At 41.8% G+C, this 72,089-nt stretch overlaps 2 protein-coding genes and 1 pseudogene across 6 annotated transcripts; 1 reads left to right on the top strand and 2 right to left on the bottom strand.

Annotated features, from left to right (window-relative positions):
• Positions 1–20,069: 20,069 nt before the first annotated feature.
• LOC124488476 lies at positions 20,070–66,655 on the top strand (annotated as a pseudogene).
• Positions 33,045–39,154, bottom strand: LOC124488477 (zinc finger protein 862-like). The gene is made up of 3 exons (XM_047051092.1): positions 36,447–39,154; positions 35,802–36,264; positions 33,045–35,711 (listed from the first exon to the last, which is right to left on the bottom strand). The coding sequence occupies exons 1-3, from the start codon at positions 36,896–36,898 to the stop codon at positions 35,445–35,447; spliced, it is 1,182 nt and encodes a 393-aa protein (XP_046907048.1). The 5' UTR covers positions 36,899–39,154; the 3' UTR covers positions 33,045–35,444.
• On the bottom strand, positions 54,144–58,350 carry LOC124488475 (zinc finger protein 862-like). 5 transcript variants are annotated; one of them, XM_047051090.1, is made up of 11 exons: positions 58,083–58,350; positions 57,333–57,443; positions 57,000–57,170; positions 56,725–56,900; positions 56,448–56,623; positions 55,879–56,368; positions 55,547–55,804; positions 55,234–55,443; positions 54,765–54,998; positions 54,533–54,685; positions 54,144–54,447 (listed from the first exon to the last, which is right to left on the bottom strand). In XM_047051090.1, the coding sequence occupies exons 2-11, from the start codon at positions 57,370–57,372 to the stop codon at positions 54,268–54,270; spliced, it is 2,088 nt and encodes a 695-aa protein (XP_046907046.1). In that variant the 5' UTR covers positions 57,373–57,443; positions 58,083–58,350; the 3' UTR covers positions 54,144–54,267. The 5 variants fall into 5 exon arrangements, with proteins under 5 accessions (XP_046907046.1, XP_046907047.1, XP_046907043.1 ...); XM_047051091.1 differs by having other exon boundaries at positions 57,333–57,440; XM_047051087.1 differs by lacking the exon at positions 58,083–58,350 and having other exon boundaries at positions 55,879–56,117; positions 56,199–56,368; positions 57,333–58,076.
• Positions 66,656–72,089: the final 5,434 nt, after the last annotated feature.

The following is a 72,089-nucleotide window of genomic DNA, read 5'->3' as shown; positions in this document are numbered from 1 at the left end:
AGGACACAGTCCTTCTAGCCAAAGTTCAGAGCAACTGTCTCATTGACCCCTTACAGTAACCAGAGGACAGAAGGCCATATAAAATGCTTCACCCATCCCCCAGGGCAAGCTGCCCACAGAGCCATCAGCACCTCACATTCCTTTGAACTCAACTTAATTATCTTCCCTTCCTGTCTCTTACCAATGAACATAGAAGATTATAGATTTCATACACATACATCTATGCATATGACCAAAATTTCCATTACATTTCCATTCTTTTTTTTCTTTTTTTTTTAAACAACACCATAACTCAAACAGTGCATTGAGAAAAATAAAAATCAAACATCCACATAAGTATGCAATACAACTCAGTAAAAAAGCATCCATACCGAATACAAACATACATAAAGCAAATGTATTCCCATCAATCTAAACATACCCTTATATTCAGAACATCAGAAGCAAACACATTAATATCTTCTTCTGTAAATCTGATTTCATACTATCATTCACATTGACCTCTTCTTCCATCTTCAGTTGGCTATAGGCAATCTTCTTTCAGGCAGTGTAGTCTAGTCGAACCAATTGCAAACGACGATCAAATTGCTCACAGCAACTTTCAAAGAACTGCACTATGCGCACAGACTCTGAGTTTTCCTTGGTACTACGCAGAACGCGCATCCTCTCCTTCTGTCTCCAGGCAAGGCGCACGCTCACAATGGTTAGCGTGTATCCACGTTGCTCTCCCCTCGATCCTAACCGCCGAATTAGTCGTCAGGAGAATCTGGTATGGCACCAGGACTTGCGTTTCAGGTCCTTCACCACGATCCAGTTCCCTGGTATCAAATTATGCAGCGGTTCAGTCACCCGAAGAAGAATAACCTCCACCTGCCTGTGAATCTCACACAAAGTACACTACAAAGGGTTGCACAGTGATAAACAAGCACATTCTCACAAAGGTCAGTTAAAAAGTTAACTGACTTCTTGTCGTCCGACTTCATCTTCAAGATCCCATTTTCTCATTCAACTGAAGTAATTGACACAATGTTGACTCCTATCAACTCCAAAATAACTTCCTTAACCAAGTGTGACCCATTATCATTATATATCCTCAAAGAAAAATCTAATTGAAGAATAATCTAAATTACCAAAGCTGGCCACTGAGCCAAAATCTGCTAGAGAAGTCTAAACTTACCATCCAACAACCATTACAATATCACATCTCCAAAATATAACTCTAAAAAATCCATCTATCAATACTCAAATAGTTTCTCAAACCTTAACTTTGAAGCTTAACGTGTTAAATTCCTTTTCCCATATTACTTGTTCCACATATGAGTCTGACAAAATGAATATGCATTCATTACAAATCCCCTTGTATGTTAAAATTAATATATCACACAAACTGTAGAGGCATGATCTTTCCATGTGTTAACTGAGCAAAATCTCAAGATAAGTGTTATGCAGACCATATAACCTCCATTTCATTCTCATATCCTTCCTTTTTCCAAAACGCATTTTCTTGTGGATTAGTCCAAATCTCCATTCCACCATTCCTTTCTCCATTTGTCTGCTGCATTCTGTAATTCTTGTAAAATATACTCAAACAAAACACAATTCTCACTCTGGGTTAAATACAGTCAAACATTTTCAACTTAGCAGTATTTCATCAAACCCCCACAATCTTACCACAGAGCCAAACTACTGACACTAAAGTCATAAAACCATAAAACCCCCATAGTCACTTTCTGTTTGGACCAGTCAGTCATCAGTCAGTCATAAATTACTAAACGTCATCTCTTCCTCTCTAAGAAGCCTGCGCTTAAAGAATCTGTGACAAATATTGCAACAAAGTCACACAACAATTTTCCTCGAAAGACTCCTGTAAACCCAAATTTGTTAAGTTAAGCTTATCAGGACATGGCAACACCATCTCAGCACTTCCTGTAAACATATGTCAACATCAAAAACATATTCTAGTTAGTTCATCATTGCTTGCAGGTAGTCTAGAAACTGCTCCAGCTAGTTTCAGCACTAGCATTTCTCTGTGAAATAATCATCATTGTTAGAGTGAATCCCACATTTGCATACAGTAAGTTGTTCTACAGGTGAAAATAAGAAACTCCCTGTTTCCATACCTTTCCCAAATTCATATGGAACACCATTGATGTATTTAACCATCAGCTAATGTGTTTAACTCTTTTCCCTTTTATGAATTGACAAGCTTAGACTGAAGCAACCAACTTTTGAACCAATCTTTAGAGAGTCAAACTATTTTAGAAAACAACCAAATTAAGAATAACCTCAATTTTTAATCTCTTATTATCTTTTCTTAAAAACACTTTAGGAACCGTTCAAATTACTACCTTTATATTTGAGATTCTCCTATTTTTCTGTATTTAAATTCACCAAATCAAATCTCTCTTTGTCCAAGACATTAGGAAAACCATCCACTACCCCAAATCAGAATTTAATCAGCATGATTCCAAAATGAAACATAAACCATCAAATGTTCTTAATGTAGCCATTTAACCAAATTTATACCCCCTCTATATTTCTATATAGGTTAGATAGGTAGAACTTCATAACTCGCTTTGGCTGCAATCCAAAACAGGCTAATTAGCACAAACTATCATAACCACAATTTATCAGACATAATGAGTCTTCCCAAATCATTTCAAACCCAAAGGTTATAATAACCCTCTTCATGCACCACTACCGCAATAAAACATCCTCATCACAGCCTAACTAATCTGAATTAATCCCAAACATTGTGACAGGCTCTGATAAAACCCCCAAATAAAACTTAAAACCATATTACAATCAAACTCAAATAAAAGTACATTGTAATAATTGTCTCTTTCTCATTTCAAAACCAAATTACATCCAAAACTCTATCAAACTCTTAAAAACCTTAGATTTTACTTTTTTTTACTTAAAATGTTTGCCCATATACTTCTTCAAAGCATATGCATAGTTCCTTTTTCTTTTTAAACCTTTAAATTCACAATTTAACAAAAGTAACATAACCCCATAAAACAAAACCTTGTTCTTTAACTTTTCAAATGTCTTATCAAAGCATGTAATACAGAATACTCCTTTGAATATTCTTATATGTACCAGCCAAAACACCCTTAGCATACGTAACGCACGGATCTCAAATCTCAAATTGGCGGACCAAAAACCCCAAAATGAAAACATTTAACTTGACTATTTTGTAGTTTGTATATGGTTTAATGTAACACTTCTCACTTTTACTCTTAGTTTTACTCAATGAATCAACTCAAATAAACATAGCTTATCTATCAGCACGCATTTTAAACTCGAATCAAACAAGCGCTCTGGGACAGAGCAAAACTCTGAAACTTTTTCTTTTTTTTCTTTTGACAACACAGATGGTTGGCGCTTACCTTCTCTTAACTTATCACCTCTGTAAGATCTCAACGTAACGGGACTGTATTTTAGCCCCACCTTTCTCCATTTCTCCTCGGAATTTCTAACACATAAAATGTACTCAAACAAACAAAAACCTTGTTAACAAATGTATCAAAATACTCATCACGTAACATTTCAAAAGTAACCAAATCAGTTTGTAAAACTCGCTCCAAAATCATCTATTACTCTAAATTTGCGTTTTTGTCAATTTCTCAAATTTACATCTGCGCATGCGTCACACGCTTTCCATCCTGGATCTCAAATGTCAAGCTGTAATTCCTTTACTAGCCTGTACCCGCCGCCATCGCTGTTGAGTCTGTCTGTAAATTTGTTAGCTACAAATGTCGCTACCACAGTTGCAAATTCAACTTCCTGGACTCTCCTCGGTCTCAGGACAGCAAAATGCACTTTCTCCATGTTTTCGTTGTTATCCATTAGCTAGCTAACAAAGTCACAGCTTTGATCTTTTCCTTTCAGATCCCAAAGCTATCCTAACAATTTGTAACAGACTTCGTTCAACAGACTGGGCTAAAACGGAACTAAAATCATATCAACCTTTCTAATCACGTCTTCATAACCCTTTACATACTTCTTTAAACAACCATCACATCTGTGATCTTCCCACACAAATGAAAATAAAAACCATCGATTGCTTCCATGTCAATGGATATCTAGTACGCACATGTTAAATCAAACGTAGATATTAAAGTAACCTCATTCACATAACACAAAACCGAAGCAACATTTCCAGATAAATTCAATACGTAGACCCAAACAAAAAATATTTCTTTAACAACATAAACTGAAATTTCCGTTTGAACACATAAAAACTCTATAAACGTTTCAATAACCTTGGATTGTAATTATTCAAATGAATATCGCTTTCGTTGCCAAAACTGGCCTTTACCAATTATCTGACCCAAGAACCGAAATTTAGCAGCGCAATAGCCTACTAATCCAATATCGAATCAAGCTCATAAGATAGAAACTCGGTCTGTACATGATTTCCAAATCAAAAGTATGCCAACTCACAATATTTTCTTAACTTTGACAAAGAAACAGAAACACACGTGTTTCAAACCAATGCATTTCTATTTTCAACGTCAAATTCTCTTTCAGATGAGTGTTTTTTGTTTTGTTTGTTTTTTTCTCTCTTTTTCTTTTATCACTCATGATGCTGTGGGCCACTGCACGCAGAATGAGCCGTTAGACTCAAGCGCCTCTTTTCAAATGGAGAATTCAGCTAACTTTTTTCTTTTTCACCAAATTCAGGGACTCAAACCCTTTGAAAACACTCAGCTGATTACCTCACTAGTTTACTTTTACTCTCTGGACTTAGAATCACGTTTAGGCCACGTTAATAAATGAGAACTGATGTTATGACCACCAAAGCCAATACAACTTCTCAAACTATCAAGAACCCAAATATTCTAGTCCTTAGGGTCTCCAAGAAACACATAACACGATATCACATGTGAGTTTTTCTCCCTCTATGTGTTGTTTCGTCAAACACACAACCTCTATGTATGTCCGTCGACACACTCTGCAGATTTGTTTTTTACGACTCTCACGTAAAAGATAGGTTCAACAACCTTACCTTATTAATTCGTACGACTTCACACGTACAGGACACTGTTTCTCTGAAAACTGCCCAATTACTAACTTTTAACCGAATTATTGACAATAGCCTATTACCATATTTAGACAATTCAATATCACACAGTGACCAAAAAGAATATCTCACCTGTTCCTTTAAGATCCCGCGTCAGCAACAGCACAACCAGTAAAACTCCCCTAGAATCGGCCCCGCTGTCTCCGTCAAATTTGGAGGTTAAGGCAGCTGTTCCAGCCGGACTGATCAAATCGCCATCAGAGGGAGAAGTCTGTTAAACGCTGAGCAGACGAGGATCCCGGGTTTCGGCACCAAATGCTAAGGAAGAATTCGAGTGGCACTGTGTAGATCTGAATAGTCAAGGGATATGGATTTAATACAATTTATTAGACTATACAATTACATAAACAAAGCTTTGCTAATCAGTCTCAACGAAGGAGGTGCCATCCACACAGGTCGTTCGCAGGAGTGATGGCGAACCATCACACATGCACTGCCTTATATAAACTTAAGATGAAATGGCATTCCATAAGGTCAATCAATCAATGAAGCAAACTCTGTGATTGGCTAACTCAACTTAGTGACAGCTTGAAACAATACCAAGTGTCCAGTGTGTCCCAAAGTTCTTTGATGTCACAGCTCTCTCCAGAGCAGTAGATAATAAAGCCACAGGGGTTGACCAGTCAAATGGTCAACTGTCCTTTGTGTGACCATCTTCAAACAATACTTTTAATTAACACAAACAATGAAACAGGACACAGTCCTTCTAGCCAAAGTTCAGAGCAACTGTCTCATTGACCCCTTACAGTAACCAGAGGACAGAAGGCCATATAAAATGCTTCACCCATCCCCCAGGGCAAGCTGCCCACAGAGCCATCAGCACCTCACATTCCTTTGAACTCAACTTAATTATCTTCCCTTCCTGTCTCTTACCAATGAACATAGAAGATTATAGATTTCATACACATACATCTATGCATATGACCAACATTTCCATTACAATTCGTATCCACTTCCCCGCGTGGACTAGTGCCTCGACATGGTGAGGGGGTCCTCGTGGTTCTCCTCCCTTGATCTACGCAGCGGCAATTGGCACGTGCTGCTCGCCCCAGAAGCATGAGCTAAGACTGCGTTCTCTACTCATCGTTGCCACTGGCAGTTCAATGTGTTGTTTTGGACTCTGCAATGCACCGGCCACGTTTGAACGTCTCATGGACCGTTTACTTTCAGACGTCCCCAGCAAACAGTGTCTGGTCTATCTAGATGACATCCTGGCTCATGGGACCTCTTTTGAAGAGGCACTGGGAACACTGAGGAGGGTGCTGGAGAGAGTGACGGGAGCGGGGCTGAAGCTACACCCAGATAAATGTTACTTCATGCAGCGAGAGGTAACCTTCCTGGGGCACCGCATAGGGGGGAGGGGCATCAGCACCATGTCCGAGAAGGTGGAAGCTGTTAGAGACTGGCCGGTCCCAACAGCAAAGCAGCAGGTCAAGAGCTTCCTCGGGCTGGCCTCCTATTACCGCAGGTTTGTGAGGGGGGTTCTCCAGCATTGCTTCCCCCCTCACAAGCCTACTGGGCAAAGACAGGGAGTTTATTTGGACTGAGGAGTGCCAGCATGCTTTACTGCGTGGGCTGATCAGCAGGTTTGGGGTGCCTGAGTTAATTCACAGTGACCAGGGAAGGAACTTTGAATCAAAAGGTAGGTAAAGCAGCAAAACCAGAGCCATTAAGCATCATTATTAAGATTGTTCAGATTGCAAGACTATTGGTATTAGTTAAGGCGTAGACAGTGGCCCACAACTGTCTGTGTAATAAAAACCCAGCACTTCACCAGTTGACTTCCGACTCCTCCATTAGCATCCCGGCTAGGGGTGTTACAATATTAAGAAAGTGTACTATCTGTGAATAAATAAAAAGTATACTACTATAATGCTTTTACCAATTTTAACGTTAAAGGAGACATGACATGAAAACTTCATTTTATGAGGTTATTTAACATTAATACGAGTTCCCCTAGCCTGCCTTTGGTCCCCCAGTGGCTACAATTTTCGATAAGTGTAAACCAAGCCCTGCGTGTTCTTCTCCGCCTTTGACAAAATGAAGGCTCAATTGCTCTGTTTGAAAATCTCCTCCTAGTGACGTAGATAGGAGGAAGGTTACCTCCCCTCTCTCTGCTTTGCCTGCCCAGATCATCTGGCCCGCCCATGATAAACTGAGCTACCACCGTGCAAGGGAGAGTGCGATATCGGTTTTTCCTGGAGAGACATCATGGCGAGCAAACAAACGAAGCATAACAGTTGCTTAGTGCTTGGATGTACAAATCAAAACAAAAGTATTTTTTTAGTTCCTTCATCCAAGCTTCTGCACAACCAGTATCTTAATTTGATTTTCGCTGGAATTGCGCTGACATAACTTCACAAAGTTTTGTATGTCTGCGCCAAACATTTCAGCCTCTACCGTTTCCTCAACTTGAGCCAATACAAAACTGGCCTTGCTGAAATAAAATTCTGGATCATTACTAACTCTCCTTGGTCAAGCTACAAACCTTGGACAAGTAAGTTAACTAACGCTATATCATTTTGTTGCTTTACTGTATAATGTTACCAAGCTTGCTAACCTTAGAATGTGGCTGTAACATTAGCTCTGCAGCTAACAGCTGAGTTACTTTTGCTACTGTAAAGATAGATGGCATCAAGTATGTGTGTGAATACAAACGCTGTAACGCCAGTGTTGTACACTTCTTTGTTATTTGGATAATCGTTATGCTGTTGGTGTTATGGCACGGGCGATATCCGCCTTTCTCTTCATTGAAATTATTTATGAGTGTGCACCTCTGCAAACCAGGGTGATCAGATGAGAATGGCTAAATTCGAGGCATCTTACAGCAACGGGGGCTACGAGCCATTGCGATACATCCGTTGTAAACATTAGCGCATGTTGCCGCCCCTCTCCTCCTCATTAGCATTTAAAGCTACAGACACCAAAACAGCACGTTCTGAGGAAAGCTCATTGTGGGACTACTCGTAGTGGCTATGATTCTGCACCATGGCTGAATTTCAGGAAAGAGACTTCAGATACAGTATTAGGGGACCACTAAGGCCTATATAAAAGCATCCAAAAACAGCATTTCATGTCTCCTTTAATACTTGAACACGCTTTAAAAACATGGTACTACATTACACTTTTAGTACATATATTATAAAAATATATAATTTAAGTAAAACTTATATGTAATTTCTGAAGTGTACAACTGGAACTTTGTTCTTAAACATGTTATTGTATATTTTAAAATGCATGCAAAAAATAATCTTTGTAACAATGCACTTAAAGCTTACTTAAAAAAAATAACAATCAAATATGCTGAAATGTTAGAATATTTTAAGTTACTTTTGAAGTCCCTTCATCAATGTAGCCTTCAGTGTTCTGGTATACATTTGCTGTACTGTAGTGTGCAAGTAAAGACATGGACATAGCCGTATACTTAAAGTGTACTAAGTATACTTGAGGTTGTTCCACTTTAGCACGTAAAAGTACACTTAAAATTGTGCTTTAGTACAATTTAATTACAACCAAAATATACTTAGTACAAAAATAAGTTGTTCCAAAATAGCACACTTCAAATTAACTAATCATTCAATAACGTGAAGTATACGTATGATTAATCAGTCTTCAAGTATGCTAAGAGTTAGTATACTTAGCATTTTCTTTTTACCTGGGTCAGGAGGTTAGTTTTTTATGAATTTAGTATCCCTTTTCTTTGTTTAATCTTTGACTCACTGTGTTGTTTTTCAGAATGATATAGAATGGAGGTGGTCAGCTTCCCAAACAGCCCTGAAGAAGCCGGGGAGACTTTCACCAGCAGCTCTGCAGCAACAAGATCTTAATAAGCATCATTTTTAACATTTATGTCAAATTATTTAATCAGAGATAGAATAAAACATGCAACCTTATGAGCCAAACCTTGATCCAACAACTTATTAGAATGATGAGATAAAAACCCTACTTAACACGTGTAACCTGACCAAGCTATTCCTAATAGCCTAGTTGGGGTTCCAAATATTGTCGGTTCTATTACAGTTCTTTTCAATTGCTAAAGGCCGATTTATACTTCTGCGTCTCCGTTAACGGACAGACGCATGCACGGAGTCGGACGGAGTCGGACGGATTGGTTGAATTTATACTACTCTGACGGAATTCACAGCCAGAACAGTAGATGGCGCTGCACTGCGATGCTAGCTAGGTTATCGAAAAGTCGGAGCAAATTTACAAATGAACTGTTTCATCAAAAAAATAAGCACATTTTCAGCAACTACACTGCACATTTCTCGTCACATTTTAATTCTGATGCTGATTTACATGTACTGTTTAGCTGAAATAAGAGTTGTAAAAATCTACAACAATGGCGGTCAAAGGATTCTGTTCTCTTGTTGGTCATGGCAACCCCGCCCCCACCCCTGACGCAAGCGGTTCTAATACGGACCAATCATAGCCAAGGGGTATCCGTAAAAAGACGCACGGACAGACGGATAATCAGGAAAATCAGGAGGCGCACGCAGAGCTCTGCGAGGGCTATGCGAGGACACGCAGAGGGCGTTTCTTGACGGAGAGGGCGTTCCCCGTGTGCGTAAAAACGCAGAAGTATAAATCGGCCTTAAAACACTAATCCCCATTCTCTGAATCAAATGTTCAGTGAACTAAACCGATTTGTCAAATCAGACACTCTTTTGGCAAAACTCAAAACACACTCTCATTCACTAAACACATTTTGGACTGTGATGCACTTGTGCTGCAAAATTGTAAACACAGGCGGCAAACAGTAAACACAGGCGGCAAACAGTAAACCCAACTACAACACAGTTGTCAAGTAAAACCCAATGACTCAAAATTGTTCACACTTGTTTCTAATGATGTGATTACCTAAACCAATTGCCCAGAATATAAACCAGTTCAGAGGGGCACATGTGTCTTGGGTGGATGTAAGAATGGTTGGAAACAATCCGAGAGGCAGAGGAAGAGTAAGAGGAGGAGGACGAGGAAGACCAAGAGTAGTCCTTTCAGATGATATTCGAGCAACAGTCATAGACCATGTTCTTGTTCATGGTATGACAATGAGGGAAGCAGGCAGGAACATCATTGGCCAACGTGCCATCGTGGGAGTCCCTGGCCAGCGTGGTGGCAATGTCACCCTTTGTGCAGCCATAAGTAACCATGGGGTTCTCCACCATCATGCAACCCTGGGGCCATACAACACTGAACATCTTTTAACATTTCTGGGTGGTCTTTGGGATGTTCTGCTTACAGTCTTTTTCAAATGCTGACACACATTTTTTTTACTTGTGCTCTTCTTTTCAAAACTTAACTCACAAATCCAACAATTGCACACACAAAATGCAAAATGCCTTGCTTCTCTTGCAAAATGAAGCACTGCAATCAAAATATCACAAACACGTCTCAAAAGCAAACATTTGTCACATGTAGCAAACACTTTTGCCATTATATTACATTTTTGGATATATCATATACACAGTTATTCAAAACCTAAAGCTCTTCTTTCATGAGCTCCTTTGTACATTTATGTACAAGATTGAAAGCAGAGATGATGAAAAATTTAGGGTAAACACAAAAACAAGATTAAAACCAAACATATTTTTATACTATAAGCATGTGTGGTTGTGAATACAGTATTACACAGTACAAAACAAAGAGTGTAGTAGGACAGAAACCAAACCTACCGTAATTTTGAAAAAGGTGATTACGAAATGGTGTCTGTGTGTGTCATGAACTGTAGCATACAATAATATATTGTAACGCCAGAGCCTTCTGCAGTTAATTGGCTGCCACGCTCGGCATCCCCAGAGTATTAGGACAATCGGCTACACCTGTGTCTTGTTTAGTTTTAGTATTTAAGTGTCTGATTTTGGTTTGTCCAGTGCGAAGTCTTGATCTTGTTTTACAGTTCAGTCCGAGCCTTGATGAGTAATCTTCTACTGTTGCTGACCTTAGTTTTCTACCCCGTTTTTGAATCTCCTGTGTTGCCCTGTCTGCCGTGTACCGAACCTTGCCTGTCTGACCATTCTATTAAATCTGCGCTCTGCGCTTGGATCCAACCCTGTCTGGTATATCATTAGTATATCAGTATATATACTATTTTCTACAATATTGTTATAAAGACTTCTTACAGTCACTGTACTGTTGCACGGTATGTTATGTTACAGTTATCCACCAGACTGTGACCAATCATGCAGTGCACTGCAGTCAATGGATGCATGGGTGCTACGTAAAATACGTTTGTTTGTAGTATACCGTGTGTTGTGCTGAAACAGCTGTTATGTGTACATTAGAACATGTGTATATTACAATATATTGTTACATACCTGTTATCCTTTCTACAGTAAAGGTTCAAATTATACCCACCACTGTAAATCAACTCAAATTAAGTTATTTATAGGCCTATTCTAAAGCCATGATTGGTTGGTGTTGAGTAAAGCAATGAGTGTTTGCACATGTGACGAGTAAGTGATGATGAAATAGTGAAACATTTTGTGAAAAGTAAGGAATTTGTGTGTAAGCATTTGAAAAAAACTGTAAGCGTGAGCTCCAGGATCATCAGCAGGCAGTGCATCCTGTGTATGTGGTGGTTTGGGACAGTGTCAGCTTTCAACGCAGTGTCCGTGTACGTGAATGGTTCAATATCAACCAGCAATTCTTAAATGTTTTCCTTTCACCTTACAGCCCTTTTCTAAACCCAATCGAGGATTTTTTCTCTGCTTGGCAGTGGAAGGTCTATGACCAAAACCCATATACCAAGTCTTCTCAAGGCTATGGAATTAACCTGTGGTGACATCGGAGTGGAATATTGTCAAGGCTGGATCCGGCACACCAGAGGCTTTTTCATCCATTGCATGGCAAGGGACAACATTGCCTGTGAGGTGGATGAAATCCCCTGGCCAGACCCAGCAAGAAAACGCGACGCTTAGGCTGAATGAATTGTGTAAAACAGACTTTACACAAACATTTGAATTGAATTTGAATTTATTATGCTTTTCATTCAGAATTTTCTTTGTCAGTATTTAGTGATGGTTACTGTAATATTTTCTTTATTGCGAATGGAATTTACGTAATATGTATACAGTAATAACAACATTTTCTTTAACTACATGCCCTGGATGCTGTGTTCTCAATTTTTTGTGTTGTGTCTAATGATTGCTCCATAGTGTTTACACATTGATGGGTTGTGTTTATGATCTGAAATCATAGTTTGATTTTGAGCACAGGTTAAATGGTTTAGGGGCGAGTGTTTGATTTTACCAGAAGAGTCAGAGGTTTTGGAAATTGAGTTTGAATATTTGGTTTTGTGTTTACAGTTCTGAGAAAATGGTTGACTGTTTCAAGAAACGTGTTATAGCAATCGAGGAAAAACTAAGATCTTTTTGAACTACGTGCCGACCACTGTAACAAAACACATCAACACAACACAGGTATAAGTATTATACATTGTAATTGACTTTTTCCAGTCGAAATGAATAGACAGCACACCCCTCTCCTGGTATAATGTGTCATTACAGTAGCCTATACCACTATGACAGGAGCAAAAGTTATTGTGAAACAAGTCTAGCTAGTGAGTACTGTTGAAGCTCCCTGTCTCACGATTGTAACTTCTACAGTACGAACTGGGGAGGTGAGCAGAGCTCTATTGAAGTAACATGGCATCCAAGATGCGAAGGGCGACTCCAATCATTCTCTCCCATGCTCCTCCCATATGTGACACATGGGAGTCGAAGAACAGGTTTAGCAAGGCAGTGAGAGAGGCTAAACAACTGTACTCGAAGAGACTAGAACATAAATTCTCCTCTAATGACTCTGCTTCTGTCTGGAGAGGGTAAATTATGCTCAGCATAATTTACATCTATGCTGAGCTTAAATAAGTGAAACTTCCTAAATATACAGATAGCAATAAATAATCGACTATAATAACCCTAATACTAAACTTCCTAAATTACAGATAACAATAAATAGTACACTACACTAACCCTAAATGCACATAAAACCTATTTCAACCCTATAACCTATTCTAACCCAAGTGGAGTACAGTACAATAGTGCAAAATTGCAGATCAGTGACTATGTCAATGACCATACAGGAGCCTGGTGGCGAGGTACAGTGAGGTACAGTAGTGCAATGTTACTGAAAGTGCAACCAGTAGCTGAAAGTGACTAGTGTGCAGTAAATCAATGTCCATATCAGTGTCTATTCAGAAGCCTGATGGCCCTTGGGTAGAAACTGTTGTCCAGTCTGCGTGTGCGCGACCGGATGCTGCGGTAACGCCTGCCAGAAGGCAACGGGGTAAAGAGACTGAAGGATGGGTGGGAACAGTCTCTTAAAATCCTGCTGGCTTTCCTTAGGCAACGTGTGTGGTAGGTGTCCTGTAGGGCTGGGAGTGTACAAGCTTCTGCTTGCGGAATGACTGCTCCGTGACACGCATAATACAACTTGAGAAGTCTGCTTTATTCGTGGCGTGTCTGTAGTATCTAACGTCTTGCTCTTGTTATATCCTACCGCCCTGCTCCCCGGCCCCCTTGCGGTAGCCTCATCTCCATGCCCATAACCTTACGCCATTGACTAGACCCAGTCACATGACATCTTCCTCCTTTTGAACTGTAGGCTAATTAACAGCATAGAGCTAACAGGGTACAGCATCTCTTCTTAAGAAAATGAACAGTTTAAAATGGAAATAAATTCTAACAGTACATGACTGTAACTCAAGCTCTCAGCTGTTGAGTTGAAAGTTATGACTCCTAAGACACCTTTTTTAAGCCCTATCATTAGCTTCTGTAAATGCTTATGACTAAACAATATCCACATAAAAAGTGTTTTAAACCATGAACATCCACATCTCCTTAAACTGTTAACAATAACATCTGTGTCTTCTTTTAGTTTCCCCACATTTCACTTCCCCTCCCGTTTTTTTTCCCATCCTTATTCGTATTTGAGAATACGGGGTAACCTGGGGTAATGAGGTAGACTACCCATGCACCTCCATAGCTGCTGGAGATTATTCTGCTCCAAGAGGCAAGCTATGTGTTAATCACAAAGTCTTTCAGTCTCTCTGGTGGGCGGAGAATCCTCCCCCGTGAAGATACACGAGCCTGAGCAGGGGGCTGTGCCACGGGCCCCAGTGGAACAATCTGTCGAACAGGTGAAGGTGGGGAATGTTCAGCCACCTGTGTGTCCTCTGTCGTGTCCGGCTCTTGTGTAGGAGGGAACGTCGGGCGCAAGTGTCGCCTGTTCCTTCGCAGTGTCCCATGGTCCGTGTGGATCAGGTAGGACCTCGGAGTTGGGTGTGGCATTTGGACTGTCCCTGTTGTCGTCCAGCCTGACTCACCATCACTGCCACACTGTCACCTGGATTGAGAGGCAGAAGTGATCTGGCGCTGTGGCGTGTGTTGTAGGCACGCCTGTAGCTACTTTTGGCCTTGGAGTCAGCTTGGCGCACTTTTGCAAGGTCGGGCCATTTTGGAGACAGTACCTTTTCGACTGTAGGCACTGTTGTTTTGATCTGGCGGCCCATCATCAGCTGGGCAGGACTGCAACCCGTGGCATGCAGGGGAGTAGCTCTGGAGCTCATGAGAGCCAGGAACGGGTCAGCCTGCCGGAGGATCCTTTTCGCCATTTGCACTGCCCTCTCAGCCCCCCCATTGGACTGAGGGTAGTGGGGGCTGGAGGTAATGTGTTGAAAGTCATAAGTCTCAGAAAAGCGTTTAAACTCTTTACTTGAAAACTGTCCTCCATTGTCTGTGCGTAGCTCGTCTGGACACCCCCACCTGGCAAACATGTTTTTCAGCCGTGCACAGGTGGTCTCACTCGTCATGTCAGGCAGATGGGCTAGATAGTTCTGCTTTGCATACTCACAGATGTCCGCTCCAATCTTTTGCCAGGGCCTTTGTGGTAGCGGTGTGGTTATCATAGGCTCTTTCCTCTGTGTTGGTCTGACCTCCATGCATTCTGGGCATGATGTCACTAGGTCCTGAATCTCGCTCTCCAGACCAGGCCACCACACGCTCATGTGCGCCCTCTCGCGACATTTAGTGATGCCCTGGTGCCCATCGTGCAGACGTTGCAATATGTCACTTCTCATGCTGTGCGGGATGACGATACGGTCGCCATAGAGCACAAGACCTTCTGACACAGACAGTCCATTCCTCCACTGGTGGTATGCTCTTGCGTGAGCTGGAATGTTATTCACGTGTTTTGGCCAACCTTCGATCACCTGTCTGCTCACCACTCGCAGTTCTCTGTCCATGCTCGTCTCCTGCTTGATCCTGTCCAGCTTCAGCTGAGATACGGGCCATGCTGCATGAGCTGCGGCTTCAAATGCTGAGACATCACATATTAGTTCACACACTTCACTGTGTATGAAGGGTAGTGGCTGTCTAGATAGCGTGTCAGTTACTGTCAGTGTTTTCCCCGGAACATACTCTGCCGTGGGGTTATACCTCATCAGGCGCATAAGTAGGCGTTGGCACCTCAGGGGAACTGCATCTAAGTATTTATTGTTGATCAGAGGAACCAACGGTTTGTGATCTGTGTGCACTGTGAACTCATTTAGGCCATACAGGTAAGTGGAAAATCTTTCACAGGCCCAGACCACAGCTAGAGTCTCTTTTTCTATCTGCACGTAGCGCTTTTCTGTATCAGTCAGTGCCCTAGAACAGAATGCTACTGGTTTCAGTCCCTCAGGGTGTTGTTGCAGTAGCACACTACCCAGCCCATAGCTACTTGCGTCCAAACTCACGATTGTAGGCTTGTGTACATCATAGAAGGCGAGAGTTGGTGCGGTGGTGACGAGTTGCTTTACTCTCTTAAAGGCGTCTGCTTGTGCAGCATCCCAGATCCAGGTTATGTCATCTTTTAGCAGGTCATTTAGGGGTTGTAGTGCATCTGTCAGGTTGGGCAGGTATCTCCCTAGATAATGGACCATGCCCAGGAACCTTCTCAGACCTGGCACATCCTCTGGCGGTTGTAGCTCTGTGATGGCACCGACTTTTACGGGGTCAGGCCGGATGCCGGCTCCGTCGATGAGATGACCTAGGTAGTTTAACTGCCTCTGACGTACGTGACACTTTTTGTAGTTTAGCTTTAAGCCTGCGTTGTCCAGGGTCCGGAGTACATTTTGGAGCCTTTCCTCATGCTCCTTCTCATCCTGTCCATGAACAAGAATGTCATCCATGTAAATTTCGACTCCTTCCAGGCCTCTGAGCAAGGTTGACATTTCTCTCTGGAATATCTCCGGTGCGCTGGAGATTCCAAAAGGGAGTCGCTTAAAGAAGTACCTCCCCATGGGTGTGATGAATGTGGTCAATTTGGCTGTATCGTGCTCCAGCGGGATCTGCCAAAACCCGCTTTCAGCGTCAAGCAGGGAGAACACACACGATTCTGCCAACCGAGGCAGTATGTCGTCCACTGTAGGTAGGACGAACCTCTCCCTCTTAACAGCTTTGTTGAGCCGTTTGAGGTCAACACAGATTCTCACATCCCCAGTCTTCTTTGGGACAGGAACCATTGGAGCGCGACCAGGTGAGGTCGTTGCTGAAGTTCACCCCGAGGAACTTGAAGCAGCTGACCACTTCAGATCCATTGATGAGTAGGGGTGCATGCTCCTCCTCCTGCCGCCTCCTATAGTCCACAATCATCTCCTTGGTCTTGCTGATGTTTAGAGAGAGGTTATTGTCCTGACACCATGATGTCAGGGTGTCAACCTCCTCTCTGTAGGCCGACTCGTCACTGTCAGAGATGAGGCCCACAATGGTTGTGTTGTCAGCAAACTTAACAAGGAGGTTGGAGCTGTGCGTTGCCGCACAGTCGTGAGTGAACAAGGAGAACAGGAAGGGCTGAGCACACAGCCCTGGGGGCTACCTGTGTTGGTGATCAGTACAGATGAGGTGCGGTCACCGATTCTCACCACCTGTGGCCTCCCCGTCAGGAAGTGGAAGATCCACTTGCAGAGGGAGGTGCTTAGTCCCAGGTCCACAAGCTTGGAGACAAGTCTGGAGGGGATGATTGTGTTGAATGCTGAGCTGTAGTCAATGAACAGCATCCTCACATACGTATTCCCCTTGTCCAGGTGGGAGAGAGCGGTGTGTATAGTCAGAGCGATGGCATCGTCTGTAGACCTGTTGGACCGGTTTGCAAACTGCATAGAGTCCAGGGTGGGGGGCAGCAAGGAGCAGATTAATGATTTGACTTGCTGCTCGAAGCTCTTCGTGATGACAGAGGTCAGTGCTATCGGGCGATAGTCATTCAAACATGTGACCTTGGTGTTCTTGGGCACAGGGATAATGGTGGTCCTCTTGAAGCAGGTGGGGAGTACAGACAGGTTAAGGGAGAGGTTGAAGATGTCACTGAAGACCCCTGCCAGCTGGTCAGCGCAGCCCCTGAGGGCCCTACCTGAAATGCCGTCTGGGCCAGGTGCCTTGCGAGGGTTGATCTTCTTAAAGCACAGACTCACCTCGGCTACAGTTAGTGTAGGCACACCACTGGCTAGGCCCTCAGGTAGCTCCACTGCAGGGGGGTCACTGTCCCTCTCAAGGCGAGCGTGGAAGGAATTCAGCTCGTCTGGCAGTAGGACAGAGGACTGGGTCTCATTGTAGCCTCTCCCTTTGTAGTCAGTAATGGCTTTAAGTCCACTCCACATGCGCCTCGGGTTAGAGCCATGGTAGCTGGACTCCACCTTGGTCCTGTAAGCCCTATTCGCTGCTTTGATGGCCTTCAGAAGGTACATACCTGGCCTTCCTGTACTCATCAGGGTCCCAAGAGTTAAAGGCGACAGTGCTGCCTCTCAGCTTGGCCCGGACCGTGGCATCAACCCAGGGCTTCTGATTTGGGAAAGACCGGACAACCTTCTTGGGGACAACGTCATCAATGCAGTGTTGGATGTAGCTGGAAACAGTGTCTGTGTAATCATTTATGTCCCAATCGGCTGCCTCCTTGAACATCAGCCAGTCAGTGGTGTCAAAGCAGTCCTGGAGGGTCGCCACACTCCTCACTCCATAGGTGAACTGACCTCTTAACCGGTCTGACCTGTTTAAGCTTTTGTTCATATGCAGGGAGAAGAAGAAGGAAGGTGTGATCAGCCTTCCCAAAAGCAGGGCGGGGGAGGGGTTTGTAACTGCCCTTGAATGCTGTATAACAATGGTCAAGGATCTGGTCTCCACGTGTGAAGAAGTCAATGTGCTGAAAGTGCTTGGGCAGGACTTTCTTCATGTTGGCTCTGTTAAAATCACCAACAACAATGAAGGCTGCCTCTGGGTGCACGTTTTCCAGACCATTGATTATCCCATACAGTTCATCCAGAGCAGCGGCCTTGTCTGCCTGGGGGGGGATGTAGACTGCACTCAAGATGACCGCAGTGAATTCCCGAGGCAGATAGAAGGGTCTGATTTTTACAATTAGCAGCTCAAGGACCGGAGAGCAGTGAGATGGTAGTACCGCTACATCCGTAGCCCAGAGAGAGTTAACATAACACAGACACCACCGCCCCTGCACTTCCCTGAATCAGCTGTTCTGTCCTGGCGGTATATGGTGAATCCCAACGGTGTAACCGCTGTGTCGGAGATCTCCGGAGACAGCCAGGTCTCGACGAACGCCAGTACACAGCAGTTCCTGATGTCCCGTTGAAATTTGACACAAGCAAAAAGCTAGGTTTTTGCAGAGCTCTTGTCGGCGCAGCCATATCTAGGTGCACCGGATGTAGCGCCACCTAGAATCCCACATTTTGGGCTAAAAGTTCAAGTTCATGTCCATATTTCACATCAGGAACCAAGTAGAGCCTTCCGACTGGCATTGTGTTACTCTTCTGATCAAGACCTTCCCAATGATGTATTTGGTGTAGTCCTATGACAACATCTTAACTTTCACTGGACTAGACCTTGTGTCGGGCATACATTTCAAAGAGACATGAAAAGGTCAAATGCACGAAATTTGCTTTTGTGTACATAGTTGATAAATTCCTTAATGATCCTTTTTCTTACTTACTATTGTTGTTAAGGATTTAACATGGGGCCAAATACAACTTGCCTGTGATTTTGTATTTAGACCAATATTGACACTTCACATAATTTCGGAACCACTTTCAAAGATGATGATGTTAAATGATGCTTAAGTGAAGGTTACATATAAAGACAATTAAATGTTGACTTGTCGAGTATTGATAAGTTCTGTATTTTATATATATTTTAAATGTAATTATTGACAAAGATGTTTAAAATAACGAGTAAAAAAAAACGACATTTCCCAGATCGCCGCCAACAAGTTTGAACAATAATAGACACCATATTTGTAGTCCGGTTTGCTCACTTTGGTTGTAGCGCAGATGATATAATTATTAAATATGAAATTACTTTAAAAACTTGTATAAATCACACCACGTGTTTGTTATCCCCAAAATGTGAATTTATAATTTATGAGTTATACAGCCTACCTACCTGCTTATAACCTTTATGATATCAAGGCGAGCATAAGATGTCATTGTTCCGTACTCACACAAGAAGCTTTGTTGGAGTAGCCCGCTATTAGATACAGTGAACCTTCAATGACTAATAGATCCTCATCATGGTAAAAAATTTTTTTTTAGAGTTGATAATAATAAATCTTTACTTTTCATATGTATTCCAAATAACACAAATAAATGAGGTTGATGGTTAGGTGGTGGAGGTGAGGGTGGAGCTGTGGAGAAAAAGAAGCTGAGGGAACCTAAATCAACAGCTCTGTAACATCAACATCTTAATAAATATGTATTATTTATTTATGTAATCAAATTATTACTCAATAATGTATCATTACTTAGTTATTCAATACAATTATTTTTGGTGTATAGATTATTCGAGAATTTGTATTTTTATTATTGGGTCTGTCCCGATCAGGGCCGCGTTCATGCAATGGGCAGAAGGGGCTGCTGCCCCGTGCCCCGGCCACTAGGGGGCCCCGGCACGGGAGATAAAAGCCACGAATGATCAAACTCTAGCACAACAGATGGCGCGAAGGTGAGAAGAAGACGGTGAACTAATCACCGGAACAGCTTGAGTTGTTTACATCCGGCTAGAAAGAAAGCGCTTGAGGGAAAAATCTAACTTACTCGAGCTACAATTGTCGTAGCACGTAAATTATCCGATTTGTTCAACACCAAAATGTCTAAACTAGAGGTGTTCAAGGATTTTATCACTGAGCGATTAACAACAGCAGTTTTGGAAATATCAGCAGTCGTTGAAAAATCGTTTGCCGAGTTCGATGAGGAGATTTTTCGTTCGAAGGAGGAGAGTGCGCGACTGCAACGGTTGTTGGACATTGTTATTCAACCTCAAATCAAGATTCACCAAGCAGGTTCGATATAATAACTACAGTTGATTATAGTCTGCTGTGCTTAAATATTCATTATATCGTATGTGATGTTGCACAGTCAGACCCAGAAAAAGTCGGGATGGAGTCCCGTTTCTTTTGACGTGAATGGACGGTGCAGTACTAGTGCTACAGTTAGGTTTGCCACCTCCAATGTGGTCAAATAAGGGACACCTTGGCTGTGGCCAATGTCGGGGGGAAATATTTAAGCGGGGCTCTGGGGGTTGTCCCCCAGGAGATTTTCGGTGTTAAATACTTCATTTCCTGCATTCTGGTGATTGTTTTCTTAACCAAATTGTGCCTTTTTATGCATCAACTTAAATTCCTCTGCCACTCTAAACATAACATTAATGCAGACGCTCTTATCCAGAGCAACTTAAAGTAAGTACAGGGACATTCCCCCCGAGTAAGTAGAGTGAAGTGCTTTGCCTAAGGACACAACGTCAATTTGCACGGCCTGGAATCGAACCAACGACCTTCTGATTAATAGCCCAACGCCCTAACTGCTCAGCCATCTGACCCATGACTAAACATAACTAAACTGGCATCTGTGCAATTTGAAGAGTTTTCTTTCACAATCCTATACTGAATCCTATACTGGAAGTCTACTGTTGAACAAAATATGAATCACAGTTAAGTATTTTTTTTGATTGTTTGTGGGGGCTTTAAGGATTAAAACACCAGATCCTGGACATGTGAAATTAGTTTGATCTGTCAAAATGTACTATTTAGTTTGGAAGAAGCAAGAAACCATTGATAAACTCAAAAATAGCAAATGACCTGGTTGACCACCAAAGACCACTATGATGGATATTTAATTTATTTGTGAAATTAAATTAACATTACAATTAGTTGTGAAGATAAATGCATCAAGCTGATCAGAACAACTGTTAAAAGAGCAGGGCTCCTTTAAGAGATCGAGGCAGGAACTTGATTATTAGAATGCCAAGTCATTACAATCATCATCGACGTGCTACACGTGGGACTATCTTATTTTGATTATCAGAATGACAGGCAGTCACTGTTACTCAACGTCATTGTTACCATGTCTCGTGAAACTCTTGGTTTTATGATATTGTTTCTCATGTAGGAGCATGTGAAAACGTAACATAAGCATGAGAGTAGGTTTAGCACGAAAATACGGGACATATTGCGTCCCGTAGTGAGTCAGTACGGGACGGTAAATTGTATTGTTCAATACGGGACGGTCCCGTATTATACGGGACGGGTGGCAACCCTAGCTACAGTATGTAGTTGCTAGTAACCCAGCTGTCCCTAGATAGCTATCATGAACGAATTACTGTTCGTAAGTTCAGTAAATTTAAGCAATAAGCCCCAAGAGGCCGTGGTTTACGCTGATTTTAGAACATGTAAGGGGAGTTGTTAGGCACGACTCGAAGCGGAGTACTGTAGCACTAGTACTAGTACTAGTACTGCTTATTTCTAAAACTGTTACTACAAATATTTTAAATGGATTCATCAATAAAAACAATAAGAAACAAAATAGTTTAATAATAAACCGTCATTCTTCCGCTACTACAAAGTATAGTTCCTACATAAATCGTTGCCACGCAACAGCCAGATGGACATCTTTGCCTTCTTTTTCAATTTGAAATATTCGATGCGCAGTAATATGGAATGTTAAAGAATGTTATGAGGACAACCTGTGAGGTTATGCTGGATTTTACAACGGCATGGAACGCAATATAGCCAATCATAATCAAGGATGGGAACAACCAGTTTTAGAATGCATTGTTGACGCTTGGAACTCCGTTGTGATTACATTGAGAGCAGAACGTTTTTGTCTTCCCTGTTAGACCTTTTTTTGAAACGTAAACAATAACAGACCAGTTTAGAACGCTAGGCCCTGAACTACATCCGGTTAGCGCATCTCATACATTAGTTGCTAGCTACTTTACCATCGCGTTAACATGACTAGCGCATATTACCATCAATTAACTGGCTGTGACTAGCAGAGATACATCGAATAGTGTCCCCTAACCGACCCACTGGATCAGAACGTTATTTATTTTAGGATATAATTTATTTTAGGCTGATCTGAAATTGATAGCCTACCTAAAGTAGAGCTAGAGCTAATCTATCCCGATGTCTACCAACAGAGAATGTCTAATAAAGAAAGAACTCCCACTCTCGGGAAACTTCCGGGTTCTGAACTGGTTGCAGTTCCACTCAAGTTCCATATGAGGGCGCTAACGGTCGAGTGCAGAATGAATGGAGGTCTATGGAGCTATACCCCTCAAAATCCACTTTTCTCAGGATATAATTTTTTGTCTAGTAATTTGAATTCTGAAATCGAAAGGGGAGGCAAAAAAAACACACACCACTGTGTGTTAGATTGTTTTTTAAGTCGCCTTTCTGTTCTAAAAAGCCTTTGAAAATGGCATTGACGTCATGCACATCGTACGACCAGAGCTACTGCTTGACGTCAAGCTCTGGTTACTTCCACTTTACTCTCGAGGCATCGACAACACAGCTGACAGGTTAGGCTCTCCCTGTCAATACACATGCTAGAAAGAGTTTTGGCTTGCTAATGTTGTTGCTAATGTTGCTAATGCTCTGACATTCTGGTTCTGCTTTGGATGCCATCAAGCGGGATCTCTGGTCGTAGTCAGTCCTTCACTAACCAATCAACATTCGTTAGCAGAATGCTAGTGTGTTATGGGCAACAACGACTTACCCTGTAAGAAATCAAAAGGACATAAGTACTCGTTCATTCAACTTTTGACCTGTAATCCATGTTGAACATGCAAAAACTATAATTAAATCTGAGATTTATCAACAACAATCAGGCGAAAGAGACAAATGTAGCCGTTTAGCTCCATAGACTCCCATTCATTTTGCACTCGACCGCGATCACTCCCAGTGGAACTCTGGTGGAACTGCAACAAAATTCGGTACAATGGGGCTTAATAGGGAGTGAGCAGGCTCTCCTTAAACAGGCTCTGCTACCACTATTTCAAATAGTAGCTACATTAGCCTACCAAATACTATTTGGTAAAGTGCATTTACTGTCAGCAAAGAGGTTATTGGAGCCTAAAAGTCTGATGCGTACAACAATTTTTTTTAATGGGAGTCAACACCCTTACAAAAAAGAAGTATACTTCAAGTTTATTTTGTAAGTATATTTAGTATAAAAAGTATACTATTATTATGTTACTTAAAGTATACTAGCATTGTACTTATTTATATACTTTTTTTTGTACTAAGTAAGCTGAATTGGCCCGCGTTTTAGGTCATTTAGTACACTTTAAAGTACACTTATAGTGTATTTCAAGGTTTACTTTTGAATACTTCAAAGTAGCCTGTGTAGTGCACTTTCAGTTCATCAAGTATACTTCCTCAAGTACTTCAAAGTATACTTTGGAATACAGTAAAGTAACCTGTGTAGTGCACTCAGTTCATGAAGTATACTTCCTAAAGAGCAAACTTATCAGCAAATTTTAACACTATTTACCGCCTTGCATCATGGGAATTGACTAGCCAATGAGCCACACTATCTTCAATAATTCACGTAGTTATTTCGTTCTTCAGTCAGTTTGACAGTATAACCTTCAAATGCATAATGCAACCCTTCTGTCTGCTTTTTCGTTTTTTTCGATTAACCTCTTTTCCAGGCCCGAAACACTGCCCCCTCCTCCCCCAGTTACTACGCACTAAGTATCAACAAATATATTCTTTAGACTGCTACACATGTTATATATCATTGGAAAGCTACAATTCTTGTGCTTCCATTGAAATAAACCAATTCAAGATCAACTCGCAACAGCAAGTACCATCAACGTCTTTGTCCGGTGACCGTTCCTTCAGCAAAGTCAGAGAAAAAAGTTACTACTTACCTGAGATTACTTCGGAATGTTCCAGGTATGCACACAACCCATCAAAACCTAATCTGCGTATTCCCAAAGGTCCAAAGTATCTAACCATGTCGAGAAGTTGTCCAAACAATGAATAATATCCACACATAGCCACAATCTTGTTGCTTCATTCTTCCTTCGCCAATTATTTTTATTTCAGTGTCTCACGCACTATCGCTCATAAGAGGAAATGTGGGTCGAGTACAAACGCGGGGATAGGCGTAAAATGGCCGCTACACTCTGCCCTTTCGATAGATATCTTGTTTTACCAAATAGGAGATTCCATGCCCCGTTGACAGCCTTCTAAAGCCAACTAGGTCTGTGCGTCCTGCCCCCCCCCTGCCCCCCCCACACTCGTTATAAACCAATATCTCAAACTGCCTTCGACTGGCTCTGATATAAGCTTGTTAGCCTTGTAGCTTAGCGCTAGCTGTAAATGGCGATACCCCATTTGTTATGTTTTGGTGGAGCCTTCAAAATAAAAGTCGATTGCGCAATATGGTTGACAGAATCAGTGTTCTTTGTGCGCCAATCCTGGGAATCAGATAAAGCACTCCAATGTGTTCATGCTTCAGTTTTTGTCTTTCAGTAATACTAATGTGGGATTTAGCTATTATACATGATAGTTTTAAGTACCACCTTTCATTAGAGATACCAATTATACCTTTTTATCCTAATAATTTGACCTTGGTTACAAGGGTCATTTCTGGAGTCTCCAAAAGGCATTTTTAGAAAACGCCTGGATGTACTCTTATAAAAACATGTGACAAATATGAATATATTGTGGTATTATGTTTGACTTTTGATTTGAATTAGGTAAGGCTTCAACCTGTGGTCCAATTCTGTCTTCCAGCTAATACCTACCATCTCTAGGCCTCTTCAGGCCTCTGTTTTCAAAACAGAATCTAGGCGGAAATAGAAACTTTCACTTTCCTTGTGTTCAAGCTTCTATTACTGAACACCAGTAGGACTGACAGGGGTCCTGACAACAGGTGAAATTACATTCATTTACATGCATGTACTCCAAATGGTTCAAGAACAGCTTTCAATTTACTTTGGGCATGCTGTTTAGGCGTTTTTAGGCACACTTAACAGGTTCCCAGAAAAGGTTAATACTCCAATTGATAATTATTAGTATAAGATTATAGGGCTTCAGAATGTTTTGGCAGTAATTAAGGTTACAGCTTCAATACCAAAAAAGATTCAATGTGCAATGCATAATAGATTTTCATAGACATTAATAATTAGAATTAGATGGATCTAAAAAATGTAACCTGTAATGTACTTAAAAATTATTTTGACTGTTTTTGCTGTATAATAATAGAAAACGTACATCCTACTCCAGAAGAAATGTATACCCTTTTCTGTTTCTAAGCATACTTCTTAAAAGTATATCAAAAGTGAACTATTTTTAAAGCATACTTAAAAGTACATAAAAAGTGAACTATTTCCTAAGTATACACTTCTTACAAAAGTAAACTATTTTCAAAGCATACTTAAAAGTATATCAAAAGTGAACTATTTTCTAAGCATACTTCTTCAAAGCATATTTTAGTATACTTAAAGAATACTTTAATATACTTATTTTTTGTAAGGGCAAACAATGTACATATTAAGATAGACGGCTTAAAAAGACCTAGACCAGCTATGATGCCTGCATACTAAATGCAACGGTCGGGGAGGTGTGCAGCGGGTAGGTTATATCTGCTGGTTACTTGTTGAATAACTGCTGTGAAATTGTAGTAATTAATATATGCACTGATAAATGTTCAATATAATCTGCTGTTTTTACATCACCCACCAGTCATTTCTGAACCCAGTTCATGGTCGAGGGTTAAAAAAAACAGGTGGATATGAGAGTTAGCCATAGCCTAGGACTACCTATGCAGTGTCAGATCCACAACCGATCCCTTGCCTGTTGCGCAAATTCATTTCAGTAACCTAAGCCAGGACACATCGCCACTGATGCTAGGCATAATTGGAAATTCCCTTCCATGACAAGTTATGGCACCCCAAACCACCTTTTTAAAGCACTAACCCAGATAGCAAACTTCATTGAAACTACGCTGAATCAACATTCCACTTTCAAAGCTAATTTCATTGAACCAACATCAGACTATGTTGACTAGGGGTGGAACGGTACACTGAAGTCACGGTTTGGTTCGTACCGCGGTTCAGACATCACGGTTCGGTACGAGTTCGGTACAATGGGGGGAAAAGCAAAACAAAAATAGAGAAGCAGGGCACCAGACTAACTACTGTACATGCAAGTCTTAGCTAAATGTATGATGCGCTTGACGATCAATCCTCCTACACCACGACACGATAGGCTGCTAGCTGAGCAACAGCGCAAACACAGGCAGGGATACAGTGGCAGCAACGGCGGCCCTGGTACCTTACATATACAACAACACGGACGTTGATTGAGCGCGAGTTGTCAGCTGCACCCTCCGTTTCACTAACGACTGATGGTTGGACTTCTCGTGCTACCGAAAGCTACCTCACGGTGACTGCTCATTTTATTGACTGAGTGGGAAATGAAAGCGTCAGTTCTACAGATACGGCCCCTGTATGAGCAGCACACAAGCACTCACCTAGCTGAGAAGCTACAGAAGATCGTGGCAGAGTAGAAACTAGAGGCCTGGAAATTTTGAATTTATTGGGTGTATACAACGTCAGCACACGTTAGCAACAACTCATAGATACCACGCTCTGGATAAAAGCGTCTGCTAGACTAAATGCACGTTCTAGAAAGACAGCAATATCAGCGAGCCCTCAGCATTAGTACCGCAGCTAAAAGTCTAGGAAAGTTTAGGCTATTTTTCGCTATACTTAGGCCGAATCCCAATACTCCCCCTTACCCCTTCCCCTTAATTTACCCCTTCCCCATGGCCCTCGAAAGTAAGGGGTAAGGGCTACATAGCCCTAGGAAATGGGACGCCACTTGGTTACAGGTACGTCATCTAGCACGTATCGATATCTCCAAAGCAAGTAGCGTTATGCACTGATATTAAACGAAATTCGCTGCTAATGGAGTTTCCTTACAACTGTAGACATGCTAGGCAAAGAAATGCGGGACTGTTGTGCAATTCAGAACTGTAACATTAACGTACCAAACTAGCGATTTTTAGAAACGTTTCAATTAGGAAAATGGTTGCAAATATATATGTTCATGACTGTATATAACACAAAACAAGACTGTCATAATTTTTTTATCAATTAAGCCGATAATATAACATTTGTCGGACTCTCTGGATGATTTGGTAGCCATTGTTGCCGGTCGCGCAGTTTTCACATAGCCCTAGGTTTCAAGTAAGCTCCCGATCTTACTTGGTTTTAAGGGGTGTATAGCCCTTAGTCTTAGCCCTTCCCCTAGCTCCAAAAGAGTATTGGGACACCACTAGCTCTCACGGGAAGGGGGAAGGGGGAAGGGGGAAGGGGGAAGGGGGAGTATTGGGATTCGGCCTTACACTATGAACATTCATATTTAGCACTAGCGTTGCATAGGCTACGTCTTTAGTGCTTCTGCTAGCTATCTGTTAAAATGTAAGCCTATTTTTTATGTTCTCAGGTTACATGACTGTAAATATTATTTACTCTTAGCGACACAAGAGGGCGCAAGAGCACACAATAATTAATGTGATGAATGTTCATGTATTGTATTGTGACCTAATGGACTTCCCGTACATGGACATTTTTATGCGTAACGTTTTTTTTAACTTTAAAAGTCAGTTCGCGCTCAACCCAACCGGCAGATGGCCACATTTCATTGTTCTGGAATAAATGTCCTATAATGAGAGAAGTCGTCAGCCTCCTTCATACGCATCGTCAGCAGCACCACTCTGCTGATAAAACTCAACAGCTATCTCTAACTCACTCAGGCACAGCTCGGCTACACAGGTGGCGGCGCCAATCAGTTTCAGAGCTAAGGCGGGGCTACAGATTGTCCCTAAAGAACACGAATATCTTACAGTAGTTCCGCATTACATTAATTAATTTGCACGCAAGTTTTATTAATTTTTATACCGTGTATACTCGGTATAAAAGTATACTATGTAATTTCACGAGCCGAACCGTGACGCCCGTACCGTACGAATACATGTACCGTTCCACCCCTAATGTTGAGACATTATCATTTTGCACCCTTATTTAATATTGAAACAACGATATAAAACCAACGCAATTCTAACGGTATTTCCACCAATATTACAATTGAAACAACGTTGAAAAAACTACCAAAATCAACCCTATTCTGACGGTATTTCCACCAATATTACTAGTTTCAACAACGTTGAAAGATCAACAAGCCATTATGTACAGCAGCAACCCAGTCATCTCGTAGTCCCGTTTTTATAGGAAATGTAAACTTGTTGACAACTTGTTCTTCCCCAATCTCGACGAACAGCCAAACACAGCAACAATTGACAATGTTTTAAAAAAAAATGTTTGCCACTGTAATTACTCACGTATGCTTCTAAACTAGCTGACTTCCATCAAAACAATCGTTCGCGCGTCTGAAACCGGAAGCTTTCAAGGGCCAAACTTGACGAATGAAAATTCTAGAATGTTCATCAAAAAAGGTCTATAAATTATAATATGGGTGGATGAAATCAAGCCTTCTGATTGGTTGGGAGGGAGTTCAGGGGTGTGCATTATTGAGCGATAAAGGACTGTTCGCCTTTTTACATGTACCTTAAAAGGGGAGCGTTCCATATTAGTGCGCACTCAAAATAACTAAAAGGTTGCCGACGAAAAAGACTGTCTACAAGTACTGGTGTTCAGTAGTTAATTGGTTAGCAAGCTAGACTAGCAACATTTGGTTAATTTTTGAGAAATAATTTTGCACTGTCCCTTGCTATCAGTGCCAACTAGCTGGTCTAGCTACTGAAACGTTGGACGGAAGCTCAGGTCTAGCCATTAGTTGCTAACCAGATATCCACTTATTTAATTTTAGCTTCGTAGCCACACAATTACATGACCTGGTCTTGGCTTCTTAAAACGACGTTTTCCACGGATGCACAGTTAATGGAGATATCCAAATCAACATAAGCTAACCTTAACAACAGCCTAATGTTAGTCTGAGTCCCAAGTCACTCGTAACTAGTTTACAGGCCATCTAAGCCAGCTAGCTAGCTAGCATATACCCAGTGCCTGCGAAACATTTATGTAGGGCTGCAACTAACGATTATTTTAGTAAAAGATTAATCTGTCAATTCTTTTTTCGATTAATCGATGAATCGGATAAAAAAACAAAAAAAGCATACATTTCCAACCCTTTATTCAAAAACGGAACTGACACTGCAAATTCTCAGTGCAAAACATCTTAAGAATGTGCACAAACAGGCACACAATTTTGAAAAAGTTATTAATATTAGCGTGGATTTAATGCTTTTTTCAGAGATGAGCAATTTATTAGAGTTTTGTTTTAAACATTTTTGAAAATTGAAAGGTTGTGGAAGTAGGCCAGACTTTATTAACATAATCTGGTGTATATGTATGATTTTTGACACAATTTTGAAAAAAGTTAAAGGTCACATGACATGCTGTTTTTGGATGCTTTTATATAGGAATTAGTGGTCCCCTAATACTGTATCTGAAGTCTCTTTCCCGAAATTCAGCCTTGGTGCAGAATTATAGCCACCACGAGTAGTCCCACAATGAGCTTTCCTCAGAACGTGCCGTTTCTGTGTCTGTAGCTTTAAATGCTAAATGAGGAGCATGCGGCACCATGCGCTAATGTTTACAGTGGATGTATCGCAATGGCTCGTAGACCCGTTGCTGTAAGATGCCTCGAATTTGCCCATTCTCATCTGATAACCCTGATTTGCAGAGCTGCACACTCAGTCATTTCAATGTGGGGAAAGGCGGATATCGCGTGCCCCATAACACCAACAGCAGAAAGTTATCCACATAACAACGAAGCGTACAACACTGCGTTACAGAAAGTGTTTTCACACACATACTTTATGCTATCTACCTTTACATTAGCGACAGTACCTCAGCTGATGGCTGCAGAGCTAATGTTACAGCCAGATTCTAAGGGTAGCAAGCTAGGTAACCATATCGCAAGCAACAAAATAATATAGCATTAGTTGACTTACTTGTCCGTGGTTTGTAGCTGGACCAAGGAGTAGGCTACTGATCCAGAATTTAATTTCAGCCGGTCAGCAAGGCCAACTTTGTATTGGCTCAAGTTAAGGAAACAGTGGTGGCTGAAATGTTTGGCGCAGACATGCAAAACTTTGAGAGGTTGTGTCGGCACATTTCCAGCGAAAATATGTGCAGAGGCTCCTTGTGACGTCAAAAGGAGCAGATGTTCAAACAGGGCGTTTGAGCCTTCATTTTCTCCAAGGCGGAGAACAACACCCAGGGCTTAGTTTACACCTATTGAAAATTCTAGCCACTGGGGGACCAAATGCAGGCTAGGGGAACTCATATTCATGTTAAATAACTTCCTAAATTGAGTTTTCATGTCATGTGACCTTTAAGATTTGCGAGGATTAAGCTATTTTCAAAGATGAGTGATTTTGTATCATTTTATTTGAAACTTAATTGAAAAAGTAAAGGCTGTGGAAGTATACCAGACATTGTTAAGATACTCTGGTGTCTGTCTGAGGTTTTATATTCATAAAAATATTATAAAAGTCTAAATTTTTCAAAATGGTATGGGTAGTTTTCACCCCCTAGCGCGACGCTGCAAAGTAACGTCTTACGAATGTGAGATGAATGTCCAATATGAAACTAACTTCACCCTGGTCAATTAACACACCTTTTCGACGTATTTAGTGTGAAATGCTCCCACACCTTGGATGACTTGGGTCGTACTGATTTCTCCGCCATGTGTTTCAGAACAACGTTACTCAACAACGTCTCTCCGATGGTCTTTCCTCCGCTTTGCTCCGCGCTCAACTAAACTTTTTTTTAAATACTCAAGTCGCGGAGATGTTTGTGGAGTAGTGTAATAATCGTGTGACACAATGAAATTCGTTGCCAATGCTTTTAATAATCGATTTTAATCGATTCGTTGTTGCAGCCCTACATTTATGGTTGATTTTAGAATGTTTAGGCCTGATAGTTAAATTAAATATTATTTTATTGAAAGTGTCCCATTGTCGTTGTTAGTTTAAAGGCAACTTATGAAATGAGCATTGAGAATGAATGAAATGGTACAAGATCTTGCTAGGCTAACAAACGTTAAGTTCACAATGTTGTTTGTCCGTTGCATAGCAACAACCACACGTACGGGACTATTTTCTCTCGGCTACTGAAATACGATACACAACGTTTGTTGGCTATCACTATTTTGTGCTGAAAGGCAGCTTACTGTTCATTTACTATTTATAATTTCGCTGGTAACCGTATTATAAAAGCAATGCGCATCGGGCCTAACAACACCCTGGAACCCGTACATTATTGACAATAATGTACTGCCTCTCGTACCTTATTGCTTAACTAGAACGCAGTGTTGGGAAGGATACTTTCAAAAGGTATTTCGTTACAGCATACAGAATACATGCCCAAAAATGTATTTTGTAACGTGTTAAGGCCTTTGCACACTGAGTCCGAAATTAGTGTCTGAAATGCTTGCACGTAAAAAAATAAATCGCGCTTACACACTGCCTCCAAAACTTTCGTCCGTCAAAAAAAAATTCTAATTGGGTTCGATTTTCTGCGTTTTTCGCTAGCGATGGCCAATCGGAGTGTTCTTGTGTCTTGTAACGTAGCAACCATGGTAAACATTTCTAGCTTTCAGTTTCAAGATGGAGGAGAAACTAATTGCCTGCGTGTCTGTTTATCCAGTCCTGTACGATACGTCTCTGTATTTGTACAGAGACATTAATAAAAAGAATGAGGCCTGGCGCAGGGTTGCCGACGTTGGTGGCACCAGGAGGTGTTTTTTTTTCTTTCAAATTCAGTCTTGTCACATTCCGTAACTTTGTTCTCTAGCTAGCAAGCCCGGCTGGGACTCCCTAGTCGTATCGACAGATTAGTACAGACTTCGAGTAATATAATAAAATAAAAAAATACACGTGTCAACGTGTATGTCTATTAAACATTTTTGTATAGGCTACAAGTTGTATTTTGATTGATATTGCGAGTATGTAAACCCAAGTCTGCACACTTTCCCATGACATTATACGAACTACAACAGTGACTTTAGAAAACTACAATTCTGCATGAATCTGTCTGACACCCCCCGAGCGTGGTGCACTGTGGAAAGGCGAGTGATGGCAAGCGATTTGCGTCGCTGCAGTGTGAACGCACCGTTAGTTGTTACGAGGGTTCTCAAGGAGAAAAATAACGAACCATCGCTAACGAACCATCGTTATTTCTTAAGTGCGTTTCCCGAACATGCTGGTTTGGAGAACCCTCGTACGTGTCTCTAGCGTCACTGTGTCCAATCCCGACCGCTATAAACTACTATTGTCCAAACCCCGTTCGGGTTTGGACACCCAGTTTCCGGTCTTGTTGCCACAATTTTCTTTTGTGATCGCTAGCAAAGTGTAAGTAGTATTATTTTAGGCATACCAAATGTGATGTTGAGATACGCTGTCTGCGTAGTGACGTAAGCACCCACTAGTGGACAAGGCTAGTACAGTTCCGCCTGATGTATGAAGCAGATGCATGCAAGTGATGTCCGTCAGTAAAGCATCCAAATCAATCTAACTGTCTCGTTATTGAACAAACAACAATCGACACACAGAAACATTAGTGGCGACGAGGATTCAAATGGATATTCACGTGAAGACTATTTAAAAAGGAAAGGAGAAAAACCGATGCCGAACAGTCAACTTGCAACATGAGTTTGAAAGCTAAAGGCTAGCCAACCAGTCCAGCGTACAGTGGATGTTAAGAAACTAGCAACGTAAAAATTATGAACTCTGCCATAAGCCATCCTGCTATTCTGCCGTTCGATACGGAGATTGATCCAACTTCAGTCGGAACGAGATGGAGTAAGTGGATCCAACGCTTTGAAAACTTTCTAGTTGCAATGAACATTATGAATGATGGAAGGAAAAGGGCGCTTCTTTTGCACTTAGCTGGGGAACGTGTTCATGACATATACGACACGCTTGCCGGTGAAGAAGAAGTGATTTTGAAACAACAAAAACGAAACTGGATGGATACTTCACCCCAAAGAAAAACACTCAATATCTTGTGTACAAGTTTAGAAAAGCCGCACAGGACCAAGGAGAAAATCTGGACACGTATCACACGAGGTTACCCATGCTTTCCAGAGACTGTGAGTTTACCGATGTGAACAGTGAGATAAAAGCCCAGCTCATCCAAAGCTGCACTTCTGGAAGACTCCGCCGGAGGGCACTAAGAGAACCTAAATGACGCTGGAAACTCTGCTGAATTTTGGGAGAACGCTAGAAATATCAGAGCAGCAGGCCGAGGGCATTGAACAAGGTACATCCACTGCTGTCAACGCAATTGAACACAAATATAAACCATAAATGAATGATCAGAGGGGAAACTAAAATGCAAACAAAGACACACAATGCAGAAACTGTGGAGGGAGATATCCTCACAGAGGAGATTGTCCAGCAAAAGGCAAGGACTGCAATGTATGTGGAAAACCAAACAATTTCGCAAAGGTGTGCCGCTCAAACCAAAGAAAATCAGCTCAAGACAGAAAGGTACGTCATGATCATAACAAAGACACCACATATGGACAACAGAAAAGCACAAGACGTGTAAATCGAGTGACTGCATCAGAGTGTGGTACACAAAGGGACTCATCAAGCAGTGATGATCAGTATGCAGGGCTCAAAATTTTTTTTGAAACTTGCCCGAAGACCATTTTTACTGGCCCCCCTTCAAAAGTTCATTGTTACAAAAAAAAACAGGCTCTGTTAACATTGTTTAACCGTCCATTTATTAAACACCATTTGTTTATATCCATCCTGGATGTACAAAGTACAAAATTGAAATCACATTTCTAATGAAAAAAATAATAATTTAATAATCTGAAAAACGATTTACTTTTATATCTTCAAACATGACGTGCTCTCTCCCCTGCTGACAGCCATCTCTGCACTACTCTGTCTGGCTGAAACTGTGCAACCTCTGGCCCCTCAATGCTAACATATTTAAGCTTCCACAGCATTTCTACTGAAAGGCTGCTTCTCCAATCAGTTTTGATTCTCTTCATCGCGCTGAATCCTCGTTCACATGCAGCTGTTGACATAGGGAGCACCAGGACGAGTTCAACTACCATCAGTATATTGGGGAAGGTCTCCTGTCTGTCTGGGTCAGCCATTAAGTCTGTCCAAGCAGTGCTCTGTTGGGCCTGGGGCTGCTGTTTGATTAGAACCTTTGCATTGGGCCACTCCTGGTACCGTGCCTGACGCAGCCCACAACATCCAAGATACCGGCAAAGTGGTCTGTCAAGACCCGGAGATGTTCTACACCATAGCTGGCCAGCTCAGCCTCGTCTCTTGGCCACTCTCTGGGATCCACCAACTTTGCAGCCGCTTGAAGGATCTTGTGTGTCTCTAGGTCCTTGAATCTGGTTGTGAGGCTCTCTATCACGGACTCCAAGAGTTGACTTTTCACTCTAACAAAATAACATCATAAAAAATAATCATGCAGGGACAATAGGCAATTGAGAATGTGATATTGAGGCCTTTATTAAGAGCACCCTTATTTAAATGAATTAAGAAACATTCTCATAATTTCTGTTTTCTTTTGCTACCTGTCAAATCTGTCCCTGCTCTCACTGCTAAACTTCTGGAGCTGAACTGCATGGAACTGGCCCCCTGCCGATTCCTTGAGAAAGCCTTCAAGGCTCTCCCCAGGTACTGTGTGCATGCTTGTAAGCATCAGCACTGCAGTCTCAAAGGCCAGAAGGGCCTTAGGTAGTGTAACACCATCCTCCTGAAACTTCAAACTTAGACTGCAAAGGATAAAACATATCACTCATAATGCTATACTGATTACTCACTAATTACTCACAAACTATAGAAAAAAACTTAGCTACTGACCAGCTCAAAACTTTCAGGATGTCCTGGACAAGGACGATGAAAAGGAGTTGGCTGTAGTCCATTAGAACTTGCACACACTGCTTCGCCCTCCCAATCATGTCTGCGCTAGCAGATCTGGAAAGACAACACAAGTTCAAGTTGTTCAATAATAGATAACTATAAATGCAAACTGTGTAGCTGGTGTAACTTTTTTTTATGGACTTGCCTGGTCTCAATAGTGTTCTCCATGCGAGCAAACACGACAGGATAGTCCTTGAGAAGCGTCGTAAGAGCTCTCTCCACTTGTGGTAGCCACCTCGTTCCTCCCAGGTTTGTCGGCTTCCACACCTTCTTCTGGAGGACTTCACCGAGTGCTTTAAGCTCCCTCCAAGCTTTAGGCGAGTAATGATACTGCTTATACAAGCCTCGGAGGAGCTCAGACACCTGCATGAAAAGGAAAGTTCGTATAGGCAATAAAACATTACTGGGTTGCACATTAATTCTTTTGAAATTAGTTCACGCACAGATACTTACCTTCTTCATCCTATCATCCCTATTTATGGCATCCATGGCTGCAAGTTCCAATCCGTGGCCCAGGCACTGGATGTTTATGAGGTGAGGTACCTCTTCTCGGAGGAGAGTGGAGAGTCCCCCACGTTTCCCAACCATCACTGGAGCTCCATCTGAACCCAGGCCAACCAGCTTCTCCTTCCAGTCTGGGAGGCCAACTTTTTGAAAAACTGTTAACAGTGTCATTATTAAATAAGCTCTATTTTTAAATGCTTCTCGGTGACCAACTGCTGTCTTATGGTGCAGCTCCTCTACAGCCAAGAAAACATTCTTAGGCCTCCCTTCCTTTAGCATCCGAATGTAAACCCCTTCCAGGTCACGGACACTTGCATCAGTGGCGGCATCTGCCAGCACACTAATGAATTTGGCCTTCTTAAGGTCCTCCAAAAAGGTCTCCCAGAGGTCTTGAAAGATGACCATAGCAAACCTATAATTGAAAATGAATCATTCTTCAAAAAGCTAACTTCAGCAGAGTTAAGTCACAGGCTACACCTACACGAACACAGAGAACGTTGACTATAACATAACATCTAGCAAATTAGCTAAATGTTTTTAACCATTATCTGCCCATCCTAAAAAAATAATCAATAGAAGTAGTTATCTACTTACCTGCGACACGCCACATCAGTATGATACTGAGTCCCCAAGTCCACACCATTTTTTTGTTGAAGTTCAATAGCCTGGGGGAAAGAGGCGAACGGCTGGTCTGTCTTCATGATATGATATGCTGTTGTTATCAGTCGAGAAATGATACGGTGGGCATCTAAATTTAAATGTCTGACCAGCATTGTCAGTGGCCCGGAAGATGGGTTGTCAATGACCCTCTTGGCTGACACGCAAACCAGATGCTGTCTGCTGCTAGCATGGCTGGTCAGTGATTGTTTTCTAAAATTGTCGGTGCCGGTGTAAAATGAGCCACTTTTATCTGCCTTTGACGGGAACATACGGCATATGACACAGTGCATCATAGCTTCATCAAAATCAACCCAGGTAAATTCATTTTTCCACTGAGGTATAAAAAGTCGCTTGCGTTTTAGCTCGTAGGTCTCTTTTGATGCCATCTTGATCTTCTGATATTCACCTCAGTGTTTCGCGCCAGTCGTGTGCCGGTTGTTGAAATAATGTATCGAGATTAAAATTTGACAACCACTCGTCACTCGCTACTGTAGCAACTCTCGATTGACCAACGGTGCGCACCACGAGAGTTGCTTATGCATTTAGCAGATAGAAAAACAGATGCAGGATGTTAAGTTTTACAATGCGATTTTCTTTTTCAACTCACTGGCCCGATCGGGGTTTTACTGTCCCGACGTTACTTTTTACTGGCCCCAGGCCATCGGGCCATCGTTATTGTCGAGCCCTGAGTGTGTTTTCAGTTTATGGTGAAGCCTGCCCCAAACACCCCAGAACATCTATACTGCTCAATGACATGCAAGTTGAAGTGTTGATCGACTCTGGAGCAGCAGTTAACATAATCAGTGAAAACATATACAATATGCTCTGGCCACAGCCAGAAATGAAGGTTGCCAATATCAAAATATTTTCATATGGATCCAAACATGCTTTGCCTATTATTGGTGTTTTTGAGTGCTCTGTGAATGCAAAGGACAGAAACACACAGGCAACTTTCTATGTGCTGAAGGGCAGTGGATACTCTCTTTTGAGCTATGACACAGCTAGCAAGCTGTGTCAAGGAGTGTCTCAGACGAGTTGATTGACAGTCATCCTGAACTGTTCACTGGTATGGGCAAGCTCAAAGATTTCCATGTGAAGCTACACATCAATCCTGAGGTACAGCCAACCTGTCAACCACACAGAAGGGTTCTTTTCACGTCCGACAGAAGGTCGAAGAAGAACTACGAAAGCTGAAAGAAGACGACATAATTGAACGAGTGACCGGGCCAACACCCTGGGTTTCTCCAATTGTTACCCCGCCGAAGCCTAAGGACCCCGATCAAGCACGGATCTGTGTTGACATGCGTCAAGCAAATGTGGCAATACAACGTGAACGTCACCTCGTGCCCACAATGGACGACGTGATCCATGAGCTAAACGGGGCGCGGGTATTTTCAAAATTAGATCTCAACAAAGGTTACCATCAGCTAGAGCTGCATCCGGAAAGCCGATACTTTACAACTCACCTGGGCCTGAAACGGTATAAAAGACTGAGTTTCGGCATATCATCAGCTGCTGAGGTCTTCCAGAACACCATTTGCCAGGTATTGCACGGCATCCCTGGTGACAAGAATTTAAGCGATGACATCATTGTGTACGGCTCATCACAAAAAGCCCATGACGATGCCTTGCGAGCAGTCTTTTCCAGACTCAAAGAATGTGGCCTCATATTGAATCGCAACAAGTGCGAGCTTAACAAGCAACGACTGGAATTCTCTGGCTTTATCTTTTCTGCTGATGGCATCTCAGCTGATCCTCGCAAAGTGGCAGCCAGACATAAAGCATCAGATCCCAAAGACCCCGCCGAAATCAGAAGCCTTCTCGGTATGGCAAACTATTGCTCCAGATTTATTAAAGACTTCTCCACCATCACTGCACCACTCAGGGAGCTCACCAAGAAAGGAGCACCTTGGAATTGGGGTGCTGAGCATTCAGCTGCACTACAGACACTCAAGGAGCGTCTCACCAGCGACACTACCATGTCCTATTTTGACCCGAAAAAGGACACTGAACTCGTTGTGGATGCCAGCCCTTGTGGTTTGGGTGCGATTCTTTGTCAAACAGACAAGGAAGAGAAGCATGTCATAGTGTATGCCAGTCGGGCACTGACAGATGTTGAAAGGCGCTACTCACAGACAGAGCGCGAGGCCCTAGCGATCATCTGGAGCTGTGAGCACTTCCACCTATACCTCTACGGTAATGAGTTTACTCTTGTGACTGACCACAAGCCATTGGAGCTGATATGGAATAACCCAAAGTTAAAGCCACCTGCTCGGATAGAGCGATGGGGACTCCGACTCCAACCATACGACTTGAAGATTGTGTACAGAAAGGGAGCAGACAACCCTGCTGATTACATGTCTCGACATCCAATACCAATTCAGACATCCGGGAGAACAAGAGCCTCCAAGATTGCAGAGGAATATGTCAACTTCATATCACTGCTGGCTACACCGAAGGCAATGATTCTTGACCACATCAAAGCAGAGACACTGAAAGACGGCACTCTGCAACAGGTCAGTGCACACATTAAGAACAATTCGTGGCACACCATTACTGACAATGCACCGCGAGCTGCTACACTTCAGCAGTACAAACATGTCAGAAATGAACTCACACTGTCAGCAAGCGAGGACTTAACCCTTTCCTGCCGGACCATTCAAATATGGGTCGAAAAAGACCCATAGAACCCGCCTTAATAACTTTGCCATCCAATCACCGATTTTATTTCTGAAAACTGCCAGATACTCATGACAACTTAAGCTCAAAGCACATATCATTGGTTAAGGGGTTAGTGGGAGGGGGAAATAAATCTATCGTCTGCAACGGCAGCCATTGTTTTCTGAGGCGGAGCCAGAGCGGAGACCATGGGAGATTGCCTACAGTGTTAGATATACAGCTTCGAATTGAAATCGGAGACGATATTATGAGTTAAGACAAGTTCCTTAATATGTGTTGTCAATATTGTCTATTAAAAGTCTCAACTTTTTACTTACGAAGAATTTGTTTGTGGGAGTGACGCGAGTGTTTTCAGGAAAGAATGACGTGTCCGGCTTGGCCGTTTGTGACAGGCAGCAATGACGGTAGTAGCACTGTTTAGCTTCGATTTGAGCAGATTTCTAAAAAACTTCGAAAAACAACATTAACTAGGTAGATTATGTATACTCTAAGCTAAATGTACATGCCTTGTTTGGCCAATTCGGTCGATTGTGGAAGAAACTCGAACGTTTTTTACTTATCGAGAGGAGTATCTAGCCATAGCGCTAGCTGCTTTTAGCTGCTTTTGGGACAGGATAATTCCGGTTTCCCCCATGTCTCCACTAGTCACAAGAATGGTCATAACTTTTAATCAAAATAAGGTATTTCTAATCTGTCTTCTGTTCTACATTGCCCACAGACTTGTGGATATTCCACCTACTCAAAGTTTTTCTCTATCTTGTAATTAAAGTGGTGACAAATTCAGTTGTCTGATGAGGTATGGTGGATGGAGAAGTTTTTGTTAAAAATATCTACCTGAAACCACTTTGATAAAATATGATTTGCCTTAAGTAATCATATATTCATTTACATGATAAAAATCCCCTAGTTCTCCTCTTCAAGATGGTATAAACAGTTAAGGTGTATGATTTTATATGAAAATCCATAAAATATAAATATTAATACGCATATCATATTTCAACAGCATATGGAATGTTCGGAATTTTGTATTAGGCAGTAAAGGGTTAATACTCAGAGGCTGTAGGATTGTGATACCCTCATCTCTGCAACACCATGTCCTGGAACTTGCCCATGAAGGCCATCAAGGCATTGCCAAGACAAAGGTCCTGCTCAGAGAGAAAGTGTGGTTTCCAGGCATTGATCAGCGAGCAGAGGCACTTATCAGAAACTGTCTAGCCTGTCAGGCCAACACTCCAGTCACCAGAACTGAGCCACTAAAAATGTCCAATCTACCTGAATCACCATGGCATTCAGTAAGTGCAGATTTCTATGGACCTCTCCCATCTGGAGAATATCTGATGGTGATTATAGATGACTACACACGTTATCCAGTAGTGGATATTCTGCACTCCATTTAATCCAGTGTCGTGATACCACGCACGGACAACATCTTCTCAATGTTCGGGATACCACACGTTGTGAAGACAGACAATGGACCACCATTCAATGGTTCCCAGTTTTCCCAGTTTGCTCAACACATGGGATTCCATCACAGAAAAATAACACCGCTCTGGCCACAGGCTAATGCAACAGCAGAAAGATTCATGCGTACGATTGGGAAAGTGATTCGGTTCGCCCCAATGCAAGGTATCCCATGGAAGCAACAAATGAACATCTTCTTACGTGAGTACAGAGCTACACCACACTGCACGACAGGAAGATCTCCTGCAGAGTTGATGTTCCAACGACGTCTGAACACTAAGATACCATCAGCCTACTCAACAGTCATTAGTGCTGACAAAGTGCGTAAAAGGGACACTGAGGCAAAAGCTAAAATGAAGATCCGTTCTGATGAGCGACGACACGCACTACCATCTCACATCAAGCCAGGTGACAATGTGCTTTGTCGTCAAGTGAGACAGAACAAGCTGACAACACCGTACAGCAAGGAACCACTCACCGTCACCAATGTGAAACGCTCCATGGTGACATCAGAACGGAATGGCTATACCATCACTAGGAACAGCTCGTTCTTCAAGAAGATCCATCCCATGACACAGCAAGACCAACTGCCACCACCCGACTACGACCTGGATCCTGATCCTGATGATGGCAATGATCAACCAGAACCAGCACCAACACAGCCTAGATATCCAGTCAGGCAACATAGGCACCCTCCAACCTACTTGCGTGACTATGAATAGACTGTCTAGAGTTCATGGAGATATGCAAAGAAAACATATCCTTTCAATATCCTGTTCAGCCAGTTTATGTTTATGAATGCATATGATATGTTCTGTATCTCCAAGTGTATGCAATGTGAAATGTGGTGCTGATGTTTTGAGTGTCCCCACTTATGTTTTCAAGGCAATAATTCTCAGTTTGCCAGAATGGTTTGATCATACATGGAATTGTGTTTATGTCCATTGATAGACAGGTTGTTTAAAAAATTTAAAAAAAGGAAAAAAAAAAAGAAAGAGTGATGTGATGTTGAGATACGCTGTCTGCGTAGTGACGTAAGCACCCACTAGTGGACAAGGCTAGTACAGTTCCGCCTGATGTATGAAGCAGATGCATGCAAGTGATGTCCGTCAGTAAAGCATCCAAATCAATCTAACTGTCTCGTTATTGAACAAACAACAATCGACACACAGAAACATTACACCAAACAATCTACGTGTCAAATTTCATGAACATTTATGGTCGTTTACACGTCTAAATAATATAGGAAAGTTACATTGATGAGAGAAGGTCGAAAGACCACTCAGGCGACGCTCGGGCGACGATCTTTACTCTGAAAAGTGTTTCTGTATTGTCATCGTTCTGCTACAATGGGTTAGCATACAAGTGTATTTTTTTTTACGCTAGCTTAACATTACTTTGTATAGCCATTGCCAAAATACACCATGTGTGAGGTGATCTGCAATCAAGGGGAGTAAGGGAGGGGGGCAAGGGACTGACATGAGAAGAGTGTGACAAAACATCCAGCAGGTGGTGGTATACACTCAAATTGAGATTTTATCGCATAGTTTGGAGATGTTGCAGCGTGATATCTTATTGTGGAGGACATAACTACGTCCCTGGATATATTGACAGCATTGATGGTCAGTTTGGTGACCCTGGATAAAGTTAATATCCCCGGAAAAACAGCAGCGGCAAGTGTTTACTACGAGGATAAGTGTGGTCGGATTTGGACAAGGGTAGCGCACGGCTAATTTACCGGCGCCAGCGTCTTTTTACCGGCTCTAGTAAAAGACAAGCTATCTCTAATATTTTTTACAATATTTAGCTCGAAAGGTAAGAAGTTAAAGCTTAACATGAAATCAGTAAATCAGCTGAACACGTGATACAATCATTTATCAATATTTGAAGTGGCATTTTATCAGAATGTTGGCTAAAAACCGGTCGGGATTGGACACAGTGACGTTACTCAGTGGCAGCTGGTGAAAGTTATTGTACGTGGGGCTGTGAAATACTCAGTCAATTCGGTAACCATCCTAATACAATTGAACACAAACTGCATGAAACGAGTTCTCTGTGAAATAGTAATTATGTCGTTAATGCACACAGCTATAGGCAAATGTCCACATTTGTGGACTATAAATATAATTACACTCAGTTCAGAAATATTGAAAACCACGGACATCTGGGCACTTGGGCCACTCTCCCTGGTATTATTAGGAAACGCAACACAACTATTACTGTAAAACTAAATATTAAGGATTTATAAATGAATTTGACACAATCAATTATCTTCGATACAACGTGCCTGTTCTTATCCACTTCTTCGTTGTTTCTCCTCAAGTTATTGTTTAGAAAATATATGTTACATGAAAACAAAAATCTAAAACACTTTTCACCAGGGAGGGCGGCGCCCTAGCGCCCTCTATTGACCAGCCGCCACTGGAACTACTTGAGTGGATGAGAGGCATGCTTTGGCCATGGTATGTGAGTTTGCATCCCCTGTACATGTGATGGGCATGCATTGGCTTAGCCAATAGCATTGCAGAAGGAAATAAGAGAGGCAATGACATGGGAGCGATATAGGTGGTGGGCCTGGCCAGCATTTCTGCTTTAGTTTTTTAAATGACCTGTCCCACTCGAAGGAGCTGGATTTTGGATATTATCAACGTCATTTTTTTCTAAAGCATTTTCATTTGTTGGCACATCCAATTCTAGCAAATTTTTTCTGTAGCTTAGTTCAAAGTTAGCAACTTTATCTGGCAATCATCTCAACTACCTAAACTCTCCAACCAACCAGAACTTGTATCATCTTGTTAGCTAATCGAATTGTTCGTAACAGGATCAGCTGATAGTAAAAACAATCTAAGTGACCATGTGTCAAGAAGCTAACCTAGTAAGCCTACAAGTCACGGCCCTACAATGGTAGGTCGGTTGAGCTTTAATTAAATACTTGCTTTCCGTGTCACTGTCTGTCTTCAATGTTTTATGTCCTTATCTGCTTTTGGCTTAAACTGCTAAAACACTAGCAACAAAAAACAATATTCCTCCCCGTCCGTCCAACTGCACAACTTGCTCAACATTATTGTCCGTCCATGCTACACAGAGACGGCCCTCTCAACATTCAGCAGCCATCGCTGTCCGTCCATGCTCTGGGCTCCCCCTAGCGATGGATGTCCATGCTAAACAGCAAAAATATCAAGGTGAAAGTCATCTTGCTTGCGTAATATAGACCCAGCTCCCAACCCAACTTTGAGAATAGATTAACGGCGGAATTTTTTTTTCCGCCCGATAAGAGTCTCACGTTACGCAGCGCGTTAACGCCGATAACGGCCCACCACTAATGTATATACATACATGTAATGCATACAAAGTAACAAGACCAAACTTATTGAGTCATCCAAGGTTGCTGTAGCCTACATTCTATGGTAGCCTTCTCCGGCAGTGTCACAACTGAAGCGACGCACCACACAAGCCTGAGTTTAAATTTATTATTTAATGTGACATTACGTACTGTACATGCAAGTTTTAGCTAAATGCCTTAAATGTATGATGCGATTTTCAATCAGTCCTCTTACACCACGATACTTGCTGAGCAACAGCGCAAACACAGGCAGGGATACAGTAGCTAACAACGCTAGTGCTAAATAAGTATTTACGTAGCTGCTCGGCACCATGACGCCGAGTAAGAAGGGCTCGTGAGACTGCTCACCAAAAGAACTAAGGGGAACCCACCTGTCTGTAGGGCTGTCACGATAACTACTTTTTCTTGTGCGATAAATTGCACCTAAATTAATTGCGATAAACAATATTATTGCACACACTTCAATTGTAATTTTCAGTCCATTTTATGCCACTGATTACATAATGACCTAGCCTGGCTGCCAGCCCAACATCTCCCCGCCCACAAAAAAATTTGTTTTGGAAGTTGGGTCTGGAGGGTCTCATATTGGGGACAACTTTATATGATGATGGACAGATGATCAACAGTTACGTAATCAACAACGTCACGAAAGAGCGCTTGGGTTGAATTTGTTTTCAACAAACAACATATTACGCTGCTCTGATTGGTTGTAGGTCTATCCAATTGAGCGAAGAGGCATTTGTTTTACGAGTTTGGTTGAGTTTTCACGGCTGTTCGCTCTGACCTTGTGTCCTATGTCGCTTCACTTCATCATCCCTTATTGTTTACAACGTTAACAGGGCTACTTGGTTGGCGTTGCCTTTTCAGCTTGACATACAAGGTGTGGTGTGAGAGTGTGTGAAATGGTTGAAATGCATGTGTCTCACGGCCAATGCGTGAGAGTTGGCAGCCCTGTGTTTGTCAAAAGTTTGCAGCATATTTGTAAATGCTGGTTTTTCGACCGTCTTTAATGGCTGCATCTCTTTGGCTACATAGTGAGTTACGCTATCCGTGAGTGTGCGCCATCTCGCGCTGTCACGTTTATATTTGCACTGTCGGGAAAAGGCATCTGTAACAGAACTGTATGGAAGACTCCTTTCCAGCTCCAGCTGCAGTTGTTGTTCACAGGTTGAAAGTCTGGGTGGGATAGTTGTTTATTGCTAGGTGAGATGTTAAGGTAGCTGCCTATATTCGTTTCCACTGTTTTTAACTTTTGAAGTCGACATACTGACTCGTTCACGTTAATTGGCTCTCATCTCATTCGGCTTAAAGTCAAAATGTTCCCACACCGGAGCTGAAGATTGCGGCTTTGAAACCAAGTCAATTTTACTTGTTCTTCCTAACTAGCTGTAGATGTCACAAAACAGAACACCTTATAACTATGGAAGGCCTAGTGGGCAAGTATTAAGACGCCCCCGTGTGTTAGCACGCGTAATTAGCGCCGACCTGGCATGCAAAGTCGGCGTCTTTTGCGCCTTGTTTGACACGGCCCCGTCTCAACCACGCGTAAAAAACGCTGACTTCTATGGAAGGCCTAGTGGGCAAGTATTAAGACGCCCCCGTGTGTTAGCACGCGTAATTAACGCCGACTTGGCATACAAAGTCGGCGTCTTTTTCGCCTCGAATTGAAGCGTGTCACGTGACAAGTTGCATTTACACACGTAAATTACGTCTCAAACTTTGAGACGTGTCTAGCAAACCACACGAAATTAACGCCTGGTTTGGCACAATCAGCGTCTTGTTATTCCAACATTTTTAAAGTCTGCTTGCTTGAATCTCCGATGGGAAATTTTGACAACAATTGTAACAACTAATACGTAAGCCAAGTAGGTCAAAGGATGCTCATGCGAGCTACTAACAAATGCAATGTTGGTCAGCTAGTTAGCTATTAGTATGAAGTTGGTGGTCACAATTGCAATCCTAAAAAGGGGTGCAGACTAGAGACAAATAAATGCAGTAATATCAGACTGGCTGGTTGTCTGGCTTGAAGCTTTGTGAACTTTCTTTGCACTGCGATTGCGTTGCCTCAGTATTGTGCGCGATTTGGTTTCACTGCCAACATTCCTTAATGTAAGAGGCAATGTGCAAACTCAGTTGGTGGCAAAATACAACTGTTGTTACTATTCATGTCAAGTGTATTTTATTGTCATTTTCAATTACTTATGGTTATATAAACGAAACAGAGTTTCCCCAGGACCATGATGCCATATTAAAAAACATGACAGTAAGGTGCCAGGGTCAACGTATATGTAGACTACAGTGACAGGACAGTATGTACAGTGACAGGGCAGTATGTACAGTGACAGGGCAGTATGTACAGTGACAGGACAGTATGTACAGTGACAGGGCAGTATGTACAGTGATTGGAGGTAGTAGTTATGAAGTGATATGTTTTCATGCCAATATATTGTGATGCCAATTTGTTGAGCGGTCATCTTCCTTGTATAGACCTAGAAAAGTGAAATACACAGCCACGGTGACATAAATAAAGGTTAATCTGCTGTCCTTCACGTTCACACACTGTTGTCCTTATACTTAACAAATCATCTATGATGTCTCAAAGGCCCAACTCATTTTCAGGTCACCTTCTGGCAGCAACCATGCTGCTGGATTTCACTGTGCAACCAGGCCTACCCAAGCTGCTGCTGCTGGGCCAAAGGCTGATTGGAATGGCACACTGGGACTTGCAGATGACCTGAAATAAATATTTGTCTTTCTGCTGTGCTTACTTCAGAAAGGATACTGTTCACAGCTGTATGAGTCAATAGGACATTACCATTACCTGAATGACTTGTAGTGGTCAGGAGGTTATGCCTGTTCTCATGATAGCATAAACCATGTTAGATTTTTGGCTCTGTGTGCATTGTTTGGGTCTCCTTTCTCTGTCTTCTGTTTCTGTGTCTTTGGTTCTGTTGCAGGATGGCAGGCAGGTAGAGGAGCTGTGATTGCTGCTAGAGCACACCTGTGATCTCTGCCTCGGTCCTTAATAAGTTGTGCCCTAACAAGCTGGGTCTCTCAATTACTATCAGGAATGTCATTACTGTTTGCTTTTTTAGTTTGTAATGATTCTCTACACTCAACACTTGCACTGATCCCACACCCATTCCCTACACTACTAATTTACCAACCGTTTCTTTGTAAGCACTTTTTATTAAATAAATACATGTTTATTCTTATTACCGTGGCTTGTCACTTCCTGAAGTTCTTATCTAATCTTCCTATGAATCCAGTTATGACAGCATTAAACAAGCACTGGTTGGCTACACACCTCATGCCAGGCTTATACAGATGTGTGTATTGGCACTTTGTAAGGTTTAGTGTAGGCTACTACCTCGTGTGAATGAATACATTCAACGTTTGTGTAGTGACCTGTATCCATTTACGACATGTCTAGCACCTCTACTCTAAGGAAAATACTATATTTTGACTATCTTTCTGTCCCCTGGTCCTCCCCCAGCACCAAGGGTGTTCCCAGAGGCCAACACCTGTGACATAACCCTGAGACTGCCCATACACACAACCCAGTTCAAACAGTACATGAAGTCTGGGAAAATACAGTCACCCACCTTTGGGCAGGCATAATGTCACGGCCACAGCCGTGCCCCCGTTTTTGGTTTTGCCCTGCCCTACCGCGTCCTTGTGTCTGCCATTGTCTTCACCTGCGTCTCGTTGAGTGGTTTCAGTTCTTGTTTGTATTAACGTGTCCACCTGTGTCTTGTTTGGTTCTGTGTATTTTAGGTTCCTGTTTTGTGTCTAGTCTTTGTCTTGTCCTTACTCTTGTTAACGTAATACCCTGTCCAGTGCCGGTCTTTCCTATAGGCGACATAGGCAGCCGCCTAGGGCGGCATAAGAGTGGGTGCTGGTGAAAAATCAGTCTAGGGCGCCAAATGTGCCAGGACCGCTACTGACCCTGGCTTTTTCCCGTTTAAAAGAATAAACCCTTTGTTTGAGGCAAAGTCTGGCTACTCTCCTGCGTTTGGGTCCTACCACCACACACCGTAAAACATAAGGCATAATTGAATTAATTAAAGACATAAAATTAAATTGTATAACCTTACTTTTAGAGTGTTTGATTTTAAAAGGGTTTCTTAGTAGCATTGGCTTCTGAGTGTAGGTGGCAACCTACAGATATTACCGTTGGACTTACAAAAATGTCTTATAATTCTTTAAACTTCTCTTTAATCAATGCATCTGCAGTCGTAATCCTGAATGGAAGTTTAGTTAAAATCTAGTATTTTTCACCCCTTTACCAAGACACTGTAGCCTAATGATGGTACATTGTGTTAGTTTGGAGTATGTTATAAGGCTGAATGTAGGGGAAAGTGTATTACATGAGAAGGAAATGTAACAAAAGGTTAGGGTATGATTTCCCAGATAATGAAAATGGTGTTACCCTTATAGATGGTGTTAGATTGGTGGTCCTGGGCGTCAGGTCACCTCATAAAAGTAGAGGACGCATTGCGTTATTTGTTATGGAAAATTATCCCTAGTGAGCGGGCACTGTGAAGATAAATTAAAGTTATCACAATTATTTTATTGGTAGCCTAACACTGCATTGCGAGAGCAGGTTTCTTCTCTTTTGTGTTTTTCTGCAGACATTGAGAACTTGGGTTGGACATCTTTGAACAGTGCTAGTTCATGACTATACCATATCAAGCTTGATTGTCTATTCGCCTACCATTTAGTTAGCTGACGATTAGCAGTGTACGATATTTTGTGTTAACCGGGTTCATAGGAAGATTAGATTGATACTTTATTGCTCCAGAAGTAAATGAAGGAAGTGGAAAGCCACATGAATATGGATAACAGTGTATTTCTTCAATAGAAAGTGCTTACAAAAAAACGGTTGTATGTGACGGTCATGTAAATTAGTAGTGTAGGGAGTGGATGTGGGATCAGTGCAAGTGTAGAGAATCATTACAAACTAAAAGGCAAACAGTGATGATGTTCCTGCTAGTAATGGAGAGACCCAGCTTGTTAGGGCACAGCTTATTAAGGACCAAGGCACAGGTCACAGGTGTGCCCCTGCAGCAATCACAGCTCCTCTACCTGCCTGCCATCCTGCAACAGAACCAAAGACACAGAAACAGAAAACAGGGAGAGGAGACCCAAACAATACACAGAGCCAACAATCTAACATGGTTTATTTCCTACATCAGAACAGGCATAACCTCCTGACCACTACAAGTCATTCAGGTAATGGTAATGTCCTATTGACTCATACAGCTGTGAACAGTATCCTTTCTGAAGTAGAGCCATGGCTTGTGTTTGCTGACCATGGCAGTGTTTAACAGCGTTCAACTCAAATTAAAAGCAGTAGGCCTACATCTTACACAGCAGAAATAAACATGTATTTCACGTCATCTGCAAGTCCCAGTGTGCCATTCCAATCAGCCCTTGGCCCAGCAGCAGCAGCTTGGGTAGGCCTGGTTGCACAGTGAAACCCACCTGTAAGGTTGCTGCCAGAAGGTGACCTGAGAAGGAGTTGGGCCTTTAGGACATCATAGATGATCTGTTAAGTATAAGGACAACAGTGTGTGAATGTGAGGACAGCCGATGAACCTTTATTTATTGGCTGTGTATTTCACTTTTGTAGGTCTATACAAGGAAGATGACCGCTCAACAAATTGGCATCACAATATATTGGCACGAGAACCTGTCACTTCATACCTGCTACCTCCAATCACTGTACACACTGTCCTGTCACTGTCATACTGTCCTGTCACTGCATACTGTCCTGTCACTGTACATACTGTCTTGTCACTGAACATACTGTCCTGTCACTGAACATACTGTCCTGTCACTGCATACTGTCCTGTCACTGTACATACTGTCCTGTCACTGAACATAGTGTCCTGTCACTGTACATACTGTCCTGTCACTGTACATAGTGTCTTGTCACTGTACATACTGTCCTGTCACTGTACATACTGTCCTGTCACTGTACATACGGTCTTGTCACTGTATATACTGTCCTGTCACTGTACATACTGTCCTGTCACTGTAGGCTACAAATACGCTGACCCTGGCACCTTACTGTCATGTTTTTTAATATGGCATCATGGTCCTGGGGAAACTCTGTTTCGTTTGTACTACCATATGCAATTGAAAATGACAATAAAATACACTTGACATGAATAGTAACAACAGTTGTATTTTGCCACCAACTGAGTTTGCGCATTGCCTCTTACATTAAGGAATGTTGGCAGTGAAACCAAATCGCGCACAATACTGAGGCAACGCAATCGCAGTGCAAGGAAAGTTCACAAAGCTTCAAGCCAGACAACCAGCCAGTCTGATATTACTGCATTTATTTGTCTCTAGTCTGCACCCCTTTTTAGGATTGCAATTGTGACCACCAACTTCATACTAATAGCTAACTAGCTAACCAACATTGCATTTGTTAGTAGCTCGCATGAGCATCCTTTGACCTACTTGGCTTACGTATTAGTTGTTACAATTGTTGTCATAATTTCCCATCGGAGATTCAAGCACGCAGACTTTAATTTTGGAAAACCAGACGCTGATTGTGCCAAACCAGGCGTTAATTTCGTGTGGTTTGCTAGACACGTCTCAAAGTTTGAGACGTAATTTACGTGTGTAAATGCAACGTGTCACGTGACAAGCTTCAATTCGAGGCGAAAAAGACGCCGACTTTGTATGGAAGTCGGCGTTTTTTACGCGTGGTTGAGACGAGGCCGTGTTAAACAAGACGCAAAAGACGCCGACTTTGCATGCCAAGTCGGCGTTAATTACGCGTGCTAACACACGGGGGCGTCTTAATACTTGCCCACTAGGCCTTCCATATCCATATATAACAGTGAGTTCACGCCTTCTCTTCACCTGTCGGTGTCTGCTCTGTGTGTGGAGACGCAAGTCCCGCCTACGCTTTCGACACAGAAAGCAGACAAGATGACTGAGGCAGCCGTATCGACTAAAATTTTGGTGACATTCGTTATTTTGTAATTATTATAATAATTATATAATCATTATCTTTTATTATATTAAAAGCTCAATATATTGAGCAGTTGCAATATATCGCAGCACCAAAAATGTTTGCGCTCATTTCCATGTACCATGCGATAAGTCAATATATTGACTGTCGCGACAGGCCTGTCAGATTAAGACATGTTCGTAAGAACCTAGCGAAAAATAGCCTAAACGTTCCAAGACTTTTAGCTAGGTCTATAGGTATCTTTTAGGTACGATACTAATGCTGAGGGCTTGCTGAAATCGCTGTCTTACTAGTACTCTGTATGCGTCGTTGCTAATGTGTGCTGACGTTGTGCACACCCAAAAAATTCCTAATTTGTAGGTCGCACATGCACGAGTACTTGTAAAAAATGCTATGTATATCTATATATAGTTGTTTTTCAAATCTATATTGTCATGAAATTTTAATGTTGATTGGCCTACTATGTAAAACAAAATACGAAATGTATGTATACACTGTATATATGTGTATATATGTGTATATATTAGGGCTGACCCTGACTAAGTTTTTCTTTGGTCGACCGAGACTCGACTAAAACGACTGAAAATCGACAAATTGAAATATGAAACTTTTTTTTTTTTTTTACGTACAAACATTTTCGCGATCTGACTCGATGGCTGCTGGACATGGCAGATTCAGCCTCTAATAGCCTACTAATAATAAGACTCGTATCACCAGTCCTGTTGTAACCGAATGCCGATTGAATTTTGTATCTCCTACAATGTACTACAAATAAAAAATATTGTTTGTTTAACATGCAAATCATCAGAGCGCTTATCACTGCCTGAACTTGCAGCATGCAAACTTACGTAGAAGCTGAGTGGGGAACGGTGCAACAGAGAAAGATGTTGTTGTCTTGACCGGAGAAGATAATGTCAATCGATTTGGATGTGATTCTTATAATAGGCATATACATTTTTCAACCCAGCGCGTTAGCATGAGCGAAGTAGGGCTAGGCCAACTTACGTTTTTCAGGTGGTATAGGCTACATCATATTCGACGTTGAACTATGAAAAATAAACCGTTGTTGGCAGAGTTTGCATTCAACGTTTTTCGAGTCACCCGGTACTTTGTAAATTTAAAAGTACTTTAATGAAATGCTGCCATACCACAGATTTCCGGCCTCCGGACTCCGGAGCTGTTGCTATTTTACCGGCGGGATAAATGACTCTGCGCCTGGCGCAAATCTAAAATGGGTTGGTCTGAAGTAGCAACATTACTCATAGGCGTGGTTTGGGCGTAACGTGCAATAAACCAATCAGAGCAACATCTCACATTTCCTTTAAGAGCAGGCGCGCTTGTTATCTTGCGGATTGCTATTATATAAAACGGAATTTGCCACAATTGTTAAAAATCAAGTTCACATACAGAGACTCATGAAACACTTTTCAATCATTGACATGGAAGAAATGTAACGTAGCTTGCAGGAAAAGGATCCTGGCCTCGCCAGTAGTGAGCACAGGCCAAGCATGCACCAAAATAGCATCTGAATAATGCGCCATTGACTTTAGACTAACTTTTTCCTGGTCTGTGGCGGAATTGTTTTTTGCAAACTGCTAAATAACACCAAGGAACATTTGCGCCGGAACACGCCCCCTCTTTTCGCTGAACTGCCCTGGCAGCGCAAGTTCCTTCCCTAATTTACCGATGTGCGTCTATGAAGGGAAGAGTCTGCTTTCCGTTGAGTGCAAAATAGGAATGATACTTGCGTCAGTGTACAAAGTCCGAACGTCATGTTCGGACTTTGTTCGGACATGTTCAGTTTGAACGTCATGGATGTGACGCGTCTTGACCAGTCTTCTGCAACTTACATAAAACGCCTAAATGAAAAGTGATTTTCAACATTAAACTATTAATTAAGCACTGAATTAAAAACATTGAGTTACAAATAAACTGTGTGAAATACCCCCAAAACACAGTCAATGACCCCTTTAAGACATCTTTGATCGAAGCTGTCAACTCTACCTCAGCTTGATCCGACAGGTAGCGCGAGCAAATTACAGAGCGCCGCCTTAAATGCCGAAACCAATCGAGTCCCTCGAGCACTTTTGAGTTGCGTCTCTAGTAGGAAGTAAATATTACAAACATGGAGCAGGGATCGAGGTTATGGCAAAGACAGTTACGGCAAGACAATTAGGCTACTCGAAATTTCAGTATCACTGGAGAAGATGTCGATCGTTGAAGATGTTTAGGCTATATTATGTTACCCATGATTCCGACTATAATCATGACTGGAATGCCTGTTTCACTGAAACACGTCGGTGAAAGGGGTTATAACAGCCGAAAACACGATTGTTAGCTTTGCCGTTTAATTTGAGAACATTTCCATTGTGTTGTGAACAGTGTATTGTGAAGATTTACATTGTGTAGCGTCCGTAACGTCACGTCCATAACACATCATTAAAGTTTTTAAAAGTAACAAAGGGGCAAGATTTTTTTATTAAACTAACCATTGGTATAAATAAGCTTTGCACAGAAACTTTGGATGTTGCAGCATCAGCACTGTTTGATAGGCATAAACTTATTCTACAAAACGTTACGGACGGGACTTGGCCATGGAACTCACTGACTCATAAACAAGAGGCTTCATGCATTTAAGGAGTTGTGCTTTTAACTCAAGCTGAGCATACACAATGCTCTATCATTCCCTTGTCAATCAGGAAAATGCTAAATGGTAACATTTTCTTGAAAACTGGAATCCATTTACCCCGTTCTTGAAATGGTACAAAACTGCCATTTGACAAATGGTTTTTTTGCATGAGTGCACAACTTGTATATTATGTAAAAGAGTGCAACTGTCTATAAATTTAGATCAGAGTGGTTACATGCAACAAAATATAGACCGAAGTGAAAAATTAACAACTGTTATATTTGTGTGGGCACAACTTTTTTTTCTATGGTAAGGGTGACCTTTGCATGGAATTGCCCATAATCTACAATTTCTGTACAACATTTTGTTAATTCAGCAATGATGACACAATTGGGAATCAGATCACACTGCCATACTGCAGCTCGACTAAAAAAAATCTTAAGTCGACCAAGAGCATACAGTGTTTCCCACAGATCCAACCTCAATGTGTGGGGGCCGACCGGGGGGGGGGGGGGGGGGGGGGGGGGGGGGGGGGGGGGGGGGGGGGGGCCTCGTCATATAAAAAAACACATCACTAAATATAGAACTATATTATTCACACTATACACAACTTCCCTAAACTTTAGTACAGTACACGTCACACCCTATACTACTTCTTGTAGCAAAGTCTGCAACTTTTGTTGGAGCAACGTATTTTGCGGGGCTTGCTAAAAAAAGTTTCTAATGCCCTATTATACGGGAAGGCTTCAGGAGATGGTCCATTGATGGAGATCCTCAGGCAAGCTGCCAGGTGTTCTCTCTGTAGTTGGTTCCTGAGGTCTGTTTTCACCTGAAGATAAAGCAAAATGCTAATTATTAACAATACAAACTGCAACAATATAAAGACGTTGGGAATTTCAATGTATTGCTATTACTCTGTTCATTGTGGAGAAATCCCGTTCGCAGTTGACTGAGGAAACAGGGATAACCAGAGCAATGCTCGCAAGAAGGCTCAGGCAGGGGTAGAGGTTGGCCCACTCATCAAATTCACTTGCCAGTAAACTCAAGAGCTCCTCCTGGTTCTTGTTCTTGAAAGATAAGGGTTTGTCATGGCATTAGTGTGTGTGTGTGTTGTGAGTGAACAGTCAGGTCAATTCACTCACTCACCTTGAATATCCCAGTAAGGACATGGTTCTTGAACGAGAGCCACTCCTGAACTACTTCCTTCTCATGTTGAGGGCAACATTTCCTTGAAAGAGTCTGCAGATGAGCGATATTCACTGTGTCATCTTTTAGAGTAGCTGACTGTGGCCCCAAGACATGGAAGGCTCCAAGGATGTCCAGATTATGGAATCTCTTCTCCAGATTTTTTACCAGGCCGGTTATGTACGGGTGAATGATCTACAATTACAAGATTGGCATCTTTTTAGGAAGAGCCTACACTCAGTTTTGATAATACTCATCAATGGCCAAACCAGACAATATGTTCAGTTCAGGATTAATAATTATCTTGAAAAAAGTTTTGAAATGTGGCATTTAGGCCTGCACTAATTAATTTTTAATTTTGTCATGTGAAGACAGTGAAGCTCACCTAACAAGAGTGCTGTACTCATGCACTAAGCAAATGATAATTTACCTCTCGCTGGAATCTGGCCCATTTCCCCACCCGTGACTCATCTTGGACCTCTCGCCCTCTCCTATCCCTCTCCTCCTCGTGCTGAATGTTAAAGGCTCCAAGTCCTTGGGGATCATCAAGATCCTCATGGAGGCGAGACAAGAAGGATCCAGGGAGTGGAGTTTGTCCAGCCTCATTTATATTTTTTAGAGTCTGGATTGTCACAGGAACCTAAATTTAAAAAAAAAAATTCCTGCCATTTAGTGCATGCAAACAATAATTTCAATGCATCACATCAAGCAGATTTGAATTAGATTGTGCACATTTATCATACCTGCTCTTTGATATGTAAGAAATTAACATGTGCTTTCTGAAAGATTTTAGAGAGGCAGGCGAGGTGGGGCAAAACATCGGCCTGGAGGTACACGGCAGCCACAAATCTGTACGTAGCACAGAATGTGTAGAGTCCCTTTGCCCCAGGACATTTGCGCACCTCTGCCTCCTCTGCCAAGGCTCCAAGGACGGCACTCAGGTTCCTCTGTAGGGTCTCAATGGCCTTGTGCTGTGAGAGCCAGCGTGTGTCCTTCACTTCCTGTAGATGTCATATGCAATAATGATTAGTTATGAATAGACAGAAGATAACTATTAGTATCAGAATAATATTACCTTAAGCTTCAAGTCACTGACACCCAGGGTTATGGATGCAGCCTTGAGAGTGGCAGTACGATTTGCACTGTTTCTAAAATACAGGTAGAGGTCCTGCAAGTGGTTTCTGAAAGTGGCCATGTATTTCACATCATTTGATGCATCTTTGCAGGCAAGGGCCAGTCTGTGGGCAGCACAGGCCACGGTCACAAGTTTGGGGAAGCTGTCAGTTAGCTGCTTTGCAACCCCATTCAAACGCCCTAGATTTAAAAAACAACATTTAGTCACAATATTTAGGGATTCAACCGCCAAGATACTCTCACATGGTTTAAAATAATTACCTGTCATTACGGCTGCCCCATCAGTCCCGAGCCCATACAGCCTCTCTGTTGGGATACCTTTCTCTAGTAGCACTTTTTTAACAGCTGACACAATGGTGTCAGCTTTTCCATCCGGAACAGTGACAAGATCCAGAAATTGGTTCACTACTTTTCCCTCTTTATCCATGTATCTGTGAGAAAAGCATTTAGTATCCACAGTTCTTCAACAGGGACCGACATGTAAATCTGACAAAGAAAATAAATGCATACCTGACATGCAGATCGAGCTGCCTGGACACAGACACATCTGTGCTTTCGTCTATTTCCAGGCTAATTGCCTGTGATGCTCTTATGGCCATCAGAATAGGCTCCTCAATTTCATGAGATAAAATCTCAAGCATCTCATCAATTATTCTATGAGACCTGTAATTGTTCCTGTGGTCAATCTAGACATTGGGAAAGGGAACAAATGTATAGTCATTAAAGTAAAGATTAAATGAATTTTTAAATAATAGGTGACATTTATCTTACGGTTTAGGTGTGTTACCTTTAACTTCTTAAAGTAATCACAGCCCAAAAGCTCTGCCAGGCTCAGAAGCTTTGAGTAGTTGGTGTGGTGGGCCTTTTCATTTTTTACCAGCCAATAGAGACACTTGAAGCCACCAATGACGGCCTCGTGCTCTAGCACAATAGTAGGCTCAAACGAGTCCATTACAGAGACACCTGTTAATGCCAAAATTGTTAGAAAATAATTTGGGCGTATACTAAATGAAGTTATATTATTATTATTATATATGATCTGCTATTGGACTCAGAAATTACCGGATGCAAGTGATGCCTGGCATCTGATGCTTTCCTGGTGGTGCTCTTTGGTGATGTGCCGCTCCAAATAGTCTTGCCTGTAGGTATTGGCCCCGAACTCAACAAAAGCCCTCTTTGTGGCACCTTTCTTGGGTGCAGGCTTGTGATGCCTGCACAGTCTACAAAACATCCCTTAAAAGTACATTGATAATTAATGAAATTAGTTAAATAGACATTCCACAGTCACACTTCACATTTATTACATAAATAATAATCATATAAAACGAATAATCAATACAAATATAGTTCAGATTATTTGTAAAGGATAGAATAGTATCCAGGCATTAAGTTTACCATGCTGTGTGTGGTACAACCATGGCTTGAACTGAAGCATGTTCAACCACTCAGGGTTGAATCCAGTGCCCCTGTGTTTGGTGCCTTTGGATGTTGCCAAAGTCCTGTCTGCTAGAAACAGAAGAATATAAATGATTTCCCTTGTCCTGGAACCTGCTTTCTTACCTGCCTGTGTCCACATCTGTTTGTACACCTTACCTGTTGTTTCAGCAGTCTCTCTCACAGCAGCATGGATGCCGTCATCCTCTCCTACTCTTTCTTCAAGGCCTAAAGAAACTATTTCTTTCTCTCCCTGACCCTGTCTTTTTGACTGAGCAGCACTGGTTGAAGCCTGAAATATTGTAAACAAATTAATAACAAAACTAATTACTATACTGGTCGGACTGTTCAGCGCTGTTTCAGACTGATACCTCCGGTTCTGGCTGGTCCTCATCCTCAATACGTGCCTTTTTCACAAAGTACTTTTCTATACTCATCTGAATTGAAGCAGCAAACATTGTGTTAAAGTAAAAACATTACATAATATTATTTATAATACGTTTATTGATTCACAGGTGCTACATATAACCTAGCATAATGTTTTTACCTCGACAACCCAACTGCATTTTACCGAAAACTTGCGACCAGATAACTTTCAGGGAATCGCTTGTTTTCTAAGGGTCGGGTCGGGACTCCAACAATACACTGACAACATTGTATTGAAATATAATATTTTTTATAGCACTTTTTATTGTGTAAAGAGATACCAACCTTTCGTAAACTTTCGCCAGCCGTCTTCTCTGCACCAAATAGGCCAAATAGGATGATCTCGTTTTCATGACACGCGAGACAGACGTGGTGTGCACGGAGGGGAGGGGCTGTTTGTGCGTTTGTATGTGAGACGCGTGAGTGACAGACACTGAGGGAGAGGAAATGCAACTGAACGAGTACGCTGCGTGTACGTAATAGCGTAAAAAAAACGAAACTCAATGTGTGGCGGCCGGTGTTTAACCTGTGGCGCACCGCCACGAAATAGTCTATGTGTGGGAAACACTGGCATATCGACCAGAAAATCGACTAGTCGACTGAGTGGGGGTACAGCTTTCCCTACTAGGGCTGTAGTATATACAGTACCAAACAAAAGTTCAATTGAATGGGAAAATGTGTCTAAACTTTGGACTGGTACTGTATATATATTAGTGGTGCGCAGTTATTGGCGTTAACGCCCTGCGTTTGTAACGTGACTCTTATTGGGCGATTAAAAAAAAAATATCGCCGTTAATCTATTCTCAAAGTTGGGTTGGGAGCTGGGTTTATACTACGCAGGCTATGATGACTTTCACCTTGATATTTTAGCGCGGATGTATACCTAGCTGAATTGCACTGTAGGGGGCGAGAACGAGTCTTCGAAGCTGTGTTTATGCCTTGTGTATGAAATTATCACATCCAACACAGTGTTGCCAGGTCCACGGTTTTCCCGCGGAATTGGGCTACTTTTGAAGTGTTGCCACGGGTTGAAATTGTGTCCGCTCGTTCGGGTTGATCCATTTTGCATGCAAATTACATGAATATCTTTAAATAAAAATCTATATTTTAAATGAAATGTATTTATACTGAAATCCTACCAACCTGACTCCAGATCAGCACGTACACACATGGACTGTGCGTGTGCACACGTGCCTAATGCTCTCAGTCTCCTGAGAAAACCTCCTGAAAACAGTTATTAATGCTGGCATACTAGTGTTACTACTTTGAGTACCTTTGTAGATATTACAATACATTTGGCAATGATAGCAATGCTGTTGGACTTTAAAAGCAGTGTATAAGGTCTGGCAGGGGTATATTTTGAGTTCTGATATTGGGCTGGTTTTGATTGGCCATTGGGCTGGTTTTGTCACACAGACCTGGTAACCCTGATCAAACATGACGTGCCAATACGGATGCAGCTATGAAGCTGCCTGGTTTGCTTCAGGGAAAATGTATTTTTAAGAAGCTTCCCAATGGAAACCTTGACAAGACTAAGGTTGTTTGCACGTTGTGCTATGCGGAATTAGTTCTTCCAGTCTCAAATACCACCAAAGTCACTGTGTCCAATCCCGACCGGTTTTTAGCTAACATTCTGATAAAATGGCACTTCAAATATTGATAAAAATGATTGTATCACGTTTTCAGCTGATGTACTGATTTCACGTTAAGCTTTAACTTCTTACTTTTCGAGCTAAATATTGTAAAAAAAAAAAAAATAGAGTTAGCTTATCCTTTACTAGAGCCGGTAAAAAGATGCTGGCGCCGGTAAATTAGCCGTGCGCTACCCTTGTCCAAACCCGACCGCACTTATCCTCGTAGTAAACATTCGCCGCTGCTGTTTTTCCGGGGATATTAACTTGATCCACGGTCACCAAACTGACCATAATGCTGTCAATATATCCGGGGACAATAAGATATCACGCTTCAACATCTCCAAACTATGCGATAAAATCTAAATTTGACTGTTTACCAACACCTGGTGGATGTTTTGTTGAACTCTTCTCATGTCAGAGTAGAGATCGTCGCTCAAGCGTCGCCCGAGTGGTCTTTCGGCTTTCTCTCATCAATGTAACTTTCCAAAATGATTTAGACATGTAAACGTCCATATATGTTTATGAAATTTAACACGTAGATTGTTTGGTATGCCTAAAATAATAAAAGTCAATCATAAAAGTAGTTTACAGCGGTTGGGATTGGACACAGTGACGCTAAACGCAAAGCATCCCTTAGCTAATGCGGAGGATGCCGGGCCAAGCACTGATGTAGCGCAGGGGAAGAGTCGTTGTCAAACTACGATGTTTGAGTCCAACCGAGGCAAGCCTGTCAGCACAGCTTTATCAGCCAAGCTAACTAATCTAATAAACAGTTAATAAACACAAGTACCACTTATTGTACATAATTTATTTTCATAACCAATTATCATAGTAGAACAGCTTTCTCAAGCAGTTTGTGATGCATTTTGGAAACAGGACATGAGCTCCTGGTCTAATGCGCCACCTGGCTTGAGAAACCCGTTCTCAAAGACTTACTTTTAGTCATTATTTGGGTAGCACACACATTCTGAATGACTTCGGCGGAATTCTAATGAACCATTTTAATCTAGATTAACGCCAATATTACAGTGAGAATAATCTAGATGAATTTTTTTTTATCTATGCCCACCACCACTATATATATATATATATATATGTATGAGCTGTCAAACGATTAAAATATTTAATCGCATTAATGTCATAGTTAGCTCGCGATTAATTTTCAACACATTTTTATCTATTGTAAATGTCCCATGATTTCTTTTTCATCCATTATTTTTTCAAATTTTAATGCTCTTATCGACATGGAAAAGTGGTTAGGATTTCGTGCAAAAGTTTTTTTTTTTTTTTCGAAAACAACGTTGCAATCACCTGGCTTTGACGAGCGGGCGGAGAATTCGCATCAGCTGCTTGCTGCGATGATAGCTCACCACGACGTGCTGCAATGATAGCTCAGTTCACAACGACAGAACACACTGATCACTTTGGTCTTGTCAATGGAACCATTTGGCAACCTTTTAAAAGTAAACTTTCCATTCAGCATCTTATTGGCATCAATTTTGGCGTCTGGCGCTGGCAATCAACTCAAAACATAACGTTAGCCTACTACTACAGAATGTCTAATATCCGTATACGGGCTCTGCTACTACTCTTTAGCCGGCTCGCAAGCCCAAACAAGTGTGTGTGGCGTGCCTGTTGTTTTGTTTCCGGTCTAGCTAGATCCGGTGTGGTATTGTAGTTTTTCTAACGTCAGTGGTTGTTGCAACAGAATGTGAAAAAAACTACAAAGTTTGCTAAGTCAAAAAGAGCATTAATCGCGCGATAAAAATATTTACGCTGTTAATTTGGGTTTGCGTTAACGCCGTTAATAACGCATTTAACTGACAGTTACTAATATATATGCAATTCATACCAGTGTTTCCTCTGTTGGTTTTTCCGTGGTGGCCCGCCACAGCAACATTTCTGCCGCCACGATATCAGAAATATGGCAGTACCAAAGGCTGTCTATCAGCAGTGAGTGCCTGTCGGAGAATAGTAGGGCTGCAACAACGAATTGATTAAATCGATTAAAATCGATTGTTAAAAGGGCTGGCAACAAATTTCATTATAGATTAGTTGTGTCGCTCGATTATTACGCCACTCAATAAGTCGCAGAGATGTTTCAGTATTTAAAAAAAGGTTTAGTGGAGCGGAGCGGAGGTAGAGGAAAGGCCATCAGAGAGACATTGTTGAGTAACGTTGTTCTGAAACATGGCGGAGGCAGAGAAATCAGTAGCTATGACCCAGTCATCCAAGGTGTGGGAATATTTCACACTAAATACATCGAAAAAGTGTGTTTATTGACCAAGGTGAAGTTAGTTTCATATTCGACATTCGCCTCAAATTCGGAAGACGCTACTCTGCAGTTAGGGACCGGGGGAAAACTACCCATACCATTTTGAAACATGTAGACTTTTATAATATTTTTTTAAATATAAAACCTCAAACAAACACCAGAGTATCTTAACAATATCTGGTATATTTCCACAGCCTTTACTTTTTCAATTAAGTTTCAAATAAAATTATATAAAATCACTAATCTTTGAAAATAGCTTAATCCTCGCAAATCTTTTTCTTTTTCAAAATTGTGTCAAAAAATCTTTTTGACACAATTAGATTTTTTTAAATCAAATTAAATATACACCAGATTATTCTAATAAACTCTGGCCTACTTCCACATTCTTTCAATTTTCAATAAAGTTTTAAACAAAACTTGAATAAATTGCTCATCTTGGATAATAGCACGCTTATATTAATAACTTTTCAAAATTGTGTGCCTGTTTGTGCACATTCTGATGATTTTTTGCACTCTGAATTTACACTGTCAGTTCTGTTTTTGAATAAAGGGCTGGAAATTAATGCATTTTTTTTATTTTATTCATCGATTAATCGAAAAAAGAATCGACAGATTAATAGATTATTAAAATAATCGTTAGTTGCAGCCCTAGAGAATAGCATGGACACGCGCTTCACACCGCGAGCGGGGAGACTGCTGCTGTCCGTAGGATAACTAGCCAGTTGAGATCGCCTGTGTGCGTCCTTGAGAACTGTAAATCTGACAACTTTCAGTTCATTTAAGCCTGTTATTGTATTAATTTAAATTTGCAAGAACTATTGACTAAGTTAACTGGTGATTTTTGCTGTTTGTATTCTTCACCTGCTAGCTAAATTGCACATGGCTGTTGATTCAATAGCGATTATTGATCGCCCTTGCTCACTTTTAAATGGTTTCATTCTATACTCTGGTTTTTGGTTTCCCTATGAAGGGAATTTCTATGTTATCCTTCGCCGGCTCTCATTTGGCTTAACATCCTCGTCCATCCGTCTTGCTAAACGTCCCTCTCAACATCGACCTGCCATCGCCATCCGTCCATGCAAAGACTGCCCCTAGTGACTACTTGTCTCTGTTTCTGCCTCTGCAATTTGATGTTGCAAAAGAACAATAATCAGTTAACTATATTCAATAATGACAATCAATTCAACAAACTAATTTCCATATAATAACCCTGTTAACAGACTGACTATTGTGTACAGTTTTAGTGCTGCACCTGTCATAGTCTCTCCACTGGACCCTGTCACCACAGCAGCCTCCATCTCTTTCCTTGTGTCACCTGTGCCTGCTTTAATACACAGAACAAAAAATCAATTTATTATTTAAAGCCAAAAAACATGTTGTGCATATTTAGATTAGTGCCTTTTTCTCTTGGCCATTTCTTTTACTTCATTTAAAATGTATAGCCTATATATTGGCAGTAATATCAAATAATATCAGTAATATCAAATGCATAAGGTTTTTAGAAAAATTAAAACAATATGGTTTGGAATGATACTTGAATTTTCTAAATGTCGAAATTACAGCAACTTACAGATACTTGCACCTGGCATCTCTGGTACAGCCGCATCTTCGGGCTGCAAACTATTTTCTTCATGTTTACGCCGTCTTTTGACAGCGTAAACATGTATTCTATACTTCTACATTGTACAGCATTTGCTTGCTGTGCCTGTAGTTTTTCTCCTTTTCTTTTCTTTTCCTTTCCATTTCTTTGCTAAAGAAACAACTATGTTATCTAAAATAGCTCCAACGAATTGGCTGTACCCGGAAAACGATAGATTTTTGACCAATCGTGGACGGTGCACCGTTCGAGTTTACACCGGGGAAATGCCCACCCCCACCCTTTGGATTTTGGATCGCTCCAGTTAAACAGTTGAATGGTATTAAGGCCGTCCTAAAAGTGAGCGTAAACTAGTAGGATTTTTTTTCTTGAATAGTGCCGTGGCCGTAGCGGCCGTTTGTTTGACCGGCCGTTCGGGAAATCTCCTGAGTGTCCCGATGGCCAGTCCGACCCTTTACCTAACCTTATGCAAGTCATATGTTATATGACATCAGAACTACCAGTTGTATCCATCCCTTAGACCAGGGTTCCCCAATTAGATTTCCAAAAGGGACAAATTTGGTCAGGCATGCCGAGCCAAGGGCCAACATGTTTGTTTGTTTTTTGTTGTCAGTTTTATGCACGGATGTTACTTCTATTATGATTTTATAACTATTTTATAAATGTATCACTATTAGTAATGGTGTTGGGAGTCACACAAGAAAAATAATTTAGCTACTCTTGAAACAAAATTTGTCTAAAACTAACGATTTCATTATGAAATGCCCCTGGAGCATATTCTGTACAAACAGTCAGCAAACACAACAGACAGCTGTTCCATGTTGGTTCGGTCACAGGACTAGCCCATTGCTAGTGAGAATGATTCTGTTTTCCTCAAATTGGTGTTTGGACTCGAAAAAACACTCCTCCGCTAAAACTTTGACTCTTCTGGTTGCCGTGTTAGCCGACAGCGGCACTTGTTTAACAGCTCAACAACCATTTTGGGGGATTTTTTCCTATTGGTTTAAAACTTCGGCAGCCATCCATGTCGATTGCACATTGTTTAATTAACTCGGCATTGGCGAATGGCTTCTTAGCTCTTGCAAGCTTCCAAGAAACGTGTAACGAAGCAGCTGTTGCGCTCTCTTGTGCCAATGTTGTAATACACATAGTTAAAACTGAGTGTTTGTATGATGTTATTATGCTTGCAATTTTTCAGATTCAGATGTCCGATTTTTCTGGGTATTTTGCATTAAAACTGGCAGCATAAATAGAGTTATAGCTGTCAGCTTTAGCAGATACTAAAGTATCTACGTACTTTAGTTTTAATTGGTCTCTTTAGCTGTCAATCTAGGTTGCAGAACAATGAAGCAGGCCACATCTAACTGTTGTCTTGCCTCTTCTTCCCCCCAGATGTGCAGCAGCTCTCTCTCCCGGAGCCCCCACAGATTAAAGAGGAACAGGAGCTGTGGACCAGTCAGGAGGAAGAGCAGCTCCAAGGACTGCAGTCTGAAACTACAGACTCCATGTTCACTTCTACCAGCGTGAAACATGACTGTGATCAGGAGGGCTCCTCTGAATGTTCACATCTTGACCAAACCGTTAAAGTGGAGAACAGAGAAGGAGACTCTCTACCCACCAACACAACTGAGGAACAAATCAAATTGCCTGATGGACAAGACAACGCAGCACCAGAACCAGGCAGTGACTCTCAGCCCCTCTCTGTTGTAGCTCCAGACTGTCCTACAGCTCAGAGTTTGGAGGAGGAACATGGAAGACTGTTGCTGTTTGGGAACAGAAACAATGAGGCTCTGACAAGGGAAAATATGCCACAGAGACGTCACGAAGGAAAAACAATACATCAGTGTCAACAATGTAACAAACGTTTTTCTCAGAAGGGTAATCTGGTTATTCATATGAGGACACACACAGGAGAGAAACCGTATCAATGTCAGGAATGTAGCAAAAGATTTAGTGTGAAATCTTATTTGGTTGGACACATGAGGACACATACAGGAGAGAAACCGTATGAATGTCAAAGATGTAACAAACGGTTTGCTCAGAAGGGTAATCTGGTTGAACACATGAGGATACACACAGGAGAGAAACCGTATCAATGTCAGGAATGTAGCAAAAGATTTAACGGGAAGTCTCATTTGGTTCGACACATGAGGACACACACAGGAGAGAAACCATATCAATGTCAGGAATGTAGCAAACTCTTTGCTCTACGTGGTTATCTGGAACAACACATGAGGATACACACAGGAGAGAAACCTTATCAATGTCAGGAATGTAGCAAACTCTTTGCTCATAGTGGTTCTCTGGAAAAACACATGAGGATACACACAGGAGAGAAACCATTTCAATGTCAGGAATGTAGCAAAGTCTTTTCTCAAAGTAGTTCTCTGGAATATCACATGAGGATACACACAGGAGAGAAACCTTTTCAATGTCAGGAATGTAGCAAAAGATTTAGCGTGAAGTGTCATTTGGTTGGACACATGAGGACACACACAGGAGAGAAACCATATAAATGTCAAAAATGTAGCAAACTATTTGCTCATAGTGTTTCTCTGGAACATCACATAAGGAAACACACAGGAGAAAAACCTTTTCAATGTCGAGAATGTAGCAAAAAATTTAGCGGGAAGTGTCATTTGGTTAGACACATGAGGACACACACAGGAGAGAAACCATATCAATGTCAGGTATGTAGCAAACTCTTTTCTCAAAGTGGTTATCTGTATAAACATATGAAGACACACAGGTGAAAAACTGTATCAATGTCAACAATGTAACAGATATTTTGCTGTGGGGCCTATACGATGAAGCAAGTTCAATATACCTGGGAGGTATTCCAGAAAGTGGGTTTTGTGAAAACCCTGAGTTGGGTAACCCTAAATTGAGGCTAACTCTGGATTTTCCGTTCCAGAAAGAGAGGTAATGCAAACTGTTGGTCAGTGTCCATGGTAACTGCCTCTGTGAACCTAACATACTCACTAGCAGGTTTTCCATGACACACTCTGCATATCTACCCATCCCCTCTCACTTTCTGAGCCCGATACAGTTGGCAGACTCCTTGGCTTTTCTGGTTCAGCCGACCAATCTCAAATAAAATGTAATTCTCTTAGTTATACACAGGGAGAGGATTTTAAGACTGCGATTCGATGTGCTTTATTCCCTGATGAATACCTAATTACCGTTTCCCGTCACATTCCATAATTAATTTTAGCATCATTCTCAGCCATTCCATCGCTAATGTAACACACCGTGGATGTGCAATCAGAACTGACCAAATCCTTTTTGGCACTGAAATAAAGACAAATCATTGAAATTGTATTTGGTCTTCTTCATTGCCTACAAATAGAAATCCAACAATAAGTATTTTTATCGGTTATTGTTCCTACAATTTACATGATTTACCTGTGACCATGTACCCATGGAGTCAGATGGCTGAGCGGTGAGGGAGTCGGGCTAGTACTCAGAAGGTTACCGGATCGATTCCCCGCTGTGTCAAATGATGTTGTGTCCTTGGGCAAGGCACTCCCTGTACTTACTGTAAGTCGCTCTGGATAAGAGCGTCTGCTAAATGACTAAATGTAAATGTACCCTCCTGTAACTGGTGTTCCAGCAAATCAATTTCAAGATTGTAGGGGGTCAATATTGGCCAAACTGAAAATTCCATCTCCTCTCCTCATCCACACCACCTCCACCTCTAGCCTCCTCTCCTCAACCACACTTCCTCTCCCCTCCTCTCCTCATCCACACCACCTCTAGCCTCCTCTCCCTACCCCTCCTCTCCTCATCCACGCTCACCTCTAGCCTCCTCTCCCTTCCCCATCTCCCCTCTAATATTGTGTTTTTTTGGGGAGCAAATAATGCTAGTTTGTTGTTTACTTGATCGTTTTCATGACAAGCAAACACAGAAAGTGCACCAGAAAGGAGCAGGGAGGTCATACTGTATATAAACAGGTAGCACCTAGTGGACAGGTGTGCTTAATGCAGCATGCAATATGTTACATGGTGGCGGTAGTGGAGCCAAGCGCACCAAACACAGATGCAGCACTGGGAGGTAAGGTCCTGACAGTTTGAATGTCTATGGAATCATGCAGAATGGAAGGGGCAGTGTAGCTGGGCAGTCGCTTGGCAGGGAGGCTGGCGATCCTGAAGGCACAGGCAAGACAAAGTTAGAGAGACAAAAATACTTGCAATAGTTAATGAGCCTTCAAACTATTGCGGCCGAGAACGGTGACTACCAAAGTAGGAGAAACAACAATCCAGCGAGAATGACAGGAAAACCAGGGTTGATAAACTGCGGGGCTGATACCATCGATGCACACACACACCCACACAGGTGTACAGTTCTCCAGGATGGCTTGAGCACAGGTGCCACACCTGGGGACAAACATGTTGAAGTAGTCACTATCACAAGACCAAAGTCAATTTCATTTCAGGTTGGATATTTGACAGATCTCCCTTTCTCTGCTAGACTACGTTAGTCTGCTAATAGAGGATCCCATCCTATCCCTATACCCCCCTACCTCACCCACCAAACCCATCCCAAGGACAGCCTGTGGGGACTGCTGCTGTTTTAGGTTATTTTCGTTCGTCAGAAAGTGTTTGGATCAAGAGAATGGAGTGGAATATCTTTCAGAATCAAGGTAGCTTGATGGTTTATTCAGCAAAGCAGCAGTTGATACAAGAATACAAAAAATAGCTTGAAACTTCTAAGATCCAGCACATACAATTATTTCCCAACATGAACCCCATAATTTACACACAGTTAATTCCATTTTCCATGACTCGTCTTGTGCACAAGCTCCCTATCTCTATTATATCAGCTCGACCTGCTCCCTCTGTTCCCCTTTCCCTTCCTAGAAGTGCACATTTACTCCCCGGTGGATGAGAACTAGCTCCTCCAGCTGGCTCCTGTTCTGAGGTTTCTCCTTCTAGACCCTGTCAATGCTCCTCTTCTCCTTCTAGACCCTGGCATGACCCCTCCTTTCCACTACTTTGTAACATAGGAATGTGTTGTTTCTTATTTGTGGTTCCAAATCAAATAAACATTTGGATAGCCCTTTTTACATGCAAGCATGTCACATACGCCCTCACAAAAAATGGAAGAAACCTTGGGAGGAGCAATTCAGTTAATGCCAACCTTCCTCCAGAGACGGTTGGTGAAAGAGGAGCAGAACAAAGACCTTAACATAGTCATACAGCAGAAAAGTGTCAATGCGTTTTGAGACGCCAAAATCCATTGTTCAACTTGGTAGATGGAGAAAGGGACCAGGAAACTCGCTGTTGCCCGTCATAGACTGGTTTCCGGTTGACGACCAGGTCCAGCGTTGGCAGACCGACAACCAAGCAGGTGCTGGGGTGGGGGGGGGACAGAGAGGGGAGAGCAGGGATTAGAGAATGCCAGGAGCAGCTAACAGTTAAAGTCATATTAGAATGAGATCCCCACCGGTCAAGTGTGGACTAGTGCAGCAATTTAGCTGAGCAAAAAACAAACAAAGGGTATTTGAAAGGGTATTTGATGCAGCCTTAGACATTAAGACAGCGCTAGCCCCCCTCGGTTGGAACATGAAATCTGTTCCAGGGGAGAGAACTCTAGAATAAGGTATATTTATAGAATAAGGCTCCACTGTCTGTGTCTGTTTAAGGACGAGCAACAGACTGTCAGATAATGAAACCCAGACCCCTGCCTTCTTCACTATTTATGGGCACCCTTACATATTAGGCTATAGTACAGTCAATCAATTTTTGCCACAACACTGTGAAGGCAGGACCTGTGCTGCTGGAGTCTCAGTGAAGAAAGAAGCCAGGTCCCATACAACAGTAGTCTGAAACAAGATGTCACATCACATTAACAGACAATTCACGGTTCAGTAATCACACCATATATTGAATAGATAGCTTTTATTCAAGTCTTTTATTGTCAGATGCACAGAACAACACAGGGTCAGACTCAGTGATACAAGTAACGCGTTACTGTAATCCGATAACTTTTTTCGAGTAATTGTGTAAAGTAAGGGATTACAAGTGCAAAAACAGTCATTAGATTACTGTTACTTTCCCGCAAGCAGGCTGCGTTACTGCATTACTAAACAGTGATTTTGTTTGTGAGTGTCTAATGACAATCAGGTATGAGCGGTGTGACATCAGTGTGTGTGTAGATCAACAAGAGATCCAAGAGATCCAAAAAAAAGAATATTAAAGTATACTATAAGTATACTAAAATATGGATAGCACACTTTTAGTTCACTTTTGTACGGTGGCCCTGAAGTGCAACACAACGGCAAATAGCAAAACACAACGGCAAATAGCAAAACACAACGCAAATAGGAAAACACAATGGCGAATAGGAAAACGCAACGGCAAATAAGAAAACGCAACGGCGAATAGGAAAACGCAACAGCAAATAGGAAAACGCAAGGCAAATAGGAAAACGCAACGGCAAATAGGAAAACACAACAACATTAACTTCTGACGGAAAAGGTAGGGCCTATCTAGCAGAAGACAGACCCTCCTGATCTGTCTTTTAACAGGAAGGAGCGGTGAAAAACACGTTTGAATGGTTTTCGACGGGACAGACAGCAGCACTATCTCGATTTACTGCCATTTTCGGTATACTACCACATAATAACAATTGGTTACTGGTGTGTTGCATCATGTATATGTCTCATACTTTATTAACAGTAATGTATTACATGATTAATCTATAACAATAGGCAGCCATATTGTGAAGCAGAGCTAGAAATGGCTATGCTAGCTGCGTACTGTAGCCTAATGATTGAGGACTATTGAGGTCTACTGAACATTTAACTTTAGACTGTTGAAGTAAATGGGACTTGTTAAACACGTTTTTTATTCATCAGCCCACTTACAATTGACCACGTTAACAACGTGTTAATTTCTCCTGGACACATCTGAAAAGCAAAGCACGGAAAAAGCATCTCACAAATCCCGTTCTGCAGTTCACGTTACAACCGATCTCACTAGAACTGAGTACGGCGAGGGCTATGATCGTCTCATCTCCACTCACGCAGTGCCTGCGCGGCCAGTCTGACTAGATAACAGCAATTGTCATTAGCATTTTGGATTAGGATATTGTTCCATAAATATATCTAAACATATTTTAGCCTTTATCTGGCTGACAATTGTGTTGATCACAAAAATTGTATTGACTTGGCATGCAGTTTGTTTAACTGAAAGTAGCTACTAATGTATCAAGCTACTTTTGACAGATTTTTGTAACTTAGATTGCAAAATTTTTATGACTAGTAGCTTCTGTGTAGTGAAGCTGAATATATTTGTTGAGTAGCTAGTAGCTTAGCTCACTACACATCAAGTAGCTTGCCCATCACTGCATATAAGTACACAGGACGCTACTGTGCTACTCGATCAATAAAAGAGCTTAGCTACTGAAAAGTTACTTAGTTTTGTAAATAGCGACGTTACAGCCAAGCTACTGACAAATGTAGTTAAGCTAGTAGCGTCGCTACAAGTAGCGAAGCTACTGCCCATCACTGCTTATATGTTATGCCAGGTTGCTTTGCTTCTTGTCCTAAGACTTTCCGTGCCCAGTCGGACCCTGTGTTGTTCTGTGCACCTAACAATAAAAGACTTGAACATTTATATTTGTAGTATCCTACTTGATGCAAGTTTAATCTAGATAGCAATCACACCAGCAACTGCTCAATTTAAAACAAGGAGTTTGGTAGCATAAATAGAACAGAATATACAAGGCAACCAATTGCATTCATTAAAACATTTTATTATACAATATTTCCAGTGAGAGGGTCATTGTTTTTAGTGTGTGGATCTGAAATTTCTGCCGAACGTTGAGAGCAGGCTGGACGATAGCAACCCTTGATCGGCAATTCATTGTTGCTAGCTCTAATCACTAACTACGCTAATAAGAGAAGACTAACTGACACGCGGGTTTTCTTTACATGTGTGAGGTTGTCTCTTGCTGTGGTCAAGAGGTCAAGCAGCAGGTCTCGGACAATACACATATAGATGGGAGAATGTGCACTTTAACCTTTGGAAAGAGCAACCTGCAGAAAATAGTATAAACGATGAGTGATGACTGAACCACCTGAGTGTTGTTCTTTCTATGCCTTAAATTGTGGAATGTCTACCGTTTAAGGATATGTTTTGGTGGTTACTATATTTGTATGGTACATCCATTATCATATAATGTTCATCTGGGAGACATGTTTGTCAGTCATGCCAACCACTTTGCCTGTCGTGGTGACCTGATCCGAGCAGCTCGATTAATAAACGAAGTCAACTCTTTTTAATTGTGGTGCGTTCCTTGGCCCGTCTTCCGACAGAAAATCATTTAACAAATTGGCCCCAAAGATATAAATGGTGTGTTGACATGCATCACACATACTGCTTTGCTGAAATGCCTGTGAGATTTTGGACATGTTACGGACTAGGGCCGGAGAACATCAACATAGTGGACGAAATACCTTTATGGCTCCTTTATTGACCCTCGGGGATAACATTTTAGATCGACCTTTGTCTTTATCTGAAATTTCTCGCATTGCGCAGGACGCCCCAAAACCGTTTATACATCCAAAAGCATTCATAAATTGGTACACGGCTGTTTTGATGCATTCGGGTTCAAGTGGTAAAGATTCCCGTTATATTTTGACTACATTAATGCCAAACGTAAAGTTAGACACATTAATTAGAAGCTTGTCCAACTTAATCTGTTGAATTTGACAACCCTGAAGATGAGGACAGTGCCCACCCATGGTTGACGCATGCGCATAAACAAGACCACATTGTTG

The sequence above is a fragment of the Hypomesus transpacificus genome, unplaced genomic scaffold (assembly GCF_021917145.1).
Source record: "Hypomesus transpacificus isolate Combined female unplaced genomic scaffold, fHypTra1 scaffold_138, whole genome shotgun sequence".
NCBI lineage: Eukaryota > Metazoa > Chordata > Actinopteri > Osmeriformes > Osmeridae > Hypomesus > Hypomesus transpacificus.
Note: the sequence above shows the minus strand (reverse complement) of the source record. Positions and strands in the feature narration are given on the sequence as shown.

Coding starts and splice junctions, on each gene's coding strand:
- LOC124488477 (XM_047051092.1), bottom strand. CDS start 36,898: ATGGCATCAAAAGAGACCTACGAGCTAAAACGCAAGCGACTTTTTATA. Junction 36,265..36,446: donor ACTGATGTGGCGTGTCGCAG/GTAAGTAGATAA, acceptor TTTCAATTATAG/GTTTGCTATGGTCATCTTTC. Junction 35,712..35,801: donor GGGATGATAGGATGAAGAAG/GTAAGTATCTGT, acceptor CTTTTCATGCAG/GTGTCTGAGCTCCTCCGAGG.
- LOC124488475 (XM_047051086.1), bottom strand. CDS start 57,765: ATGAGGACCAGCCAGAACCGGAGGTATCAGTCTGAAACAGCGCTGAAC. Junction 56,624..56,724: donor ATTACTTTAAGAAGTTAAAG/GTAACACACCTA, acceptor CCCAATGTCTAG/ATTGACCACAGGAACAATTA. Junction 54,686..54,764: donor TCCTTACTGGGATATTCAAG/GTGAGTGAGTGA, acceptor TTATCTTTCAAG/AACAAGAACCAGGAGGAGCT.